Source organism: Nicotiana tabacum, chromosome 3 (genome assembly GCF_000715075.1).
Source record: "Nicotiana tabacum cultivar K326 chromosome 3, ASM71507v2, whole genome shotgun sequence".
In the NCBI taxonomy this organism is placed as follows: domain Eukaryota; kingdom Viridiplantae; phylum Streptophyta; class Magnoliopsida; order Solanales; family Solanaceae; genus Nicotiana; species Nicotiana tabacum.
In genome coordinates this window covers 196,127,702-196,199,790 of record NC_134082.1, presented here as the reverse complement: position 1 = coordinate 196,199,790, position 72,089 = coordinate 196,127,702, and the positions used below count along the sequence as shown (strand labels likewise).

The 72,089-nt window shown below is 38.3% G+C and overlaps 1 protein-coding gene across 2 annotated transcripts; it reads right to left on the bottom strand.

Moving 5' to 3' along the window:
* Positions 1–28,488: 28,488 nt before the first annotated feature.
* On the bottom strand, positions 28,489–47,136 carry LOC107770809 (soluble starch synthase 3, chloroplastic/amyloplastic). 2 transcript variants are annotated; one of them, XR_001644690.2, is made up of 17 exons: positions 46,725–47,135; positions 46,022–46,079; positions 44,338–45,927; positions 42,813–43,027; positions 42,402–42,672; positions 40,184–40,359; positions 39,389–39,496; positions 38,885–38,994; positions 36,740–36,845; positions 35,661–35,831; positions 35,012–35,140; positions 32,595–32,777; positions 32,143–32,274; positions 31,947–32,058; positions 30,936–31,059; positions 28,684–28,871; positions 28,489–28,521 (listed from the first exon to the last, which is right to left on the bottom strand). XR_001644690.2 is itself a non-coding variant. In XM_016590140.2 (16 exons), exons 1-16 carry the CDS (start codon positions 46,851–46,853, stop codon positions 28,736–28,738), a joined length of 3,750 nt encoding a protein of 1,249 aa, XP_016445626.1. In that variant the 5' UTR covers positions 46,854–47,136; the 3' UTR covers positions 28,489–28,735. The 2 variants fall into 2 exon arrangements, 1 of the variants encoding a protein (XP_016445626.1); XM_016590140.2 differs by having other exon boundaries at positions 28,489–28,871; positions 46,725–47,136.
* Between the last annotated feature and the right edge of the window lie 24,953 nt (positions 47,137–72,089).

The following is a 72,089-nucleotide window of genomic DNA, read 5'->3' as shown; positions in this document are numbered from 1 at the left end:
AGGCAAACACAATCAGAACAAATCAAAAATGCAAAATGATGCCAACAAAAAATAAAATAGAAGAGCTGATGCAATTCAAGAATTAACCTAATAGTAAGAGCTCACTGAATTTAAACAACTGACATTTGGACAACTAACAAAATAGGATCGAAGGAAAGCTATGAAGAAACCCTAGAAATTAGACTACTTAATTTAAAAATCGAAACAACTTAATCAATTTGCATTTGAAAATCTGATAGAAACTAAACTGAACGTTGCAACTAAGACAGAGAATACCACAGGGAAAATCCATGCAAAAATGGGAACAAGTCAGAGCAATCACGCCAATAAAATCAACCTAAATCAAAACCAAACTTAACCAATTACAAGATTCTGCAATTTTTATGAACAGGTTGTCGATACCAATTCAAAGGAACATTATCCCTTATCTAAATCTCGTATGCTAAAAAAAAAAGAAACAAATGGGGAAAAGAGAGTAGAAGATAGAACAGAAAACAAAAAAAACAACAAAAAGGAATTACCTAAAGCCATTTTTGGACTAGACCAGCTGCTGAAATATCCGTAACGAAACACTCGTGAACTTATACAGCCATTAATTGGTTGTTCTTGGCAAGAACAATCAACTAATGTGCGTTTGGGTTCACAAATTCCCAAGTACTTACCGAATAAAAAAAGGCTAAAGAAGGCTAGGTTTTTTGGAATCGTGGATTCAAGGTTAGACAGAATTAAGGGTGATTCGAGGGGAACCAAAGGGATATTTGGGAAGAGGATGAGGAGGAGGTTGCATGGTGTAGTTTTGGGGTTGTTTGGGTGATTTAGGGTTTGGGGGGTTCCGGGTTTAGATCTACGATTCGAAGGGTTTGGTGATGATTCGAAGGAAACGGATTAGAGATTTAGAAAGATGAGAGGACGAGGATTATAGGGTGTAATTTTGGTGGTGTTTAGAGTGTCGGAACCGCCGTGAGGCGATTTCCGGCGAGTGGAAGGCGGTGGAGACGATGAAGGTTTTTAGAGCGGCGGCTAGGGTTCTTGTTCTCTGAATTTGAGAGACATGGAATGAAGGGGGAAGTGGAATGGGGGGGTGCCTTGGTTCAGACAATTAAATAGATCGGAAGAGCACACGTCTGGATTGCCAAGATCCAACAGCTGTGATCATATTATTACAAAACAGGGTCATTTAGTTTGAAAGTGGGTTGGACCAGGTAAGCTGGTTCTTTTGGGCTTGGGTTTGGACTGAATTAGATATAAAATCAGCCAATTTCAATTACCAAAGACCCCTTTTCAATTACCCTTTTTTTTATTCCCTTTTCTTTTCTCTTTTTTTTTTTTCTTTTTTTTAATTAAAAGTCCTAAAAAGAAATCGTACATTAATCTAAATTGTAAAATTAAATTATTAAAAATTACTCAGTCCTAAATTAAAAGAGAAAAATAAACAATCTAAAAGGCAAAAAATGAAAAACGAGCTATTTTTGTGATTTTCATTTTTAACAAAATAAATAACTAACTAATTAATACTGAAACTGTAAAAAAACAAAACCTAAATGCAATGCATGGTATTTTTGACATTTTTCATGATTTTTAACAAAAGTAAACATGCACATAAATGCAAATAATTAGCACAAATAAAATTGCAAAAAATGGAAGAAATTATTTTCTTATATTTTATGGGAGTAATTCCTTTAGAGCAAAAATCACGTGCTCACACGTAGGTTAGAGAGTTGTTCCGATCACAGTATATCCACCAATAGAGGCTTGTAGACCTATCCTGTTAGTTAGTGCAATATGTTGGGCTTGTAGGCCATGTATGTATATTTGGTTGGTTTGTCAGTTGCAATAATTACGACAGCCTTGTCGGCCCAACTTTATATTGATATTTAGTCAGCATTCAGAGTTGTCTTGCAATTTGACCCATGGTCAAAGTATGACATCACATGTTCAGAGTTCCTTAGTCGTAAGTTGGTACGCAGGGTTAGGTGAGGCACCGGGTGTCGGTCTCGCCCCAAGTTCGGGGCGTGACAAAAGTGGTATCAGAGCAGTTCTATCCTAGGGAGTCTATAAGCCGTATCTAGTAGAGTCTTGTTTATGGGTGTGTCGTGCACCACACTTATAAGCAGGAGGCTATAGGGCATTTAGGACTGTTACTATTTCTTCTTACTCTAGATCATGTGGTAGATCTCACTTACAAGAATTCAAATTCTGAACTTCTATTTTATTCTTAATACGACCTACCTATATTCAGAAAGATGTTTGATAAGAGATATAGTTGTGGAAGTATTGAATTAGAGGAACTCGATTTTGCATCTTACTTATCATGAGTAAATGCGAGGTCTTCAGCAGATCATGCGTGTACTAAAAGGTGCACAGTTCTTGATAAGGAGCTTTTAGGAAAGAATACTTGTCCACTCTTACGGTTAAAAGGAATAACGGAATCGGAAGTTAGACACAAGTTGCAACAAGTAAAAGAAGCAAGATGAAGAAGGGTACAAGGTACCCCAATTAATAAAGATTATCATTATTTACCATTCAGGAAGGGAGATATAAGCATTTTGAATTACCTTCAACAGTAATAGATGTACGTACAATCGGCGACACATATCTTAGTCATGCCCTATCGGAGATAACGGATATGGTTTAAGAGAAGGACAAGATAGTAGGATCCGGCTGGGGTTAGAGCAACCCAAAATGATGAATGGACGGTTTGCGTTAGTTGACATTTCCGAAGGATATTACAAAGGTACTAATAGATCTCCTTGTGAGACACCCAGGTGGTGCACTCTAGAATATTATAATTAGATGAGAATACTAGTGTGATCAAAAAATTTCGAAGATAGGCACTGAAAGCCTGGAAGGATAAAGATTACCTTAGTGTGACTCTCGTCCCTAGTAGAGCGAGGCAGTTGAGCAACCCGAAGAGCCGATGAATGAAGCAAGAGAGCTAAAAGTAAAAGAATATCTTGTTGAAAGTTTCAGAATAAAGTGATATACAAAAATGTTAGCAGGAAATAAGAAGAGAGCTAATGAAGCATTAAAAGTAAAATGTGATACATGGATGACAACGACAGGTCAAAAAGATGACAGTATTACAGAATCTATAGTCAAATGAAGAAAGAGACGATGGGTGATGGGCCTTGAGACAACAAAAGAATATAAGACATACAATCGCATCCTCATTTTGAAAAATAAGTTTGCAACTCTAACGTGATTAACAGAAGGGAAAGTTAGACATAGAGTAATAGAAATCAATATGGACTGGTGAACAAGATAAACTAAACATAAATTAGGAACTGAGTGATTTGATAATAGTCAGCATGATGGGAATTTCATATTGCGTTTTGACAGTAATAGAATGGACAATTGAAGAAGATCCATGACGAATTCAGAGGATGGTCATTCAGGAAAACGCTTCACTAAAGCAAGCAATGTGAGCAAAGTTAAGCTTAAGGGACTATATGTGCCAGTTACACTAAATGCCACCATTGCTTTTGTTATCCTTGGTATAGAAGGATTACTATAAGGAAAGTATGGGTCATTGATGATGCGAAAGGATACCAAAGATGGAGACGAAAAACATCTATAGGCAGGTCGTCATAGCTCCAAGTCTTATTACTCCCCTAGGGGGGGATATGGAATGACAAAGGAAGAATGCGATAAAAATGAGAAAGGGATGGGATTGCATTTATCCAAATCCTACAGATATGCTACGATTCCAGAATGTTATGTAAGCACGACGTCAAGAAAAGGAAGTAAGGGTTCTTGCTGGGGATGCTATTGATAGATAAGGAGACAGCACGTGAGGTAAGTTAAGACAAAAAAATAACCCAAGAAAGATTACGCGGAATATGGATTTGAGAATGGGTCAACGAGTAGTTAGTAGTTGATTCAGAAAGAGCCTACACATGACTAGATAAAAAGTTACAGACAAATCAGCAGATCATGCAAGATAAATGTAGTAAACCCCAACATGGAGAATTTAGTCTCGCAGTAATGTCATTATAATACTTGAGATATATTCAAATAGGAGTCGGGATAGTTAAAGGTACCGTATGAGTGTTACGGGGATAAAAGAAAGTATCACTAGGAAGACAGTCAAAATGTCAGTTCAGAAGCAACCCTACAAGCACAAGGGCACAGAGGTAGGCAACTACGGATGATATAACCAAGGATATGTAGGCAGCTCAGATACCAGGGCTCGGTCACATTCCCTCCCTTTCCTTAAGTGTAGTCCGTCCAAGTAATGGTCGGGTCAAAAACACGTCTAGTCGTTCTTTGTCGGAAAACTCTTCGTGTTTCCAGTCAAAGAGGGGCAGCTGTAAGCACGTGATTTTTGACCCTCCCCGAGAATTTTCACATTTTTAGCATGAATATGTGAAATTGGGTCTAGTATAGCTATTTTAACTATTTTTACTTTATTTCGTTGCAAAAAGAAAATTTCAAAAAATATATATATAAATTTTAGTTTATGTACCTCTCATAAACTTGAAAAATACAAAAATTGTACTTTATTTTGGTACTTTATATAAATTCGAAAATTACAAAAAATATAGTTCTATTAATGTTTGCAGTCATTATAATTTTGAAAAATACAAAAATATTACTTCATATTTTTGTCTTTATTAAAAACGAAAATTACAAAAAATAGTTTTATTAATATTCTATAGTCATTTTAACTTTGAAAAATACAAAAAAAATATTGCTTCATATTTTATCTTAATATTTAAAAAATGAAAATTACAAAAATAGTTTTATTAATATTTTGTAGCTATTTTAAATCTTGAAAAAATATTTAAAAAGATATAATTTTGTTTAATTACTAGTCTTATTTTTGGTAGTTATTTTGCTTACATAGGACTAGTTAAGCAACGTGTTCCTATTTCTCGGGTTCGGGCAAAAGAATAATATTCGGGTTCAAATTACCCGGTTTTAGGCCTAATTTTCGGACCTAGCCCACAATAAACCGTGTCCAGGACACGTGGGGAACCCCACCACGCGTGGGGGACATATGCCTTGAACCCCACCACGCGTGGGGCTCATTTTTCTTGGCAAAGCATTACAAAACACGGACAAGGGGGACCAACAAAAGGAGGTTTTTTGGAAAAAATTTTGGGGAGGGAACTACTGTTGGTCTTTCTTCTTCATAAAGAAGAAAGAAAGAAAACCTGCAAAAAAAACGAACGAACAAGGACTTTTGAAAATTGAAAAAGGAACGGGACTTGGGAATTTTTTAAAACATGTACTGTTCACGCTTCTTCTTCCTCAAGAAGAAGAAGCAAAAACCCTAGCGGAAACCCAGCAAAACCTACTGTAAAAGAGGGACGACCAGCCTCTCCGTCACGACGACCAAGCTTCCAAAGACCTCCATCAACAAAAACCTCCCAAACTCCGTCGCAACCAACTCCCTCCACCCCGTCCAGCGTCCTCGTCGACCACCTGCCCTGACGCCATAACCACCAACCTTCGACGTAAAACCAGTCGCACCTCGTCTACTACTAACTCCTCCCACCTCCGTCACTGTCCAAACACCACCACCACACGGACCCGCCTCCTCGCCACCATCCTCACCTTCCCAGAAACCCCAAAACCAGTCGAAACCATCGTCGTCATCACCCAAACCACCCCGTCACAACCCCACCAGTTCCCAAACAGTTCACCCAGCTCCCTCTCCGTCAACGACCACCAGTCCAAACACCACCTCCAGCCGCAACCAGTCGATGACCAAACGACCCAGCTCACTCGCCATCGTCAAACACTGCCCGTCGATCCCACAGTCGTCGACCAAACAGTCCGTCAGTGAGGTCGAGTTGAAGTCGAGTTCCAGTCCAAAGTCCAAAAGCTGAGTCGAGGTCCGGTTCGTCGAGTTTGTTCCGGGGTTTTCGTTGTTGAGCCTTGTTCAGTGAAGTCCGGTTCGGGTTCCGTAGGAAGCACTGTTTGTCGTTCTAGGATTGTCGAGGTTCGAAGGTTGGTGTTCTTCGTCCTTTGTTTCATTTCATTCATTTTTGCATATTATGGTTCAAGGCAATAAATGAGAATATTCGATATATATGAATGTCGACAATGCAATTTTTGTTGTTGTGTTGAAAAATGTTTATTCTATGTCAGTTACTGCATGCTTAAAGTAAATGTGAGCATATGAACGAGGTTATTCTATTTTTTTCATTTTTACCCTGAATATTATTACCTGTTAGAATCGTTATTTTTTTTTGTTTAACCTCGGATGATTTCATTGGTAGAAAATCGTAGTTGCTTTAAGTTTGCCCTCAAATAAATAAATAAAAAATGAGACTAGCTTCGCCAAATAAAAATGTACGGATTGCGAAGCCCTCACAAAATATATGTCTTAAATACTTAGATTCCGGGACGGGCCGTTTAGCAAATTTCACGGCCCTAACCCAAAATAATAATGCGCTAGTTGCTTTAGGCGAACCTCTAATAATGTTATCTCCCTAAACTCGGGTGCACATTTATGTGACCCAAATCTAAATCTCAACGAAATCAAAATGTGTCTCTAATCACGGGTACATTGACTGTGACGTGGTATGAGATGCATTTCCATGACGTTGCAAATTCCTTTTAAAAAAATTGCGGGGCCCTCAGTAAATACTTGTTTAAAATTACTTAGAATTCAGGAGGGTCGTTTAGCGGATTTCACGGCCTCCGCAAAATAATAACGCGATGGTCTCTTTAGGCGCGTGTTTAATAATTTACTTTCTTAAGCTCGGGTGTGCATTTCATGCGACCCAAATCCAAATCTCAAAACATCAAATAAAATGCGTTCCGGATTGTGGGTGCATTTCATGTGACGCAGTCCAAAGACGTGTTTTAAGCGATGTTCACATTCTTGTAAAAACAATAATAATAAAGCGGTTAAAAGTTAAAATTTGCACATAAGTTCATACTTGTATAAAATCAGATAATCAAGCCGAATATAACAATTGAGCGACCGTGCTAGAACCACGGAACTCGGGAATGCCTAACACCTTCTCCCGGGTTAACAGAATTCCTTATCCGGATTTCTGGTACGCAGACTATAATATAGAGTCATTATTTTCCTCGATTCAGGATTAAAATTGGTGACTTGGGACACCCTAAATCTCTCAAGTGGCGACTCTGAAATAATTAAACCAATCCCGTTTTGATTGTCCTTTAATTGGAAAAAACTCCCCCTGCGCCCCCTCGGGTGCGGAAAAAGGAGGTGCGACAGCTCTGGCGACTCCGCTGGGGAAGGTGAAAACCCAGACCACTGGTTCAGGGTTAAGAATTCGAGCTTAGAATAATTATTATTATTTGGCTTTATTTATTATCTGATTATTACATGTTTTGAGCCTAATGTGCTAAATGCTGCTTTTACCGCTTTGATATTATTTGAACTGTATATAAACTGTGCCGAAACCTTTCTCTTCTTACCTCCGGGGATGTGCTTACTGGTTGAGACTCCCTATTCTGTTAGTGTCATACCCTAAATAAAAGAGGCTCGGAAAGTTTCTAAGCCGGCTGGCCTTTTGGTTCCCGGAAAGGAGCTCCTTCCTCAGCTCGAGTTGTCCGCTCGGGTACACTGTCTAGAACACCGACCCAGGTTTTTGAACCTAGTATAACAAAGCCACATGCCGGATCCCTAGTAGGAACGTTTATTTGCATCATGTGCATTTGACTTAGGGGACTCAACACAGGGGTTGGGTCCGTCTAGGACAAGCAACCTGAAAATAATAGACCAGCTTATGGCATCCTATGTGCTACATGTTGTATTCAGTCAAGGGCGAATGAGTCATTTGGTCATTTCCAGCATGAAGTTATTTTAATCAAAGCATGGGGAACATTTGTGGAATCCAAGAAGCCTTGGAATTCCCTATGTCCCCCACGCTTGCTTTTTGGGAAAACACATGGGGAACATTTGTGGAATCCAAGAAGTCTTGGAATTCCCATATGTCCCCCACGCTTCATATGTTGGAAAAAGCGCATCGGGAACATTTGCGAAATCCAAGATGACTTGGAAATCCTTATGTTTCCCATGCCACATTTTGAAAATAACAATAAATATAAAAAAATAAAAATACATATAAAAACAAGGCATGAAAATTCAAAAGATTTTGTATGTTGTCATCATTTTCCACAAATTAGAAAATCGTGAAAAGATAAGGAAATGGCAGTGTAGAGATATAACTACTTATTTTTAGAAAGAAAAAAAACAAATGTCCAAGTAGTGTCGAAACTCTACCGAAATTTTGAGAATATAAAATAAAAAAGATATGTCTTATTAGTTTGTTTTATTAAAAAAAAAAGCATTAATAGAAAAGAAAATTGTTTGTCTTGCCATAAAAATGAAAAAAGGAGTCTTGTTTTTAAAATATGTGTTATTTATTTGTTTATGAAAATGACAAAATTAAAATAATCCAAAAATATTTTCTCCATTATTGACTTATTTAGGAAGTCTTTCTAATTGTTTTCAAAAAATAATATATTATAAAATAAAAAAAAAACAAATCTGAAAATATTTGATTCTTTTTCAAAGTTGAAAAGAAAATTCAAAATCCAAAAAAAAACATTTTGAGAAGCATTTCTTTTATCAAAAGCAAAATTCCGAAAACATTTTCTTCTTCTTCTTTAGAATAAAGAAAAAAGAGCAAATGAAAATTCCAAAATATATCTTAGAAGTGTTTCTTGTAAAAAGAAAATCAATCAAAAAATGCTTCCTTTCTTCTTTTAAAGTAGTTCATTTGCCCGAACTACGCGGGTTTGATTCTCACCGGATGTGAGATACGTAGGCAACCCTCATCGGGTCCAACCCCACCATTTTGCGAAAAAGCCAAAAACAAACAAATAATAATCATAAAAAAAAATATATATGTCAAATTTTAATTTTTGGTCATAAAGAAGTCGGGTGACGCTGTTTTATCAAGACATAGCCGAATTTTCCCGAAAGGGACGCCGGAAGGCTGACTTTGCATAAACAGCCACCTTTGGGTCATTCTTTAAGATTTGGTCCGATTGACCCACACAGCCTTAAAAATCTTCGTCCCCGAGACGTTGACAGGCCATGTTTGCAATACAAGGTTTTTACCATAATTTGAAAAAAAACAAAGAGTCAACGGTCGGGTGAATGCCATTTTGGATGTTTAGTCAAAAAAATATGAAAAAATAAAATAAGCCGAGCCAGCTTCGGCCGCGTCTTAAACCGTTCTTGCCGAAATAGCCTTAGAGTATCTTTCAGTTGTCGAAAGGTTATTTTCGTAAAAGAATGGACAAGTTTGTAAAGTGTCAAAATAATCTTCCCCGGCCTCAAAATTCATGTGAAATTTGGAAGGGGCCACATTTGCAAAAAATAACCATTTGGTTGCATTTGTCGAACAGAGAAAGGGAGCTGGAATTTTGTTTTTGAGTCTACCAATCTTTTGATTAGAACATGCGGTTTGTTTGATTTTCAAGTTTGCAGGTCATCTTTAAATCCTTGAAACCCAGTTTGTTTTAGTATGAAAATTGAAAAATTGTTTGTTATTGTTTATCTCTTATTGGTCCGAACTACGCAAGGTCTGATTCATGCGGGGACATGATACGTAGGCAATCTCCATAAGATTCGACCACCACTAAAATGAAAAAATAATAAAATAAAATAAAAAAATAAAATAAAATAAAATAAATATATAATAATAAATAAATAAAAGAGAGTGCGGAAGATTTTCAGGGGGCACAATTGCCTAACTGCTTGGGTACATTTTTGATATATGATTGTCTGTCCAATGCCCTAACACTAACGTGATGACTTCCCTTTGATGTGTCCATATATAGAGAGTGGTTGGTTGTGGTAACTCCTCCTGCAAAGCAAAATCAAAGGACAATGGCTCAGAACCGCAGAACCGAGTGGGTCGGTACTGATGACCGACAACAATTGATCGAACGGAACAGCGGGTTGGAAGAAGAAGTGAGAATGCTGAGACAACATGTGGCAGACATGTATCAGGCATGGATAACGGGAAAAGCACCACCCCCTCCACCGCCAAGTCTCTTGAGCTCGGTCATTTCCCAAGCACCCAACACCATAATGGAAGATCCCCCATACTCTCCATCCCAACCCACTTATGGCAGCCTTCCCAGCTACCCGAGTAGCTCCATCCCTCCTCAATGCTTCTCCGCTCCCCAACACCACTTCTTTCCCCGCCATACTTCACTTTCCAGGCACCCGGCTCCACAAAATGCCTACCCACCTACACAAGCCTACCAAAAGCCGTCTGGATCAGGTTTCCGGCCCTGTCAACATGCAAGAATGAAAAGGTTGCTGAAACGAGGAAAGGCTCTCTCCCCCATCGGGGTATCTTATGCCAGTCTGTTTGAAAGGCTAAGGCATGCTGGTTCGATTGAGCCACTCCCCGCATGTACTATAAATCCGCTTGCAAGGAGCTTTGATCCGGCAGCACGATGCGCCTACCACTCCAATGTCATAGGGCACAACATTGAGAGCTGTCATAGCTGGAGAAGGGAAGTAGAGAAAATGATCCGAGAAGGGCGGGTTGCGATTAATAACAGTGACATGGAGCACTCGAACCTCCTCGAGAATTTGCCGACGGAGGTTGATGAGGTTGAAGCTTGTAATATTGATGCAAAGCTCAGTGGCTAAAATGCCAATTTTGATAAAGTGGGAGGACGTTTTGTTCCTTGGTCAGCAAGAGAGAAGCTTGTGGTGGCTCATTTTGTTGTCATTTCTGTTGTTCGGATTATTAGGGTTATGAGTCGGATGTTGTCTTATCCAGTTTGTTTTTAGGATTTTGTTCTGGATTGTTTTGTTTGTTTTGTTATTAAAACCATTTCGCTGGTAGTCTAATACAAAGTCCGGTCTTTTATTATTTCCAGTCATCTTTGTTTAGTCCTTTTTACCATTTTTGTTCAATGCCGATTATAGGGACATGACATGCGCACCCAGTTTGGGCCTAATCTTAAAAGTTAATCATAAAACCCTGGAAAGGCGATTCAGACCATTTAAAGGAAATAAGGACGGTTGAGATTATTCAGAGCTCAAGTCATGTGGAACTGGGGCAAGTTGAACACAAAGAAAACCGTTAAAGAAAGATTCGCCTAAATTGGCATGAGGGTCGTTCATAATAATAAGAATGAGAGTGTCATCCAACGGTGCTTTAGAAGTGACAAATGAACAAACATATGTTTAACATAATTGTCAAGTCCAGCACCATCAGAAGAGACTATAAATCTATTGTTTAATTGTGTTGTTTGCACTTGGCATGTCTTGAAGACTGGAATGACGAAGGCATTTTGTTCTGCTACCCAAATACTCTATCCTTCGTTACCCCTTTTGAGCCTTATTTATTTTTCTTTCATACCCCTCGTTCGGAATCAGTAACAACAAAAAAAAAAGTGATAACAAAGAAAAAAAGAAGAAAATCAAACGAAAAAGAGGAATTGGGAACTACGTTTGACCTGATTCCTCAAAGAGGATACGTAGGCGCTTCACGGCTCGGTCATAGTTTTGAAAAATGAAAAAAAAAATTAAGTAAAATATCCCCAAGCAAGAAACTAGGGCAAAGGTTGCGTTTATTGTGAATAAATCTAATTCCGAAGGTTGTAACTAATAACCCAAAATTAATGCGTTTTTGAGCCCTTAATACCCTTTCTTTCTAGCCCTATCCAAAACCCACATTACGGTCCAAAGAAAGACCTTCCGATCAGTCTTCAAAAGATGCCAAGTCAGACAAATGAAGAGTCTTACCGGCGAACATAACATTCTGTTCCACAGCAGAAAGGACTCTAATCTCCAGCAGAAAGAGTCATACCGGCGACACTCCAAATCCCCAGCTGGAAAGTGATACAAATGAGAGAGTCTTGTCGGTGAAAACCTTCACAGGCACCATAAGGCGATGAAAGCTGAGAGAAAAGCCAAAAATGAGAGAGACTTGATAGTGAAAACCCTTCGGGCACTGCAAGTCAAATAAGATTAAGAATCAGATGGGGAATCACCAATTGAGGATCTTGAAAGATGATTGACGGTAAAGGATAGGCCCCATATGCATGTCATGGCCATTAGAGTCGGTATATGCGTTTGATAGGGTTTTATTTATAGTTTCTTTTGTAAAAGAGTCATCGTTTCCTTTGTCTTTTATTTTGTTTCTGTTATCTTTCTCCTTTCATAAAAAATTTCCCCAATAGAGTCTGTCTGGTCAGAACAAGTATGAAATGACTTCAAAATATGCCATCAACTTTCCAAGATGAGATCTGACTAGTATATCCAAATGGTATAGTCGGCGAGGAACAAGCGCGAGGCCAGTGTCAAAAAAGATATCCCCAGCAAAGGGAATTGACAAAAGGATTGACGAGCGTCAAGAGAGATATCCTTGCCAAACCCAAACCTCAAAGGCCAAGGCCCATGAACATAGCAAGGAGAGCAGTGAGCATAATTTGGCAAAATCCATACTAGACTAAAAGGTCGGGGAAATGCCAGTTTCCAAGCTATGCCACAAAAGAAGAGGGATATCCCCCAGCAGGAAGGGATTATCCCCAGCACATAAGATCATCCCCAACAAGTTGTTGAACGCAGAGCAAGGAAGGAGAAAGGGAAAGCCATCCCAGTAGGAGTATCACAACCAACCACCATGTTTTAAAACTAACAATTTTGTTTGATTTGAAACAGGTAAAGGAAATGGCATTGATGCCAGAACTGCGTGCCACAAGGGATATTATCAAACTGGGGCAGAAAATTTTCCTTCCATTTAGAAAATTTTCTGGAAGTCAGGTACCCCCAGCTGATAACATTTTACCCCCCAACAGGTAAGTAAATCAAGGGAGGTAGTCTTTGAAGGAAGAAGCTATGCAAAAACAAAACAAAAACAAAAAAAGGAATAAAAAAAAAGAATAATAATAAAAAATGGGGAAGGTAGAAAAGGAAAATTCATCCCAATCCCCAGCAAGTATTCGAGGTAAGACATTTTCAAGTCTTAAAGATATTTTGGGTTCATCCGCTCTCAAATAGGATCTGTTGGGTTCATCCGCCCTCAAATAGGATATGTTTGGGTTCATCCGCCCTCAAATAGGATATGTTGGGTTTATCCGCCCTCAAATAGGATCTGTTGGGTTGATCCGCCCTCAAATAAGATATGTTGGGTTCATCCGCCCTCAAATAGGATATGTTGGGTTCATCCGCCCTCAAATAGGATATGTCGGGTTAATCCGCCCTCAAATAGGATCTGTTGGGTTCATCCGCCCTCAAATAGGATATGTTGGGTTCATCCGCCCTCAAATAGGATATGTTGGGTTCATCCGCCCTCAAATAGGATATGTTGGGTTCATCCGCCCTCAAATAGGATATGTCGGGTTCATCCGCCCTCAAATAGGATCTGTCGGGTTCATCCGCCCTCAAATAGGATCTGTTGGGTTCATCCGCCCTCAAATAGGATATGTCGGGTTCATCCGCCCTCAAATAGGATCTGTCGGGTTCATCCGCCCTCAAATAGGATCTGTCGGGTTCATCCGCCCTCAAATAGGATCTGTCGGGTTCATCCGCCCTCAAATAGGATCTGTCGGGTTCATCCGCCCTCAAATAGGATATGTTGGGTTCATCCGCCCTCAAATAGGATCTGTCGGGTTCATCCGCCCTCAAATAGGATCTGTCGGGTTCATCCGCCCTCAAATAGGATCTGTCGGGTTCATCCGCCCTCAAATAGGATATGTTGGGTTCATCCGCCCTCAAATAGGATCTGTCGGGTTCATCCGCCCTCAAATAGGATATGTTGGGTTCATCCGCCCTCAAATAGGATCTGTCGGGTTCATCCGCCCTCAAATAGGATATGTTGGGTTCATCCGCCCTCAAATAGGATATGTCGGGTTCATCCGCCCTCAAATAGGATCAGTCGGGTTCATCCGCCCTCAAATAGGATATGTTGGGTTCATCCGCCCTCAAATAGGATATGTTGGGTTCATCCGCCCTCAAATAGGATATGTTTGTTTCAGTCTTTTATTTCAAGTGTTGAAATTGGAAGCCCGCCTAGATAATAGAGGCATACATTCAGTCTTTTTATTTTAAGTGTTGAAGTTGGGAGCCCGCCCAGATAATAGAGGCATACATTCAGTTTTTTATTTTATTTTAAGTGTTGAAGTTGGGAGCCCGCCCAGATAATAGAGGCATACATTCAGTCTTTTATTTCAAGTGTTAAAATTGGGAGCCCGCCCAGATAATAGAGGCATACGTTCAGTCTTTTTATTTTAAGTATTGAAGTTGGGAGCCCGCCCAGATAACAGAGACATACATTTCCTTCCTAAGTTTATTTTACCAGTAGGAGACGCACTTCCTAAGAATAGTTATCCCCAATAGGAGACACACTTCCTAAGTTTATTGTACCCATAGGAGACGCACTTCCTAAGTTTATTTTACCCATAGGAGACACATTTCCTCCTAAGTTTATGTTTTACCCATAGGAGATGCATTTCCTCCTAAGTGGTTGTTAAAGATATAAAAAAAAATGACCTAGTCTGATGAACCTTCTCCTAGGATCAAAATCTTAGTCTGACGAATTTTTCTCCTAAGATAAAGACCTAGTCTGACGAACCTTCTCCTAGGATCAAAATCTTAGTCTGATGAATCTTTCTCCTAAGATAACCAAAAACAAAAAAATGACCTAGTCTGATGAACCTTCTCCTAGGATCAAAATCTTAGTCCGATGAATTTTTCTCCTAAGATAGAGACCTAGTCTGATGAACCTTCTCCTAGGATCAAAATCTTAGTCTGATGAATCTTTCTCCTAAGATACCAAAAACAAAAAATGACCTAGTCTGATGAACCTTCTCCTAGGATCAAAATCTTAGTCCGATGAATTTTTCTCCTAAGATAGAGACCTAGTCTGACGAACCTTCTCCTAGGATCAAAATCTTAGTCTGATGAATCTTTCTCCTAAGATAACCAAAAACAAAAATGACCTAGTCTGACGAACCTTCTCCTAGGATCAAAATCTTAGTCTGATGAATCTTTCTCCTAAGATACCAAAAAGAAAAGACCCAGTCTGATGAACCTTCTCCTAGGATCAAAATCTTAGTCCGATGAATTTTTCTCCTAAGATAGAGACCTAGTCTGACGAACCTTCTCCTAGGATCGAAATCTTAGTCCGATGAATCTTTCTCCTAAGATGCTAAAAAAAACATTTTGAAAAAAAAAGAGTCATTTTCCTAAATCCAGGCGCCCACCTGTATAACGAGAGGAACACATTTCAGTCTTTTTCATTACAAGTGTTGAAGTTGGGAGCCCGCCCATAGAACAGAGGAATACATTTCAGTCCTTACATTTCAAGCATTGAAGTTAGGCGCCCACCTGTATAACAAGGGAATACATCCTAATCTAGTGTTTAGTTCACTCTCAGCACTGCATCAGTAGTGTCAGTGGGCTACGATTTTGCTAACGACTCACAAACCTCCCCAATGCAAACTGGGTTAGGAAATTTTGTTTGTTTTGTTTGTTTTGATTGTCAGGGACCCGCCTGTAGAATGGAGTTTGTGGTATGTCAAAGATCGAAGAAGTCAGGAGTCCGCCTGTCAAAGATCAAGCAGTGACCCACTGGAAAGCAGAAGGATTACAACAGAAATCCCCAGCATTCAATCCAAGTTAGAAGCTCGCCTCAAGAACACGAATCAATAGTCTGGGAAGATGATCAAGAAAGAGAAGAGCCCAAAATATGGAAGTGGAGAACAAATGTAGTCTGCTCAAGAACTAGCACCTACAACTAGCAAGTATCAAGGTTCAAATCCAAAGTCTGTATGAAGCACCATTCAAGACTCAAGACCAAGTTTCAGAAGACTTAAGAGATAGGAATCCTTGTAACTAGTAGCTGATAGGCTTAGTTAGTCTTTTTCAGTTTTCATTTTTGTTGTAATGACAGGACCGCGGACCGGAACCTCAACGGAACCTCAACGGAACGACACCTCGATCGGCTCTTCACCTCGGTACACTTCACTATCTCTCTCATCCCGAACTACACGTGGCCTGATTCCTGTATAACCAAGGATATGTAGGCAGCTCAGATACCAGGGCTCGGTCACATTCCCTCCCTTTCCTTAAGTGTAGTCCGTCCAAGTAATGGTCGGGTCAAAAACACGTCTAGTCGTTCTTTGTCGGAAAACTCTTCGTGTTTCCAGTCAAAGAGGGCAGCTGTAAGCACGTGATTTTTGACCCTCCCCGAGAATTTTCACATTTTTAGCATGAATATGTGAAATTGGGTCTAGTATAGCTATTTTAACTATTTTTACTTTATTTCGTTGCAAAAAGAAAATTTCAAAAAATATATATATAAATTTTAGTTTATGTACCTCTCATAAACTTGAAAAATACAAAAATTGTACTTTATTTTGGTACTTTATAAAAATTCGAAAATTACAAAAAATATAGTTCTATTAATGTTTGCAGTCATTATAATTTTAAAAAATACAAAAATATTACTTCATATTTTTGTCTTTATTAAAAACGAAAATTACAAAAAATAGTTTTATTAATATTCTATAGTCATTTTAACTTTGAAAAATACAAAAAAAATATTGCTTCATATTTTATCTTAATATTTAAAAAACGAAAATTACAAAAATAGTTTTATTAATATTTTGTAGCTATTTTAAATCTTGAAAAAATATTTAAAAAGATATAATTTTGTTTAATTACTAGTCTTATTTTTGGTAGTTATTTTGCTTACACAGGACTAGTTAAGCAACGTGTTCCTATTTCTCGGGTCCGGGCAAAAGAATAATATTCGGGTTCAAACTATCCGGTTTTAGGCCTAATTTTCGGACCTAGCCCACAATAAACCGTGTCCAGGACACGTAGGGAACCCCACCACGCGTGGGGGACATATGCCTTGAACCCCACCACGCGTGGGGCTCATTTTTCTTGGCAAAGCATTACAAAACACGGACAAGGGGGACCAACAAAAGGAGGTTTTTTGGAAAAAATTTTTTTGGGAGGGAACTACTGTTGGTCTTTCTTCTTCATAAAGAAGAAAGAAAGAAAACCTGCAAAAAAAAAAACGAACGAACAAGGACTTTTGAAAATTGAAAAAGGAACGGGACTTGGGAATTTTTTAAAACATGTACTGTTCACGCTTCTTCTTCCTCAAGAAGAAGAAGCAAAAACCCTAGCGGAAACCCAGCAAAACCTACTGTAAAAGAGGGACGACCAGCCTCTCCGTCACGACGACCAAGCTTCCAAAGACCTCCATCAACAAAAACCTCCGAAACTCCGTCGCAACCAACTCCCTCCACCCCGTCCAACGTCCTCGTCGACCACCTGCCCCGACTCCATAACCACCAACCTTCGACGTAAAACCAGTCGCACCCCGTCTACTACTAACTCCTTCCACCTCCGTCACTGTCCAAACACCACCACCACACGGACCCGCCTCCTCGCCACCGTCCTCACCTTCCCAGAAACCCCAAAACCAGTCGAAACCATCGTCGTCATCACCCAAACCACCCCGTCACAACCCCACCAGTTCCCAAACAGTTCACCCAGCTCCCTCTCCGTCAACGACCACCAGTCCAAACACCACCTCCAGCCGCAACCAGTCGATGACCAAACGACCCAGCTCACTCGCCATCGTCAAACACTGCCCGTCGATCCCACAGTCGTCGACCAAACAGTCCGTCAGTGAGGTCGAGTTGAAGTCGAGTTCCAGTCCAAAGTCCAAAAGCTGAGTCGAGGTCCGGTTCGTCGAGTTTGTTCCGGGGTTTTCGTTGTTGAGCCTTGTTCAGTGAAGTCCGGTTCGGGTTCCGTAGGAAGCACTGTTTGTCGTTCTAGGATTGTCGAGGTTCGAAGGTTGGTGTTCTTCGTCCTTTGTTTCATTTCATTCATTTTTGCATATTATGGTTCAAGGCAATAAATGAGAATATTCGATATATATGAATGTCGACAATGCAATTTTTGTTGTTGTGTTGAAAAATGTTTATTCTATGTTAGTTACTGCATGCTTAAAGTAATGTGAGCATATGAACGAGGTTATTCTATTTTTTTCATTTTTACCCTGAATATTATTACCTGTTAGAATCGTTATTTTTTTTTGTTTAACCTCGGATGATTTCATTGGTAGAAAATCGTAGTTGCTTTAAGTTTGCCCTCAAATAAATAAATAAAAACGAGACTAGCTTCGCCAAATAAAAATGTACGGATTGCGAAGCCCTCACAAAATATATGTCTTAAATACTTAGATTCCGGGACGGGCCGTTTAGCAAATTTCACGGCCCTACCCCAAAATAATAATGCGCTAGTTGCTTTAGGCGCGCCTCTAATAATGTTATCTCCCTAAACTCGGGTGCACATTTATGTGACCCAAATCCAAATCTCAACGAAATCGAAATGTGTCTCTAATCACGGGTACATTGACTGTGACGTGGTATGAGATGCATTTCCATGACGTTGCAAATTCCTTTTAAAAAATAAGAATGAGATGAGCCTCGCCGAATAAAAACACAAATTGCGGGGCCCTCAGTAAATACTTGTTTAAAATTACTTAGAATTCAGGAGGGTCGTTTAGCGGATTTCACGGCCTCCGCAAAATAATAACGCGATGGTCTCTTTAGGCGCGTGTTTAATAATTTACTTTCTTAAGCTCGGGTGTGCATTTCATGCGACCCAAATCCAAATCTCAAAACATCAAATAAAATGTGTTCCGGATTGTGGGTGCATTTCATGTGACGCAGTCCAAAGACGTGTTTTAAGCGATGTTCACATTCTTGTAAAAACAATAATAATAAAGCGGTTAAAAGTTAAAATTTGCACATAAGTTCATACTTGTATAAAATCAGATAATCAAGCCGAATATAACAATTGAGCGACCGTGCTAGAACCACGGAACTCGGGAATGCCTAACACCTTCTCCCGGGTTAACAGAATTCCTTATCCGGATTTCTGGTACGCAGACTATAATATAGAGTCATTATTTTCCTCGATTCGGGATTAAAATTGGTGACTTGGGACACCCTAAATCTCCCAAGTGGCGACTCTGAAATAATTAAACCAATCCCGTTTTGATTGTCCTTTAATTGGAAAAAACTCCCCCTGCGCCCCCTCGGGTGCGGAAAAAGGAGGTGTGACAGCAACATTGGAAGCACTCCAAAGGAAAGTGTAACCTACCGTGGCTAATGAACGTGAAGTAAAATTAGAAGTAATATTCGAGATCATATGAGTTGCACGAAAACTCTGGCATGTGTGGGCACTAAGATAAGCTAAGTATGGACGCAACACAGGGGGCAGAAAGATCAGGAAAGGTAATAGCTTACCTTGAAAGAAAGCTAAGATGGAACAAAAGAAATTATTCGATCAAATCCAGAGTTGGTTACATTATGAACGCCCTTAAGGGTTCGGATTTTTATAAATGCAGCATATAGAGTCGTAGAAGATTCTAGTATACGTTAAAAAAAAGAATTGAGCTCAGGACATAAACGAATGATTAAACTATTAAAGGATTGTATCATGTATATTCCTCAGCGCCAATGAACGACTAAACAAAATAACTAATACCATGAACCCCAGAGCGTGAGATAATTTAAGCCGATGAATAGGCCGATTAGAAGAATGAGGAAACTAAAGAGTTATATCAACAAAGTAAATCAGGAATCCGATTATTAGACCTAGAAATTATAGAAATCGTGATTGAGAATATCACAGAATTACTCTTAATATCAAAGGTACATGTAGATATTACAACAACCATATCCTATAAAGGCTCTACGATAAATCTAGTTAGAAGAAGTACTAGCCTCATAAGAAGTCAGTATGGAGCTTCCACACTGGATTGTATAGGTACCAGAGGTGCAAGTATTATAATAGAGTTTCAAATGGTGGATGTGATTTATACCTATGGGGAAGGAGGTTATGAGAGAGAGATAGAAGAATATGAGGTGATATTTTAAAATAAGTAAGGTAAATGTGAACAACATACGAAATACTCAAGTATAGAAGGATGAGAGTGGTCCATACTTCAAGTAAAGGACTAGAAGCACTGGGATTCAGTATCCAGTAATGATAGCATCGTCGTCAGTGGAATACTTCCCAGCTTATGTTTTCTAAGTATTGAAAGGTCTAATTAGAGAGTAAAAGAAGAATGAGAGACGATGCAGTGACTCGCTTTGTGTTCCAAAAAATGCATGGGAATTGATCGTAAGCTAAAATATGATAGAACGACAAGGTTTTAGAAAGACAATAGTAAGGATAAGAAGAATGCAAGTGAGAAGATGACGAAAATGGATAAGTCCTCGGGATTAAGCATGTGAAAACAAAGAAGCTGGTGGTTCCTCTAAGTTATAGAAAGCTCAATATAGCCTGAATGAACTCAAAGAAATTTAAGACTAATAGCATTTAGAAGAGATGGAATGATGCCTGGTAATAGAATAAGTATGTAATTGTGATAGATAAAGGATGATGTTTGGGCATTCGATTGAGTAATGATCTAACAAAGAAAAGAAAGGGATCTCATGAATTGGACATGATTAAAATACTCACACAAGGTGAATCACATTGGGATGCTGTGAGATACGGTTATGGAAGCATAGTATCCCCCAGGTGAATCAGTCTAATCACTTCAAATGATCTTCGATGCAACGTGAGCCCTAGTGACTACGTAAGAAGTTTCAAGTTATCAGTGGTAGAGTGTAGATCAATATTGAGGTAAATCAACAATGGATGGATAAGAGTTACAAAATATAAGATGTGAATAGGTCGTTATTCTTAAGATGAATAGTAATGAGAAAGCATTAAAGGACTCAGATCTCTCTCTCTCTCTCTCTATATATAATGAGAGTAGGCTGGAATTTGGTAGCAGACCTCAGTAACGATAAATCGAAGTAAGAGTTATGGTATAGTATGACCTACCTAGATAAGGTAAAAATCACCCAGTTAGATAACCGGTTCTATGAAATAAGATGTTGCAATAATTGTAATTTCAACAAAATACCGAGCAAAGAACTTTAGTATACCTACAAATGCCCAAAGGGACATTTCATAAGGCTCTATATATGTTTGCGAAGTGAAGCTTAGAGATTGGCTAGAAGCTAGAGGAAAAAAGGGAGATAGTCGCATAAGCGCACTTACAAGGTCAAAGTCGTACATGCTACATAATAGAAGGTAGCATCAGCTACGAGATTGAAAAGATCCTGACCACAAGTCGTGACATGAGGAAGAGGACTAAAGGGAGGAATGCCCTAGCTTTGGGACTTATTCACAGAATAGTTGCCTAGATGGCAAAAGGAGCACTAAAGTATTCGTAAGAGCTATGGGTTATGAGAATGATAAGTACATCAGTAAACATTCGAGGACGAATGTTTCAAAGGGGAGAATAATGTTATATCCCGCATTTTCATATGTTAAAGTTTCGTCGAAAGTTAATCGACGTAAGTTCGGGAATGGAATTATTTTGAAATTATAGGCATTATGCTATTTCAAACAAGTGATGAATAAATTCGTGAAGGTGAGAGGGGAATCAAGTCAAAGAAAATAAATTTTCGTCCAAGTTTGGCAATGTTGGGATAAAATACGGGTCGAGCGATAATACCTGATATTTATGGACTAGTACCATACGAGGTACCATATAACTACGGTAGTATAATGTATAAAGTATATTGAAAATAAGTATAATTGTAAGTAATTTGAGATAATTTTTAATTATGCGGGTAATTGATTAATTATCGGGTAACGAAACATTACCTATTTAACTAATAAGTGAATGAAGATTAAATTTCTCACCCCATCACCACGTGGCAGCAAGCCACATTCTAAAGGAATGACTCTTAGCCATTCTTTTTAAGTGGCAACCTAATATGCTAACAACAAAATTTGTCAATTTTAAGAAATTTCATACAATATTATAATCAAGGTGGGGAAAGACGTTAAGTAATTCTCCTAACCTTTTAACGAATTTATTCTCAAACTTTACAATCAGATGTGAGGGTTCAATGTACTTCCTTACCAATTTCCCACAAAAAAATGTGAGTTCTTGCAACTAAAAAGGAATTCAAAGAGAATTATTTGCAACGTAAAATTTTGCGGTTCTACAGGAGTACAGTGCAATCTTTTCCAAGAACATCATACGGATTTTTCCTACTTCAGGTATGTTAAGGCTAAGCCCTTCCTTCATTTTGGCATGATCTCGTCATTACACAAATTTGATAACGAGGCATAAAGAAAAATTCATATTCCGGAATTCACGTATATTTTGCTAGTCTCGCAAGTTATAATTTTTTTTATCGGGACTTCATATTTATTTGAATTTTCTTCTTCCATTCAAGAGAGCAGAGAGTATATATATATTATCGAGACTCTATATTTAATTTAGTATTGTCTTCTTCCAGTCAAGAGAGCAGCAAGCCTATATATACAGTATTTTCATTACCATCGAGCTATAATCGATGGGCAGTCCCCTATTGGGCAACCTCTGATCAGATGGTAAGTTATATACCGATCCTACTGTGGTCGAGCGCCTATGAGCGAGCCTAGTTGGTCGAGATACATAGCCTAGTATGGTCGATAGCCTATGAGCGATCCTACTACGGCAGAGCAGGTATACAAATATACCGAGCCTTATAGGATCGGACAACTATTTTACTTACTATATTGAGAGAATTGAGTCAGTATCAGCAGGTAAGCATATCTTCAGGTTATCTTTGACTTCCAGTTACTTGCAGCTATTATATTATCACTTCAGTTTCAACTTTCAGTATATTGACTTACATACTCAGTACATTACTTCGTATTGACGTTCCTTTTCTGGGGCACTGTATTTCATGCGTGCAGGTTTAGACAGACAGACGGGTAAACCTCCTCGTGGTTGGGGAGCTGTTCCGATCACAGTATATCCACCGGTAGAGGCTTGTAGACATATCATGTCAGTTAGTGCAATATGTTGGGCTTGTATGCCTTGTATATATATTTGATTAGTTTGTCAGCTGCAATAATTACGACGGCCTTGCCGGCCCAGCTTTATATTGATATTTAGTCAGCATTCGCAGTTGTCTTGCAGTTTGGCCCATGGCCAAAGTATGACATCACATGTTTAGAGTTCCTTAGTCACAAATTGGTACGCAAGGTTAGATGAGACACCGAGTGATGGTCTCGCCCCCAGGTGGGGAGGGGGTGACAATCATGTCCTTAACTTCATATGTGTAGTGTAAATATTAAGGACATGGCGTCCCTAATTTCATATGTGCAGTGTAAATATTAAGAACACCATGTCCTTAATATTTACAGAGCACTCATGAAGAAAGGGTAAAAACATCTTTTCATATTAATTACTAAAGTAGTGGCATTTTTGCTCAGCATTAAAGATTCTGGATAAAAACTAATACCATGTTAAAAAGTGGCTATCCCACGCTATTTCTACTATTATTTGAACATACGTAGTCCACTTGGACTCGCTAATTACTCCCTCAGTTTATTTTTACTTGTCCAGTATTCTAAAAACGATTTTTACTTTTATTTGTCACTTTTAACATATCAAGAGAAGGCAATTTATTTTTTCCTATTATACCCCCAGTATTAATTAGTCATTTCAAATTATTTTCTCAAATTCATTAAAAATATGCATCAATTAATATAGGTTACTACTAGGGCAACTTTGGAAAAAAAAAGTTAATTCCTTCTTGATATTTGAAAAGGTCAAATATTATAGAGTACAAAAAAGCCAAAAAAATTAATTAAAGTGGGCCAGAGTGAGTATCTTTGAGGATTAAATATTTTGATTTCCAATGAAAAAGTGAACTGTGGATCAAAATACTTTTTAGCACCTTGAAGAGAGATCCACATCTCTAAATAACATAAATGAATATGTATTAGGTGTGTGAAAATAGTACGGACTAGCGAACTGGTAATTTAAAAATAGTCAGTATTTGCAAAGTCATTGAAAAATAATCACTATTTTGCTGCAATATGGAAAGTTCCAGCATAATATACTGGAGATTGGTGCACCTGTGTATGAACTTCCTGCATATTATGTTGGAACTCCAGCACACGAAAAGTTCCAGCATAATATACTGGAGATTGAAGCACCTGTGTATGAACTTCCAGTATATTATGCTGGACCACTATATTATACTAGAACTCTAGTATATTATGTTGAAACTCCAGTATATTATGCTATAAGTTCACATGTAAAAAATTCGAACTCCAGTATATTATACTGGAATATTTTTCGGATTTTGAACAGTATTTTCATTCAGATTTATTTTACATAAAAAGTGGCTAAATTTCGATTATTTTTGAAACTGTGGCTATTTTTCAATTACCACTTGTTAATCTGGCTATTTTTGAATTCGCCCATTAGATGTCTTTCTAATTTTGGAAATTGCCAAAGGAAAAAAAAAAAAAAAGAATGGCAATATAGAGCATGAACTGCGGTCATATTTCACAAATCTGCAAAAGTAAAATTACAGTAAGAGGCAGAGTACTTTTTAATCCCAAATATTAGTTATTTCGGTAAATTAAATTTGTTTCAAAATATTTGATATTTTAAAAAAATAAAAAGTCACATAATAATTTCTTTCCCAACTCCACCTTACTTTTTTTAATAAACGGATAATTAAATAAATGAGTTGCTTTAAAAATATATATATATATAAAAGGTCATTGTGATTGTTAATTTCTTAATTAAAGTTATTAAATATCTTTAAGATAGTTTGTAAAGACATATCTTAGAAGATAGGAATAATAAATAATATGGACCGAGTGTAGTACAGTAACGTAAAAATAGCATGTAGTAGCCACTAATTAAGGGTGTCTTTAATTTTTATCCACTAATTATAATGCTCAGCAAAAATAGCCACTACTAATAGAAAAAAGATAATTTTACCCTTTCTTCCTCTCTTTCGCGTTGCGTGATTTCATGGTCGGCCTCCTCCATGCTTGGTCAACAGTATCAATCCCTCAATCCCTTATCTGTGCACATCAATCCCTCAATCCCTTGTCTCTCTCTCTCTCCAAAAGAAAATGTCGGAATCCCTCTTCATTTCACACACTGTTGCTGCTTCTCTCAAACACAAAATTCAACTTCCAAAACCCAGAAACTTTATAATAAACCCATGGATGAATTGCAGTCAGTTCGACTCACAACTACTGCCACTGCCACTAAGTGTAGTGGAAAAGTGAATAGATGGTCCCTTTATGGCATGAATGCTCTTGTAATTGGTGGCACTCGAGGCATGGGTACTTTTTCATTTGCTAGTTCATGATTTATGTTCTGTTTCAAGATATTTATAGTCTTCAGTCCATCTACCATTAAAAACAACTATTATGCATATTGTTTCCATCCTACAAGTCAAGAGAATGGGAAACAAAGGACAACGTTATAAAGCAATCCTTGTAGAATTAAGAATAGGTGTACTGTAAGTGCAAGACCAAGATAAGGACTGAATGTCCTTAACATTTAAACATGAAATTAAAAGTTAAGGACTTCCAGTCCTTAACTTTTGAACAAGAAATTAAAACTTAAGGATTGTCTGTCCTTAACTTTTGAACCAGAAATTAAAATTTAAGGACTGCATGTCCTTAACTTTTGAACCAGAAATTAAAAGCTAAGGACTGCCTGTCCTTTAACATTTAAACATATAATTAAAGTTAAGAACTGTCAGTCCTTAACATTTATATATGGAATTAAAGTTAAGGACTGCCAGTCCTTAACTTCTGAACCAGAAATTAAAAGCTAAGGACTGTCTGTCCTTTAACATTTAAACATGTAATTAAAGTTAAGGACTGTCAGTCCTTAACATTTAAACATGGAATTAAAAATTAAGGACTGTCAGTCCTTAACTTTTGAACAAGAAATTAAAAGCTAAGGACTGTCTGTCCTTTAACATTTAAACATGGAATTAATAGTTAAGGACTGCTAGTCCTTAACATTTAAACATGTATTTAAAAGTTAAGGACTGTCAGTCCTTAACATTTGAACCAGAAATTAAAACATACAATTTGAAACTCAAGCTACAGGACTTTGTATACAGAAGAACAACAACAAAGTGAAGGACATTTTGTCCTTAAGTTTTTTTATTCAATTTGCAAAATGAGGCCAGTAGAATCAAAGTTAAGGACATAGTGTTCTTATTTTTTTGAATTCAATTTCCAAAATGAAGACACTATGTCCGGAATACAGAATTATCATAGGAGGCGGTGTCTATAAATTTATCAATCCAGAAATTCAAAAAAAATCAAATTCTTATCTAATCGCTTCTTCTCTTTGTGTAACTGCTGCTTGTGTTGATAGCGTAGGTATAAGTTATACCAGAAGGGTATTTTTGTTCAGTCAGATATAAATTTTTTAAAGGAGTGGCTAAAATCTAAATACATTGAAAACAGTGGCTTTAAAATTTTAAAGGAGTGGCTAAAGTCTAAATATATTGAAAACAGTGGCTTTAAAATAAAAGTCACTGCTTTTAGTGACTATTTGTGCCGTTTTTTTTGTTTCATCTTCTTGTTTTGCGTACGTTCGTCCACTTGTCCCAAAAAATCGACATAATTAATCATGTAAGTGACAGAAGAGCTTCTTGTTGGAATGTCAATACGCGATGATAAGATATAAAATTAAGGAAAGGGTATAAATAAATTATCTTGATCAGCAGATATCGAAATTAAATGAATTTAAATTTACCAACCAATAAGAGCAAAGCAAATATATAATCTTGCAATTTTATGCTACCTCGGTGGCCCACATGAAGTTACTTCAAAAAGAACCATATTTTAGTTTTTTTTTTCCCTATCTTTTTCATTATCCTTATAGTGATTCTAGGATCATGATACCATGTAAGAGGGTTTTTGTATTTTAAATTTTTAAAAGCTTGAATAAGAAATTTAGACAACTAATGGCATAGGTTGACATATTAGTTATGATGGATTATAATGTATAAATTATTTATACGATGAATATTGAAAGAACTATATCCAGCGAAAAACAATGTGAGGATTGTTGTGTATGGTCAATAATAATATAGCGAATGTTAGGAATTTTCATATTTAAATACTTTCATCCTAGTATTACTAGCTAATGCATGTATTCTAGTTTCACATTTGTCTCGCATTAAATAATTCATAAATTATTGCCAATAAAAGCCCTTGCAATGGACAGAAATAAATGGTGCAACACAATGCTACAACAGATAGAACTTAGTAAGGGAAATTAGGGATCATCTGGTTGGAGTTCGAGGTTTTATATTGAGAAGATGTATCGGGAGTTTTAAGGAAATTAAATAGAAAAAAGTTTAGTAAAAAAAAAAAAGTAATACTTATAAGCTGACTTTGATGTATAAACACTTGTCTAACAATTATAATTAGCTTAAAAGCTTACCCTATCACCCTTATATCAACTATACCTCGATCCAAAACGAGCTAAAATCAATTGTATAAATAAATAATCTATGTCCATTATGCTTTATTCAAGTCCATTTCATTGCAATATCATAAACGTATCTTTTCATATATGAGCAAAAAATTCCTCATTGGACCTTTTTATGTAGGCAAAAAGTCTGGTGGAATCCTAGTAAGGAGCTAAAAGGGGCAAAATCAAAACAACTTTACTTTCGCGTATGCACTTGAGTAGGATTCATGGAGTGAACAAAAAAATGGGACAAGTGCACGGACAACCATTTTTAGGGATACTATTTAGAGATTTAAGCAGTACTTATTCTGTCCTGAAATTATAAACTAAATTTTTTAATCTAAGGACATTTTTGTCCTAAACAATTAAACTGAAAAATTAAAATTCAAAACGCACTGGCTAATTCCTAAATAACATCCCTTTGCAATGGCTACCTGGTGTCATTTCAAAAAAAAAAAAAAAGATACACAATTATACTTTTCACCTTTATGTACGTATATTTTAATTTTACCTTATGAAGATAAGTGGAGACTAAAGCTAATGCTAATTGTCTCTATCAAATATGCCACCCAATTCCAATCCTGTCACACTGATCCACCACTTTGCATAAAATCTTTCTTTATAATGGAAGGGAACCAGAAATAGCTTCAGTGACAGCAAAGATAATTAAGCAAGTTTAGTGGTTACTAGAGCAAGCTTGACTTAAACTAATGAAAAATCTTTCAACTTGTTATAATTTGTAAAGAGAGCCAATTAGCTCACTGGTGTTCAATACCTTTTTGACATTTGACTCCAGGTGCAGTAATTACTATGCTCATGAATTCATTTCTAGGAGTAAATACTTCTGTTGTACTATCATTATCAATTCAACAATGACTTGAAATTGGGCAAATAAAAATCAAGGTGTCACCAAATGATGATTACCTCTTTGATCTTAGGCTTCGAGAAAAACAAGGAGTAATTCTTTTCAAACTCTCATAAGTTATTAAGAAAATCAGGATATAGATATGGTGGATATTTTAAAGCAAGAAAATTGCAAAAGACATTGTAAAGCTCCTTTTACCCTCCAATAACCACATAATACCAGAACAAAACAGCCGACCCTCCGAAAACCTGTTTGAGTAATGTAGTATGGATTTAGGATCCAAAGTTCAATCTTGAAGAGCCAATGAGAGTATTTGCATCCTTTGATTTCTCATTTCTTCTAAAACTGAATAAGCATCAATAGACTACATTATTCGAGGCAAAACTATTTCATATGCTTCAGAAAAAAAAATTAACTAACGGATACTGTCTGCTATTGATCCCAGGGTAGATTTGCATTATACTTTGCTATAGGAAAAGAAATGTAGTCCAAACACTAATACCGAACCTGTACAGATTGCAGATCTCGTGAATCTTTCTGCTAGTATCTCACAAACTAACTATTCTAACTTTCTAGCAGCATGGTAAAGCTCCAAATAATCAAGAGCAGGTCGGTTCCAAGACCAATCTTGTTCCATGACCTGCTTGCATAAAGAGTTGAACCAATCCCGACCATCATACCAAGCAGACAGAGCTCTGAAACAGAGAACCGTAAATGAGTCCATACATATTAGCAAAACAAGGAAAAGGGGGAGGAAGCATGCGTCTTTGCATGTGCATGGGATAGAAGAAAAAAGAAAAGGGATGGTGTGAAGAGAAAAATAATATCTCCACCTTTCCCAACATTTAAGCAGTTACTCAGTGGCAATTCGCTCCATGTTCAATATTTATTGTCATTTCCAATAACATGCTCATCAGAAGTTTGTTTCTCCAATTTCTACATTTGAGCAGTTTTATTTTCATAACCAGAAACTAATTCATAGCAAACTTACTTCCCCCATCCCTCCCCGTAATGGTCTCAAGGATTATAATAACAAATGGTCTCAAGGATGAAACGACAAAAGAAAATGAGAAGTAAACCGCCAAACTAATGTATTCCATAAAAGAAATCTAACACCACAACCACCAAGGCTAGTGCAGGATGGTTCCACCATGTATGTCAAGGAGCTTTCCTAGGTCAGTTCTTTCGATGGAAGTTCAGCTCTGGGACGCTTATGATCTAAATAGTCCGCAGTGGAAGATCCACCATTGCAGCGATGACTGGGCTTCAAATATTTTCTTTAAATATGCCATAGGGATGCAAACATAGCACAAATTGGGTGGAAGATCCTTGCATAAGTAGCTGGATGTCGCTTAGGTTTAAGATGGTTTGAGCTGCTCTTCTTTCTCCATCTAGGAACATTGAGAAGGGGCACTAGGGTGCTGGCTTTGGTGGAGTGTCTTCAGTTGGGAGGAGGAAGAGAGTAAAAGCTGAAGGCCGCAGGGCATTTACAAGAGAAAACTGAGAGGCCTAAATACATTTAGTAGAACAAATGAAATGCAGTAGAAGGGATCCAGAGAGGCCCTTGATGCACCCCAGAAGGTATCTAACCATAACATCTAAGTGTGAAAGACTCTAAGCATCCGACCCAAAAAATAAAGGCAATGGGTGGAGTAGCCCAGGACATTATCAATGCTCTTTGGAAACCCTACACAACTGATGAGGGACAAGTGTATTCTCTAATAGCTTCCCACATGTGTAACCTGGTTCTTGGGTTTACGTGTGCACTGAAGATTTCTTTTTTTATTTTTTTCGGGAGGGGGTTGCGGGGGCTGAAGAGGTGGCTCAACAGAAGTGGGCCTAAAGTACTGGTCAGGCCCAACAGACTAATTAGTGAGCCAGAAGAACTATTAGTGGCTCAATGGAGTTTTCAGAGCAATAGAACATGAGGAGAAAATTAAGCGGCTGTACTACCTATTTACCAAAATTTGCCTGATAGCATGTGAAGAAAATGGACCTTGAGCCTACTCAACCGCAAAAGATAGCTCATGAGGTGAGGATTGATCAAGATCATAAGAAAACAACAGCTCATTTCCTCTACCAAATAGACACTTAACGCAATATTAGGTAAATCAAGAATATTTATGGGTGCGGCGTGGATATCATGTGAAAAATCTGAGCATCCAACACAAAGCTTAAGGCAAAGGGTGGAGCGACCCAGGACATTATAAACCCTTCTGGAAAACCTTACACAATATATGAAGGACAAAGTGTATTCTCTAACACTAAGAACGGGGAGAATTACTAATAGCATATTCCTCTTGGGACTTCAACAGGAAACAATTGGTTATTTTCAGGACAAAAGAAAATCAGAATAACTTTTTTGGTCCTTTCTCTTGTTAAAAAGCTGTTTCCTCGTTCTGTTGTAAGCAAGCATAAGAAAATGAAAATTCTCAAACTGAAGACAGATTACCCAGATTGCTATCCCTTTCCCTGTTTCAGCAACTCTGTATTCCCTTTCCTCAAATTAGAATATAAACAAAACTGAATTGATAAAAAATTCCAAGATCTCAGCAAGTTCCTGGAATTCTGTTAAGGCTGTCCTCGCATCTTTTAACGAAGAAATGTTAAGTTAGGAGGAACAAGATAATAAATAGGGGCAAATAGTGCAGGACTTTAAAGAGTTCAGTTATTACTGTGTATGCCATCACATTTACTTCTCTTTCCCTCTAAAATTGCTAAGACTAAAAGGCTTAATTGAAAAAAGCAAGTATACTTGCCTATTCAGAGCATAATCAACTCCGGCAGCATCAGCTCCATCAAAGCTGAATCCATTTGGTTCAAGACCACACTGTTGTGCTCTCTCTTTGTCATGGTCAACATCAAATACAGTATCATAAAGTCCTAATATACAGAATGCAGAGGTTAAAACACTCATTCAGAAGCAAATGAATTGGGATCTGCTAAAATAATAATTAAGTCAATGGCATCAAAAGAAAATTCTAGCATGCGCAGATAAATATTTATTCTCGCACTTAATTCAAGAGAATGCAATATGCTCCTGTGAATCCAATATACATCAAGTGAATTCACTACTAAAAGAGAAAAACTACAATTGAAAATTCTGATCGGTAGCATTACACAGACACAGTAGTAGTTGGTTTATTGGTCGCTCGCATACCATATATGAACATCTGCAGTTGCAATGCTACAAGAGATTGGAACCTGTTCCGGTGTGTGACCACCACATCTAAAAGCTTAAAGTGTTAGGAAGAACTGTTTTTTAATTATCGTCTTTTTTCCTTTTCTTTTTTGATAAGGAATTATTTTCTTATGTTATTAAGTAATATATTATGAATTGTATTAAAATGTTTTCTCACGTGAGAGCCATATTCTTTTTCTTTGGCCAAGCATGCAGAGATACCTTTTTATAATGGGTAGTAGTGAAACTTGAACCCAAAACCTCTTTCTACTTTGCTAGTTGCTACCATGTTGAATTGTTAGCTACCTCATCTTTAAAGCTTAAGTAGCCAAAAAAAGGGACACTTTATTAATTTAATTATGGCTTAACCAAATAAAAAATGGTCATTCATATATATGCCTCCAAAAATATGGTCACATCATGAAAAAGTGAATGTTAAGGTCGAGAGAGAGAGAACCTTTGCTAGAAAAATTGAGTTGCTAAAACATCATATCTAAATATACAGTTGAAGTGGCAGAACGGTACTAAACAAGCTGCACATGGTAAGATATTCGAATTTCTAAAACTACAGTTCATAAGAAAAAGGTACCTCCAGTTTTACGCACAATTGGAATTGAACCATATCTCATCGCCGTAAGTTGTGTTAGTCCACATGGCTCAAATATTGAAGGGACTAGAATGAAATCAGCACCAGCATATATCTGCAATTGTACCAAATGTAATTATATAATAAGGGTAAGGTGTGAAGATAAAAATATGCAACAAGAAGGAAAGGAAAACAATACCAGGTGAGAAAGTGGCTCATCGTATGTTAGACAGAGCCGTGCACGGTCATTATATGTGGAGTGCAATTGATTTGCCAAATTAACAAAATCATTTTGTATCCTAGGATCAGGAGCAGAACCAAGCAAGACCACCTGTCACAACTCTTTGTCAATGAAAGATCATAGCATCCTGCTATAACAGACTTTCAAAAATAAGATTCCATTCAGAATAAAACTAGAGAGAACAAGCATGCGAGAAGTGGTATTCTCTGGCATCTTAGATCAGTTTCAATCTACAAATTGGATATGCCATCCAAAACCAAAAAGGTTTAGAACAAAATATTATACTAATTATTATCAGAACATATAACAACATTTTGACAAGCCAAAAGCTTAAGATGAGTACATTCCTCCCTTCCCCAAGCAAAAGAAGGGGGAGCATCTGAAGAACTTAGGTATTTTAAGAAAAACACCTGTCCATTCCGTTCCAGGGTGCGCCAAATAGCATGTTTGATGAGGTGGATTCCTTTCTGGTGAGTTAAGCGGGTGATTATTCCTACCAAAGGAAGGTCGGCCTGTTTCAGTCCAAGTTTTTGCTGCAAAGCTTCCTTGGCTGCTGTTTTGCCTTCAACAACATTTTCCGAGGTGTATGAAATCTGTAATTGCATGCATTCCAACAGTGCCACAACCATCAGACAAATAAAGATGACACATGATTTAACTCCAAGAACTTAAAGCTACAAAGAATAAGCAAATATAATACTCCCTCCGTGCCACTCTAGAGCAAGATACTTGTCAAACAGGCCATGCTTAAAATTCTACAAATCACCTCTATATGGCCTTACACACAACAATAGGACAATATCCGGGCATCAAGGGGAGCAGCCTCCTTGTTCAGTGATGAATATAAATATTCATATATTATATACTTAAAAATATACTATTTTAAAAAAAGTATTTATATAATATGCCGATTCTCTGTATTTTCAAACAATGTTTTGCAGGAGATAAGAATGCTATTAATTAAGCAAGAAAATGAAAGAAACAAGAAGGTCGTAACAGATTCACTCCACAATGCAAGAAGATCACGACGCATCTTCTTCATGACGTATCTTCCTCGAGATACATCTTCCTCGGAATACATCTTCCTCAAGATGCATCTTCCTCAAGACATATTCTCCTCAAGATGCATCTTCCTCACTTGAGATCACAACACTTCAAGAAGAAATGCACATTTATAAATAGAAGGCAATTCTCTGTGTAGTAGGCATCGAGGAATAAGGATTAAAAGAGCGACTTTATTTTCTAAAGTTTTGTTCTCTTAATCTTTCTTGTTCTTCTTTCATTACTTCTTACAATTTTTAGATTTCCTAGTAGTATTGGCAATATAGGCCATATTATAGAAGTCCTTTCTTTTTCAAATACTCGATAATGGAGTAGTGTCTTTTTTGTTGGGATAGTTGATGAAGCTTGATATATATATATTTATAATAGTTTTCTCAATCTTATTACATACTTGGCCTGAGGTTCTCTAGCTCCACTTTTATATTGTGCTGGGGTGTTAGATTTTAATTAGCCACATCTATCTATTTATTTCTCAAGTTACTTGTATTGATTTTGTAATTCTCACGAAGCAAAATCGATACATACTGACCAGTGTGAATCAATAGATAGAGGGTAATTTTCAGCAATCTAGCATTCCAAATCTTGATTTTTGCTTACTTCAATTTTAATTCTCACGAAGGAATTGTTATAAGCAATATCATTGATTTTGTAGTAAAAATATTCTCACGAAGTTTTTACTACCTCTTAGCACAATTCAGGCAAGACACATATTTCGGTCTTATCGTCACTAGTCGTAAGTTAGTTAATAATATAACCTCAAGGAGTATTATTAATTGTTTACTTTCTAGTGAGCAAAACATAATTGTATTAGCAATAAGCAATTATTCATTAGTGAAATATATATAGAAATAGAGATTTCATTATAAAAATATCGTCAAGTGAATTCAATGATTCCCAACACTTTTTAAATATAAATTTTCCACAAGTTGTTTTGGTTTAAGTAATTTACAAATTCAAAATCCTACTCTTTTCATCAATTTGGTTCTCTCAAGTAGTAGCTAAAATATTACAAGTTTGTAACATAGATTTTCCAATCTCTGTGGGACGATATCTTAAACTATATTAGAATTTGACTAAGCACGAGCGGGAAAATCCTATACACATTGGCCTCGTCATTCAGGCATCAGCTACTAAAAAATGAGGTAAAGATCCACAAAAGCTGAAATGTCTTTGCACTGGCAACCCAAACTTCCACTTCTCCTTTAAGAAAGTGAAGAAAGATCCACAACTTATGACCCACGCCCACCACAAGTACACATGACGGATTCAATTATAGTTATTGCTCATAATAAAATATTTCCTGCATTTCCAACAGTTGTTTGTAGAGTATTGGGAGGTACACAACCTTTCTTGCAAGCAAAAAAGTTAAGAAAGCAGTACCACTAAGCTTCTTCTTTTTTGTGACTAGATATCCTTTCATTCCTCAATTGACCAATAATCAGTTAATGTGTAATCTTCAGGGAGGCCATTTTCAAGAACTGCAGTTGACAGTTTATATGCAGAGAAAGAAAGGGGGAAGAAGAGAATTTGGAGACCTAAATCCAACTAAATTGCACTCCTGGGATAGTTTTATCGATAGAGAGCAATTAAAGGGCAAAAACCTTTTTCCCCACCAAACAAAAGCAGACAATCTAGCAAGTTGTTCGAATAAATTTATCACAAAATCTAGGAGTTCAGCACGTGAAATTCACAAAATAGCATGAACTTTTTCAAATGTGGGCACTTGTAGGTAATATAATAATTGAGAAAAGCAGAGACAACTTACCGGAATGAACTTATCGTTCAACGGGTCCCAAATATCTGGGTCAATCCCGTTCACTATACCATGGAACTTGTAAAGGTGAGGTGCAATTACAGGGTTTCCAGACACCTCCCTTGAGTAAGTTGGGGAAACCTGCATGTAAATCCTGTTAGGATAGAGTTTTACCTTTCATTGAAAACCTTTACAGTTTTGCTACAACCAAAAAAGAATGTTACTTTTTTCTTTTAATAAAGCCAAAAGGGAAGTATACTTGAAGCCCTTAACACTTTTTCTGTCTATACTTCAAGAACATGTACTTGTGTAGCTTCCTCAGAATTTGTCTGTTCTTACTTTATCTCCAGCAGCGTCCATAGCTTTAGGCCATTAGACAGTCTTTGCCTGTTATACTAGTGTCTGAAAGCAGCAAATAATGCCTTTTTTCCTAGAGGGCATTTTACAATCTTCTTCCAAAAAATGATAAGGCAAAACAAACATAAAACAAATATGAAGCCTGACAAAATGATGACCATTGTCTTCGGGAATTCAAATCCAAAACTTTTGCCTAGCAAGTATTGAAAGAGGCCGTCGGTTAATGCATAGCACCATTTTTCAAGAGTCGACAGCATAAAGCACAAACAGCTATCTATAAGGTATAGGCAATAGAGGCACTTACTGTTGTAGCTTTGTCTGCATAAGTCATTGCTTTCCCAATGAGATCTGCACCAAATTCAAGATTGTGTATTGTGAAGACAATTCGAGACTTGCTTAGACCATAGTGTGTATATTGTTCCTTAAAGAGCCACGCAACGGGAGCACTAGACCAATCATGGCAATGGATGATATCCTGCCGGACAAGTGAACAGTAAGAACACGAGCAAATAAAATCTAATTAACAAAAGAATATATCACTTCGGCATGAAAATTGAAATTCTTATTTTTGGTGCTCAAAAGCTCTTGTTTATTGTAGCAAACAGTAAGACATAGGGAGAAAATAGAAAAGTAGTACACACTCCATCCCACTTTAGATGTCTGAAGTTGAATTGGAGTGCAAAATGTCCAATTCTGCATCTTGAGACAGATTCACCTTAAAGCTTAAATTTTGGAAACTTTTCAGTTATAAAAGAATAAGGACATTATGAATAATTTGTCGAATTTCATAATTCTGATCCTCAAAAGTCAACTTAAGAAGTTAATTTGGGACCAAGGAAGCATGTTGCAGACCCAATTAATCCAACAACTTCAGTGGTCATACGTATTGGCAATTTGCAGCTTTCACTACCATAAAAGCTCTAACCTGAAGCGGTTCCAATAGATATCTACAATCAACTTGCCTCTTTCAGATATTATTTATAGCTTTACCATTTAAAGAATTTTACAAGGTGTTTTGAACAATAAAGAAGATTTGGAGAGATAATTCTCTTAGCATAGCTTGGACGATATAGAAAGAAAGAAATAATAGGTGTTTTGAAGGCAAGGAGGAGCAGCTGCAATATGTGAAATATAGTTGTTTGCATTATTTGTACTATTGGAAAGATGGATAGGTTGTTATGAATTTTCATAATATGCTGGACATGCTAGACCGCTTAGGATTTTAATGTTTTTAAGCCAGCACTATCTCTGTATGTTCACAGTATCAGCTTGATACTGTTTTCAATAAAATCTTCACCTTATTAAAAAAAACAATAAAATGGGTACAGAAACAAGAAAATATGAGTTCTCTAAATTAGCATCTTGATAAATTCTGGAACATACCGGATGAAATCCACCTTGCAGAAGAAACTCCAAAGCCGCGTGACAAAAGAAACCAAATCTTTCACCATCATTATTACAACCATATACACACCCCTTCCAAAATAACCTAAAACAGTAATGATGAAGCATTAAACTTATGAAGCCAGCGAAAGTGCCTAATTTACTTATGCTCAATCAAAAAAATAGAAATAAAATTAACAGGCACACATAGTTGAGAATGCGATTTCATATTCTGCTGGACTAAATAGCTATATTTTTTTAGACTCAAAAGGTTCCAAAAGGTAGAATTGCAGATATCCCAATGCCATAGACACTGATCCTTCAAAGAATTTAACTTGATGGAAGCAAGGGCTATATTCTAGTAGTAGGTGCAAAAGGTAGAATTGCACATACCATTAGAATTGCATGACATAATTTTAATAGGGTTCTAGGTCTAGCATATAGATGTTCTTACCCTAATTATATCTAGCATATACAAGACTCTAAGGAACCTTCTGAAAAGGGAGAAAGTAGGTGCAAGTCACAAAGTTTTTCTCTTTTGCATCAATTTTTAGGAAGAGAAAGAAAGGAAGAAGGAAGTGATAAAGTCGTAGACAAAAGCTTAAGTTTGATTCCATTCCGAAGTGAGTAGAAACAGAGGGAAAGAAGACATCTTTCAATAGAATTTTTTTGTAAAACAACAAGACCTCCGACTTGTGGATGAACTTCTTAAAATAAGTGAATAGGAAGATTTTAACCAGGCCATCCAACTAAAATACGCACATAGTGAAAGAAGACAAAAATTTTAATAAAGCAATAAGATTTTATTGAAATGTTTAGGCAAAACGACACTTGTATACAAGAAGAATACCAAAAAATGGTCTCCCTTTTTTTTTCTTGGGGGATGGGTGGCGTGTATAAATTCTACAAATAAGTCAGCACAATGGGTAAGACAGTTGGGATCCTACAATTTTTTACTGCCTTTCAATCATTTGAATATTTCTTCAGATCCTTTTCTTTTAAATGGTGCATGCTTGTATCTGGTTTTTTATTTTTGTACCATTGGGCCATTCTCCGTTTTCCTTTTTAGAGGATTACCTGTCTATGTGTTGCGTACTTTTAAGTGCAATTTCTAATATAATTCTACATCACTGATCCATAAAGAATAAAACGCTGTCATGTAATAAACAATTTATCTAGCACATACAACTTCAGTTAGTTCATGATCACACAACAAATGTCAGTTAGTTTCCTTAGCTGTAATTGAACTCCTTCCTTTGTATGTAGAAACTGGAAAGACAGAGAAAAAGTAGCAACGAAAGCTCATAAACCATGACTCAAGAAGGAAATTGTTTGCTCTCTCTCGATAAAGGACTTCAATAAGTAAATAAAACTTTTGGGGGAGGGATGAAGGAATGAAATAGGAGAGAGAAAAAGTAGCAACGAAAGCTCATAAACCATGACTCAAGAAGGAAATTGTTTGCTCTCTCTCTCTTTTTTTTTTTTCTTCTCTCTCTTTCTCTCTCTCTCGATAAAGGACTTCAAGAAGTAAATAAAACTTTTAGGGGAGGGAAGAAGGAATGAAATAGGAGACAAACACTGCATGTTGATAAGTTCTCAAACCATGACTGTTTGCTCTCTCTCTCTCTCGAGATCTCGATAAAGGACTTCAAGAAGTAAATAAAACTTTTGGGGGAGGGAAGAAGGAATGAAATAGGAGGCAAACACTGCATGTTGATAAGTTCTCAAAGTCGTAAAACACTTTGTTAAATATTTGAAGTTTATGTGTTCCCTAAATGAAATCTCTTTTTTCCTGAAGCAGTTTTCTAATATTATTTGCTGTTGAATTGCAGCCGCCATCTCCGCAGTTGTTGGTCTTTCTGGAAATGAGAACAAGGGTTCATTTGAAAAAAAAAAAGCTTTAGGGGGAAATGAGTGTAACTTTTCTATTTGTTTTGCGAGATAACAAAAGAGAGTAGATAAAGGAGTTTGATTTGCAGTTCATCTTGGGAGTGCCTTTAGAGTGCATTGTACTTCCCTCTTTACTTCACAATTAGTAAACAGCCTTACAAAAGCTGACTATAAATTTCGTCCATTTTTTCTGATTAAACAAAAACATCACATAAGTAGCTCTTGTGCATATAAGTTAAAGCATAATCAGCATACCCGTTTTGAGGCTCCAAAAAGTAGACGGAGACACCTTCCACCTTCCCAAACCATACTTTTATTTCAGTCCCACCCCAAAAGTAGCTTTTGTGAAACTGAAAGTCCTTCACCTAATAAGAATTCGTAGCAACATGGCATTATATTACTGAAAGTATGTTGATACATTTAAAACTCAAATGGTTTATAGCAATTTTATTTATTTATTTCTTTATAAGGTAAGGTGCATTGTTTATTGCAATCATGTTTGAACATTCTCCTAGTTGACAGGAGGACTTGTACTTTTACCAGATCTGCAAGAATGGAGGATAATAGCTGCCACACGTTTACACGTAGTTGACAGAAGGACCAAGGCTTCTATATTTCATTTTTAGCAACAAAATATTGAAGCAAAAAGGTAGCTATTGTAAGTGCCAATGAGAAGCCTTCTTGGGTTGCAGACGTAGTGTGTGGAAGTGGAATGAAGAATAAATAGCAGACTTGGTAATGAAGAATATTCAAGCTTACCTGATTCATCTTCAAACAGTCATACTTAGGTAAGATGATATCCACATTATGGTTTAAATCTTGAACTGCACGGGAAAGACTAGTAACAACATCACCAAGGCCTCCCACCTGCAAAAACAACGTATGAACAGGTAATGTCACTCCTTTTAATAGGTAATGAACAGGTATGTGTTGGATATATTCAAAGTACCTCAACGATATCACAGTTTTCTTCTTTTTATTCTTAATCCGATGTCTACAACATTACTTAAACCACTGTATCTTCTAAACTAGGTGATGCTTTTTTCTGATTGTGATCATCCGAGAATGATATCCACTTCCCTAATAGGAAAACTTTGTTCATTGTCTTGCAAATTTAAAGTCAAAAAGTAATACTACAAGGCCAGTTTATCCTTTCAAATTCACTTTACAATTCTCAATAGACTCATTTTTCTCTCCTTCAAATACTAAACAGTAAACATTGACTCTAAGCTAAACAACCATAAAAGTCACAACTCACAAGAAGATCATTTCTTTTAAAATGGAACGAATTTATTTGACTAACTGTTTGCTGTGTAACTGCCCAAACATCTAGTGTAGCTGGTTATCATCAAAGCAAAAGCTTCTTTTGCAACAAAATAAGGATGCAGCATTAGCTCTCCTGAAAAAAGTTCTCTCACAAGACCAAATCCCCCTTTTGTTATCATCAGCACTTTATCTCTCTTCAGATATTGAATTGCAGTGCTGAAGGATCAATTAAAGCACAAAGGTATAATATTTTAGCATAAACCAAAAGTTGTAATCGCCCAAGTGTACCTTTGCAATAGGTGCCATTTCGACAGCAATATGAACAATATGCATCGGAGGTTCTTTTGCGACTCCTCCAAACACAGGTATGTGATAGTCCATTCCACTTCTATTGTCAAAAATTCCACCATCTTCTCTCTCAGAGAATACAAAATCCATCATATGTGCATCCAATGGAACCTTCACTGCAACACCAGTAGCCAGATGGAAAGAGAAAAGTGAACATGTTTTTCGGATAAAACTAGTATTTATTCAGCAAAACACTGATATTTATATATTATATGTATAATCATATCTTACATTCATCAGTTGTTCAAACAATATATATTCAGCATCAATGCATCAGACACTTAAATTACTTTCTCTACTTCTTAGAATACTAAGGTTTTGGATCCCATGTTTGCATTCTAGCGAACAAGTACAGAGAGAACTTTATTCGTTTAGTAAAATAGAGAAATATACGCAAAAAAGAGCAACTCAAATTCTATTTCTTTGCAACATTAAAGATGCTACTAAGCCTGTGTGAAATTTTTCTACTTGAAGCTATGATGATAGATGCATCAGAGACTTAAATTACTTTCTCTACTTCTTAGATAAAGGCAGTATCTTTCACTAGGGGGCAGAATAACACTCATTAACAGTGTCCTGGACAGCATACTAACATACTTCATGTCCCTATTTCCTATACCAGCCAGGGTGCAGAAAAGGCTAGACAAAATTAGAAGAAACTTTCTGTGGGAAGGGAATAGTCAAAACAACAAATTTCATCTGGTGAAATGGCCAAGAGTGATTCTGCCAAAGGAGCATGAAGGATTGGGCATAAAAGACCTAGCATTGCACAACAAGAGCATGCTAATGAAGTGGCATTGGAGGTACAACATTGAGAACACTGGGATGTGGAAAGATGCGATCATGCAAAGTATGGAGTGCAGAGTCAATGGTGCACCAAACAGAGCAGGTTACCACATGGCACTGGTCCCTGGAAGCATATCTCAAGCATATGGGGTGAATTCCAACTCAACTGTTCAATAAAGCTAGGGAATGGAGCACATGTATCATTCTGGAAGGATAAGTGGTTAGGGAACCAGACTCTGAAAGAAGACTACCCAAATTTATATCTCATAGCTAGCAATCAAAACTCCACAGTGGGTCAAATATGGCACAACAACTCGTGGGACCTACAAACAAGGAGAAACTTACAGGACTGGGAGCTAAATGACTATCTGGAGCTTCAATCTAAGCTAGCAGGGGTCACTATCAAACCTCAGGAGAGAGACAAACTATTATGGGATGGCCAACATGATGGGATATTCACTATCATGAAAGGTTATGCATATTTGTGCTCGAACAAGGACTTGATTGACAACTGGCCATGGAAACTCATCTGGATAACTAAACTTCCACCTAAAGTAATTGGCTTCACTTGGATAACCTTATATAGCATGTCTCACTCAAGATAATCTAAGTCGAAGGAACATCTACATAGTGAATAGGTGCTACATGTGTCAGATGAAGGCAGAGAGTGTGAGGCATCTTTTTCTCCATTGTGCAGTTGCAGCAAATTTGTGGAGTATGTTTTTCTCAATTTTTGGACTAGCATGGGTCATGCCTAATAGTATTAAAGAGGCCTACGAAAGCTGGTGCTCTTGGAGAGTTGGCAAATCCATCAAAAAAAACTTGGCTCTTGATCCCCGCTTCTATTTTGTGGTGTATATGGACTGAAAGGAATAGCAGATGTTTTGATGGGAGATCAACTCCCAACCATGCTCTTAAAGCTAAATGTTTATTGAACCTTTTACTTGGCTTAATCAGGCACCTGTATCTAGCTGTGATCATTTTTTGGACTGTGTCTGCTCCTTAGTTTTAACATAGGTTTATTTTTGTTTTTGCTTATGAGCAGACACGCTCTATTTACTTGTACTCTCTTTTGCTATGCATCTTCTTGATGCTTTTAATGAAATTCTCTTACTTCATCAAAAAAAAATTACTTTCTCTACTTCTTAGAATACTAAGGTTTTGAATCCCATGTTTGCATTCTAGCTAACAGAAAGAACTTTATTTGTTTAGTAAAATAGAGAAATATACGCAAAAAAGTGCAACTCAAATTCTATTTCTTTGTAACATTAAAGATACTACTAAGCCCGTGTGAAATTTTTCTACTTGAAGCTATGATGATAGAACAGTCAGTAGTAATTGTAAACTGACATCAGATTACGTGAAAACTAACCAGTTGCTTTGACATGGGTGCCATTTTCAGTAGGCAACATTTTTTGAGGCGGCAATGGACCCAGGCGGTGAGTCCAACGATTGAATGAACATCTGAACCAAATTTCAGGTTTACCATTAAGTACTGTATTGGCGGGATTATAGTAAACTGTGACGCTGCTTCCAGCTTGGACATCAAGAGGCTCAGTGTACACTATATGCTTCTGAGACAATAAGAATGATTTCATAGTCCTTTCCTTTGTTTCAGCTTTCATACGTGCTGCTTTTTCAGCCTGGAAGTGAGAGATCATAAAACAATAGATGGAAACATACATGAGAGGTAAGCAATGGAATTCAGTAATGAGGATTTCTAAATTTGACCCATCAAATCCACTTCACTGGTTTTAACCTTGAGTGGGATATTACAACCAACCTTAGCACGCATAGCCTCTTCTCTAAGCCTTCTCTCCTCCTGAAGTGTCTTGAAGATCTGAAGTTCTTCCTCAACCCAATATAATTCCTCCGGAATGTGCTTGGGGACAATGGCATGGAAGTCTTGGCGATGATTGTTATCATATGCAATGGCATGCTTGGGTGGACCATCAGCAAAAACCCAATCCAAGACAAGTGCCCGATCAGGGATGACAACTACAGAAAAATACATTCCTCGAATGAGTGTAGCCTAATACTTGAAAGAAAGAAAGACACCAACAAAAGTGCAATTGTGTAAACTCATGTTAGGTCAATACATTGAAAAGCTTGTATAGACCTCAATAGGTTAAAGTGACCTCAACTATCAAAACTAAGCACATTGCCGAAAGTTGAAACCTATATCACACAAGAAAGATTGATAGGATCAATCTTGTAATTAGCCATTAAGAAACAAAACAAGAGTCTTATTTTTCAGACGAAACCTGTTACAGATCACAATCAAAATGCTCCGGGGACATGGTAACCCAGTTTTCTTGTAACAAATCACAATGCAGTTACAACTTCATAAGATGCTAATTCCATTTCAAGCTTATATCACAGATATCCAGAATTTATTCTAACCCATATGTTGGGTCTTATATCATCTTTGCCTTCACTTTACCATGAGGGAACAATTGAAAAGAATTATTACACTGTAAAGATAACAAGTATCAACTTCTGATGTGAAAGATTAACTATTGGCTGTCAGTTGTCAGTCTAGTGGTCAACCTAGGGTTGCATGGTAACTACACCATATTTTAGATGGATTAAAAAGTAATGTAGTGTTAAAACTATAAACATAGCAAATGGTCACATTGGCAAGGTACAAAAATACAAGTTCATTCCCGATAGTCGAAAACATACTCTGAAAACAGAGGAAAATTCATCATGTTTCGCTCATGGATTATATCCACGTGTATTATGTGAAGCAATATTGTTGAACTAATCCACTCAATGCAGGAAAACTAGCACAGAACTGAGGACTCCCATATTAAAGAGAAATAATTTATTACAGAAGCGATCAACCCTTGCCTCCGCCAAGGAAAGAAAGAATAGAAGAAAGCTAAACAAAAGAGTGGGCATCACAATCATGTGCAGGGAAATTAGTAAATTCCAACAAATATGTGTTTAAACCAAATCACAAAATTTATCTAGAGGAGTTAAATGCTGACTATGCATTTTCCTAAAAGAAATTGAAACAAAAATAATGGGTATGTTGTTGTTGTTGTAAATTGAAACAAAAAGGCGTTCCCACCACAAATGGCTTCCAATTGTAAGTTTGACTACGGAATTGCATGCATGTGAAGAAAATAAATTTTCTTTCTATAATTCATAATGAATATAAGTTACTTTACCATTCATGTGATAAATTCATACTATCCAGATTTTGAACAAGCACGTTCATATGAAACTCAGCACTGACTAAAAGAAGTGCAAGTAAGAGCATAAATAGTTATATGTATCTATGTATGTATTCACCCACTTACCCTCTGTATACCACCAATCACCATCTATTCTCTCAGATTTAACAAGCTTTTCAACGATAGACAAACCATCCTTCCAGTTGTTATATCCTCCATGGATCCACAAGTCCTTAGCATGGGAGAGAGGACCTGAACTTTTGTCATAGTATAACTTGACCTTCTCCTCACATTTAAATACACTTGGTTCGATATACCAGGTGATATCACGAGTCTTCGAGGCTTTTGCCATCAGTGCTTGCAATACTTCCCTTTTCTTTGCAGCCTCTTCCTTTGCCTGTGATCTATCAGCTTCAAGTGCAGCTTTCTCTGCTTCTATTCGCCTTTGTTCTTCTGCTAGTCTTTCTCTTTCAGCTTGTTCTTTAGCAAGTTTCTCCTGTTCTCTCCGTTTCTCCTCGAGCAAGAAATTTTCAAAATCAAGAATTTGCATACCACCTTCCACAGTTATACTGAAATCATTATTATCATTGTTGTCATAGACATCCTTTCCATTAAAAAACACAAAATCAATCTTGTATGCTTCCTTCGGAACGTGGATCTTGCAAGACCACCAATCTCCACTGAGATGAGTCTCAGTTAGTGTTGTAGTAAAAGATCTCCACCGCCAGTCATTAAAAGCTCCCATAATCAAGAGATCAGGCTCATTATTCAAAGTGGAAAGACTCCTGTTAAGGAATATTTCGACATCTTCATTGGGTTTTACAACCTCTGGGAAACAAAATAATCTGATTCCTTGCAATAAATTTTCCTCGGCAAGCCTTTTTATAGCCTGCCTACGTAGATTCGCTTCCATCTCCAATCTTAACTTCAGAGAAATATCTTCAGTCTCTAATGTTCCTACAGTTGATGGCTCACTCTCGTCAACTGAATCTGGTTTTAAGAAACTATTACTGTCTACTTCAGTGATCTCATTGCTTTCAGTAAATTCCACATTGCTAGGCTTAGTCATTTCCAACAGCTCTCTTGCTAAGGGTCTTTTGTCTTCAACATTCCCAGCATCATTTTCTTTCAGTTTTTGTGTCTCATCCAACTCATCATGATTGTATTGTTCAACTTTATAACCTCCATCAATATCTAGCTGCAATATTTCAGAAAGTGGTGTACCCAAAGCGAGGCTGCCCTTGCTAGTTTTCCCCTGAATATTTTCGGAGTAATCACCTCCACTTTGTTCTCTTATTACAGAATCAATTTGAAAATCACTCTCTTCCGTTCTATTTGATTTATTAAAATTTACAGCACCCACGTCATTGTCACCAGTTTCTCCACTTCCAACAAATTGAGTTGATCCACGAACAGGTGATAGACTTACTGATTTAGTGGCACCATTGAATTCATCCTCCTCCTCCTGAGACTTGCGGTCCCTTCCCACTTGTTTAGTGCCATCATCACTAGTTTCAACTTTTGCTTCAAACGTCTTGGGGTTGGAAATTTCTGATTCTTTGGATGATGAAGTACTTTGACTTTCTTTATCACCGTTGCTCTTCTGATCCCTTCTTTGTGTGCTCATCCCTGAAGGCGTCCTTGGCACAAACCCCTTTGGTGAAGAGCCTTGACTCCTAGGAGTTGAAAGTTTTCTCTGTCTTCTTCTGGAGAAATCTACAGCATACAATCTTTACAATTAGTTTGAGAAATAGGTAGCACCAAAGAATAACTAATATTTACAACTAAATAATCATAGCAATGAACGCACTTGCACAAAATGGATATGAAACTCCAGCAACCATTCCATCGTTCCTCCACGAAGAAGACTGCATGAATTGCAACAGATATAAGAGAATTAACAACAAAAATTCTCCAATTGAAATTGTTTTAGGAGTGGAAACCATAAATTAGAGCATACCACAATCACACCTATCTCTCAAGAACAACTACTATCAAACAACTGAAACCAGCAACACTAACATACACCAAGAACCAACAAATATGCAAATACTGATCATGACAAGTAACCACAAAGTGCCCAACTCCAACACCCAAGGAAAATCCCAATCAAGATTCAATTTTGAGCTCAAATAACTCCATATATGAAAGAATTGATATTAAAATAGGAAAGTATAAACACATGGGTGTACTCAAATTCTATGAGAACAGTTAAAGCAATAACTATACGTATCCAAGAAAAATGCCAATCGAGATTCAATTTTCAGCTTTAATAACTCCATATATGAAAGAATTGATATTAAAATAGGAAAGTATAAACACATGGGAGTATTCAAAATCTAAAAAACAGCAAAAGTAACAACAATATATATGTATCCCCAAGTTAGTGCAAATGGACACACACACACACACACAATACTTATTCAGTGAGGAGAAAGTCACTTGTACTGAACACACACACACACGCACGCACGCACACACACATGATATACAAAGTGAGAAGAGAAAGTTACTTGTACGGATAGACATGTGGTTCCATGAGGGACAAAACCAAGAAAAGGTTTGATGTTGAGGTGGGTTCTTTCAGTGGAGACACTATTGCTGTAACTCAATGGTCTTTGCAGTGGCAATGGAACATCCATGGCTGACCCCAAAAACAAAAGAATGTTCTTTGTACAATTACTCTTCACCACATGTGATGTGATCTCTCTTCTCCTTCGTCTACACACTACCTATTTCGCTTTCTCTCTCTAAATCTGTGCTGCAATTATATTATATATGTATTTGATTTGATGGGGTCTTTTAATACTTATTAAAATATCGAAAAAATCAAAGTGACCAGTGTACTATAATGCTCCGTGAGTTTCTGGAGTCTGGACCTGTGATATAACCACTTGGAAGAGTCCTACAAATTTCAGCCAGATGAGAGTTCTTTTGGTGTAGTACGATGTATTTTGCTTAGGTTGTACCTGTATCTAACGGCTGGAATTGTTTAGTTTGGCTGTGAGAATGGTTGGCCACTTAGATATTGACACGTGGATTTGAAAGTGTAGTAACCCTCCTGTCCACCACAGGTGACCCATTTATTTCGGGCACACCCATTAAAGAAATACTAAATTATAGCCAAAAATAATTAGCGTGACTAAATGACCTTTCATTAAATATTGCACTATAATTATAGTAGCACTTCTCTTCTCAAATGTGAGGAGTAAATGACTTTTTAGGGATACATACATAAGAGTAATTTTGGAAAAATAAATTGAATTTTTTCTTAATTATATAAATGGACATTTATTTTGGAGCAAAATTAAAAAATAAATTGGTCACTTATTGTGAACCGGAGGGAGTATAAATTTTGTTTCTCGGAAATGAGCATAAGATGTGACAAGATGGGGACTACATGTTGTTTAATCTGTTTTATACTATCCGTTCTAATTTTTGTGATGTATTTTATTTATCAGTTTGATCCAAAAGAATGACGTTTTTATATTTGAAAATAAATTTAGCTTTAAACTTTATATTTTATTCGTTTAGCCCTAATAAGAAACTTTTATAGTCTAACATATGTTATTAATCTCATAAAGCTTTTGTCCTTTAAACTTTTAAGATCACAAGTTTATAAAAAAAAATTAACAGTGACTAATCAAACTACGTCACATAAAATAAAACGAAAAATAGTTATTTATGGTCCTAAATTATTCTAACGGAACTTAAGTTGACTGTAGCAACACTTTTAGAACACTAAGAAGGGATTAAGTGTAGAATATGCCCTATGGGTAGAATTTTAATCACATTATTGGTGGTGTCTTTGAATTTGTTCAAAATGAATTACATCAAGAAGCGATGTGAGTAGGAAAGATGCACAATATGAATAGGAGGAAGAGATAAATAACAAAATTAGTGGACCAGAACCACTTTACAACCATTTTATTATCTTTCTCTTTTCTTCTTGGCATTAATTAAACCAAATAAGTATAAAGAACATGTTCATTCCAGAGTCCAGACAAAGCAGTATAAGCACGTGAATTATTTTTCGTTTTTTCTTTTTCGGGTAGGAAAGCGAGAGTACTATTTTCCTCACTTTATAATTCTACAATAAACCAAGAGACACATTTAAACGGCAAATGTTGTGAAACCATTACCCATTCTTCATTTTACTTGCGTTTCATATTTATTTTCTCTTCTTCCCTTCCTATTATTTCCGAAGCACATAGGGTTGAAGTGACTGACTTTAAAAAAAAAAAAACTAAAAGTCTCTGACTTCATTCTATATTTACTAGATTCTATAAATTGAGTTGTCAATTATTCCGTATCTCTCGGGAAATATAGTTCTATTTTCTTGCCATTATGTGTATACTGTCAAACCTCTCTATAACAGACTCGTTTGTTCCAAAAAATTTTGGCTGCTATAGTGAGGTGATGTTATAAAGGATATATATTATAACATAACATAAAAGTCGGTTCCAAAAAAATTTGACTTTTATAGTGAATGGTTTTTATACGGAAAAGGTCCAAAAATATCCTTGAACTATTTGAAATAGCTCAAAAATATCCTCTGTTTGTTTTTGGTGCCAAAAATATCCTTGTCGTCTATGTTTTGGCCCAAAAATGCTCCTAAACCGTTAGTTTTGCCATTGAAGCTGACATGGCAGTCCAACTGGGTTAGAATTGCCTACATGGTCGTCCACCTAAGCAATCCATATGCGAAAACTATTTTTTTGAAAATTTTATTTTTTCAGAATTTTTTAATAAAGTATAAAATCAACATTTATTCTGAAAAAAGTAAAAAAATTCGAAAAAAATATTTATTCGAATTTTTTTAATTAAAATACAAAATCAACACTTATTCCGAAAAAAGTAAAAAATTTACGAAAAATTATTCTTGATTGGGGTTTATGATTTGATTAAAAAAACTCTGTTGGCCACTACGGGCAAAATCATCATCGTATACCAGCTGATCAGGTGGTGGTGCGTATATAACGTCATAACCTTTCTCATATCCCATATACATATATATACATACATATATACACGTATATAATGTCGTTTGAATCATATTTCAGCCACTGTGGGCAATATAACGCCGTTTGAATCATATTTCGGCTACTGTGGGCAACATCATCATCATATACCAGTTGATCAGGTGGTGGTGCGTATGTAACGCCGTAACTTTTTCCCATATCTCATATACATATATTTACATATATACACGTATATAACGCCATCTGGTCATGGGTCAATGCACATGAATGCAATGCATGAAAAGTACGTCAATAAAATCATTCGGAAGATCATAAGACCACTTTGCCTCTTGAGCAATATCATAAAGTAACATCTTTTCAACTTTCGTATTTTTCTGAGACCCATGAACAGATGATAAAATATTATGACAAACGGGAGTTAAAGAACATAGATATTTCTATTACTTCTATGAGTAGAGTCACTTATGGAGTTTGTGCATTTGCACATTTCGTTCATATCGTATGGATCATGCCAAAAGAAAGAAGGGATAGCCTTAACATACCTGAACTGATTCTCTTGACAATTTCTCTAACACACGTCTTTTGCGAAAAACACATAATGGCGGATCGAAGTAGGAAAAAATCCGTATGATACTCCTGAGAAAGATTGTACCGTGCTCCTTCCAAATTGTATCTCACACTGATGTAGCATTGTGAAATTCAAACGAATTCATTTGTTGAGAATTCCTCGATTAGAATTGAAATGTTTAGCTCTAAAGCTAAAGCACAGATTGGTGAAACAAACTAAAGCAATATGAAATAATAACCGAATGTGAGATAGTAAACAAGGCTATGCATGTTAGTTTGCTTCACAAATGAAGTAGCACTAGGTTATCACTACTTCTTCCATTTGTAATGATATTACTATGTATTTGGTAACGTGGCTGATCCTCCTTTTTAATTCACATTCCCCAACTAAAGCCTATTGACTCATCACTCATATTTATGCCACTTGGCTTGGCTTAATGCCATGTGGCAACCCAAAAATTATTCTTATCCACTTAATCAAGAATTATCTCAAATTACTTAAAATACTACTCACTTTTAATACACTTTATACACCTTACTATCATGGTCATGTGGTACCTTGTATGGTACTAGTCCATAAATACCGAATATTTTAGCTCGGGCCATATTTTATCCCAAAATGTCAAACTTGGACAAAATTTACTTTCTTTGACTTGCTCCTCCTTTCACCTTCATGAATTTACTAATCCCTTGTGAAATAGCATAATCCTTATAATATCTGAATAGTATTTTCCTTGGACCGATGTCAATTATCTTACGACAAATTCCATGTATAATACTACAAGGTACAACATTGTCGTAATGTAGTACTGCGGAACGTGACATCTCATTTCCGGGCTCTCATTAATTTATTTATGGCATATTTTCATGTACGAAAATATGGGGTGTAATATCATTCCCCCCCTTTGGAACATTCGTCCTCGAACGTTGACTGGTGCGCTTATCGTTCTCATATCCCATAGCTCTTGAGAATACTTTAGTAGTCCTCTTGCCATCTAGGCAACTGATCTGTGAATTAAGTCTAAAGGCCAGGGCATTCCCCCCTTTAGGCCTCTTTCCCACGCCATGACTTGTGATCGAATTCCTTTTAATCTCATAACTGTTTCTACCTCCCATCATGCAGTTTCTACGATACTGACCTTGTAAGTGTGCTTATGCAACTTTCCTCTCCTTTTTCCTCCAGTTTTTAGCCAATCCTGAAGTTCTTCGCTTTTTGTCGAACTTACGAATATTGTTATCTCTTATTTTATAGACGTGGTTATCAATTCGTATGACTTTACAGCATCTACCTAGGTCATACTATACCATAACTCTTACCTCGACTTCTCGTTACTGAGGTCTGCTACCAAATCCCAGGTTACTTTCATTGTTTATCCTATACGTATAAATCTATGTCCTCTAATGCTTCCACATTACTGTTCATCTTAAGAATGACAACCTAATCTCTTCTTATGCTTTATAACTTTTATCCATCCATTGTTGATTCACCTCAATTTTGATCCATAATTCACCCTTGATAACTTAACTTTTTATGTAATATTGCTGCTAGGATTTACGTTTTATCGGGGAACATCTGAAATGATTAGATTGATCCACCTGGGGCGATACCCTGCTTTCATAACCGTATCTTATGCCATCCCAATGTGATTTACCTTGCGTAGGTATTTTAATCATGTCCAATTCATGAGATCCCTTTCTGTTATTTGTTAGATCATTACTCAATTGAAGGCCCAAACGTCATTTTTCATTTTTTTCTATAATAATTACACCCTCATTCTATTAATAGGGGAGCATTCCATCTCTTCTGAATGTTATGAGTCTTAGACTCCTTTGAGTTCATTCAGGCTATACTGAACTTTTTATAACTTAGAGAAACCATTAGCTTTCTTGTTTTCATGAGTTTTAATCCCGAGGACTTATCCATTCTCGTCACCCTTTTACTTGCCTTTCCTCATCCTTACTCGTGTTTCGTTAAAACTTTATCGCTCTGCTATACTTTAGCTCGGGACCTATACATATCTATTTATCCTATTCGCGGCCTTCCTTCAACTTGCTTGCGCCATATATTTCTTTTTGTTGTTCTGGAACATCAAGCGAGACATCACATCGTCTTTAACTATCCTTTACTCTCATAATCAGGCTTTTCGATACCTAGACCATAGGCTGGAAGATATGCTACTAATGCCGCTGCTATCATTCCTGGATATTGAATCCTCGCTATCCCAAGTATGGAATATCCTTAACCTTTTGCTTTTGAGCATCTCATACATTGTTCACCTTTGCCTTACTTTCCTTAAAGACTCACATCATATCTTCTATTTATTTCGTACCTCTGACTTTAAGGGAGATCCTGCAATGTTCTCGATCACGATATTTCTATTTTCTGGGTCCAATAATCAAACTTTCGATTTACTTGGGTTGTTTTTTTTCCTCATTCTTCTGATCGGCCTTTACGTCGGCTTAAGCTATCTTCCGATCTGTGGTTCATAGTATTACTTATTCTATTTAACCTTTCATGGGCGTTGAGGAATATGCATGATACAATCCTTTAACAATTTAATCCTTCGTTTATGACCTGGGCTCAATTTTTTTTTCTTTTAACGTATACAAGAACCTTCTACGGCTGTACATGCTGCATATATAAAACTCCAAACCCTTAAGTGAGTTCTTAATACAACCAACTTTGGATCATTGATCGAGTAATTCCCTTTTTATTCCATCTTAGCTTTCTTCAAACATAAGCTATTAGTTTTCTTGATCTTTCTGCCCCCTTGTTGCGTCCATACTTAGCTTATCTTAGTGCCCATATATTTTGAAATTCCATAAAACTCATATGATCCTGAATATCACTTCTGATTTTACTCCATGTTCATTAGCCACTGTAGGTGCCACTTTCTTAGGGAGTGCATGCAATGTTGTTTTGATACTTTTGTCACATGACCATTTCCTCTTTAGGTCGTTGTACTGAGGTTGAAGCCTTCTTCCTTATTTCCTCAGCTAGTCTTTCGTCATAGTACTTAGGGAAGACCATCTGACTCTTGTAAAGATGCGAGCTTATTATACCGTATTCCCGATAGAATTGATGTTCGTGCTCACTTGTAATTATCCTTAGTTACTTATCTCCATACTTATCTGCTTGTACGACTGCTTCTTAACGGAAGTTTTGACTGTCTTCCTAGTGGAACTATTTTTTATTTCCGTAACACTCATACGATACCTTTAACTACCCCAACTCCTATTTGAATATTTCTCAAGTATTACAACGTCATAACTGTGAGGCTAAATTCACTATATTGGGTTTTACTATCTTTATCTTATACGACCTGCTGTCTTGTTTTGTATCCTCTTGACTAGCCATAGCTAGGCTCTTTCTGAATCAACTAATAACTACTCGTTGGCCCATCCTCATGTCAATATTTTGCGAAACCTTTCTTGGGTTATTTCCTTGGTCTTAACTTACATCTCGCACTGGCTCCTTAATTATCAATAACATCTCGGGCAGGGACCCTTACTTCTTTTCCTTGATGTCGTGTTTGCATAATGTTCTGCAATCATAGCATATCTATAGCATTTGGATAAGTGCAATCTCATCCCTTCCTCATTTTTATCGCATTCTTCCTTTTATCATTCCATATTTCCCCCTTTAGGGGAGTACTAAGAGTTAGAGCTACGACGACATGCCTATAGATGTTTCACCTTTTTCCTCTTCATCTTTGATATCCTTTCACGTCATCAACGACCCTTACTTGCCTTGCGGCATTCCTTCTGTACCAAGGATGAAAAATCCCCTTACTCGCGATGGTGACACTTAATGTAACTGGTACGTACAGTCCCTTAAGCTTAACTTTGCTAATATTGTTTGCTTTAGGGAAGCGTCTTCCTGAATGAACATCCTCTGAATTTCTCATGAATCTTCTTCTGTTGTCCGTCCTATTATTGCCGGAATACAATATGAAATTCTTATGATGCCGACTATTGTCAACTCACTCAGTCCCTATTTCATGTTTAGTTTATCTTGTTCACCAATCCATACTGGCTTCTATTACTCTAGGGTCTAACTTTTCCTTTTGGTAATTGCGTCAGAGTTGCGAACTTATTTCTCGAAGTGAGGATATGACTTTATGGCCTATATTCTTTCATTCTCTCAAGGTCTGTCATCTTTTGTCTTTTCCTTCACTTGACTATAAATTCTGTAATACTGTCATCATTTTTTTGACCTACCGTTATCATCCATGTATCATATCTTACTCATAATGCTTCCTTATCTCTCTTCTCATTACTTTGCTAATATTTCTGCATATCCCTTTTCTTGTGAAAATTTAAATACGACATTCTTTCGCTTTTAGCTTCCCTTTGCTCCATCCAATGGCTCTTTGGGTTGCTTAACGTTCTCTCTTTACTAGGGACGCGAGCCACATTAAGGTAATATTTATCCCTTCAAGGCTTATAGTACGTGTCTTTGTAGTACTCATATCTGGCTGCACTATTTTAGAGTGCACCATCTAGGTGTCTCATAAAGAGATCTATTAGCACGTTTGCAATATCCTTCGGAAATGTCAGCTGATGCAATCCATTCATCCATCATATCTTCTTATACTACTTTTGTTAACTCCCATAGGGCATATCTGGAAGGGATGCAACCAATTGTATATACATCTGTTACTATTGAATATAACTCAAAAAGCTTTATGTTCCTCTGCCTCAATTATAAATGTTGTTAACCTTTATTAATTGGGTACCTCGTACCCTTTTTCACCTTGCTCCTTTTACTTGCTGAAACTTGTACTTATCTTCTTAATATCTCATTATTTTTCACCATAAAGGTGGATAGGCATTCTTGCCTTAAGGCTTCTTATCAAGAAACTTACACTCTTCAGTACACCCATGGTCTGCTAAAAACCTCACATTTACTTTATTGAAGGCATCATACAAAAATCCAATTCCTGTAACTCAGCTCATCCACAACTGTCTCTCTTTCCAACCTTCATTCTGGATTTAGGTATCGTCTTATTACGAATAGAAGTTCGGGACTTGAATTCTTATAAGTGAGCTCTACCACACGATCTAGAGTAGGAAGAAAAAGTGATAGTCCTAAATGCATTGTAGCCTCCTGCTTATAAGTGTGGTGCATGACACACCCATAAACAAGACTCTAGTAGACACGGCTTGTAGACTCCCTAGGACAGAACTGCTTTGATACCACTTTTGTCACGACCCAAACCGATGGGCCGCAATGGGCACCCGATACCTTACTTAACTGAATACCAACGTAATGCATCTTTCTTATTACATCATCATATACATGTGACATACGGGCCTAATAGGCCAACATAATCATTTATAAACTCAAAACATAGGCCGACAAGGCCGTACAATCTTTCACGTACACGACATATGTCTACAAGCCTCTAAGAATACATAAATATCATAAAGATCGAGACAGAGTCCTGCCATACCAAACAATATACGTCTAACTCATACTAACCAAACAAGCAACTCCGAAGTAAATGGAGCACACCAACATCTTCCGCTGAGCCGATAGCCTACATGGATGGCTCTCGGCCTGTCTATCAGGACCTGCAGGCATGAAACGCAGCGTCCCAGGCAAAAGGGACGTCAGTACGAATAATGTACTGAGTATGTAAGGCACATAAATAAATACATAAGAGACATGGAAGACATATAGAGTACATGACTCAACCTGTAAGTCTGAATAACTTTGTAAATCATAAATTACTTTTAGCGTCATGCGTATGCGTATGAATGTCATGTCGTGCATAGGTACATGTTTCATAACATCATCAGCCTCTGAGGGCATCCCATCATATCATATCGACCACTGCGGGCAAAATCATCATCGTATACCAGCTGATCAGGTGGTGGTGCGTATATAACGCCACAACCTTTCCCATATCCCATATACATATATACATACATATATACGCGTATATAACGCCGTTTGAATCATATTTACATATATATGCGTATATAACGCCGTTTGAATCATATTTCGGCCACTGTGGGCAACATCATTATCATATACCGATGATCAGGTGGTGGTGCGTATATAATGCCATAACCTTTTTCCATATCCCATATACATATATTTACATATATACGTGTATATAACACCATCTGGTCATGGGTCAATGCACATGAACGCAATACATGAAATGTACGTCCATAAAATTATTCGGAAGGTCATAAGACCACTTTGCCTCTTGAGCAATATTATAAAGTAACATCTTTTCAATTTTCGTATTTTTCTGAGGCCCATGAACAGATGATAAAATATTATGACACATGGGAATTAAAGAACATATATATATTTCTATTACTTCTATGAGTAGAGTCACTTATGGACTTTGTGCATTTGCACGTTTCATTCATATCATATGGATCATGCCAAAGGAAAGAAGGGATAGCCTTAACATACCTGAACTGATTCTCTTGACAATTCCTCTAACACACGTCTTTTGCGAAAAACATATAATGGCGGATCGAAGTAGGGAAAAATCTGTATGATACTCCTAAGAAAGATTGTACTGTGCTCCTTCCAAATTGTGTCTCACACTGATGTAGCATTGTGAAATTCAAACGAATTCATTTGTTGAGAATTCCTCGATTAGAATTGAAATGTTTAACTCTAAAGCTAAAGCACAGATTGGTGAAACAAACTAAAGCAATATGAAATAATGACCGAATGTGAGATGGTAAATAAGGCTATGTCCGTTAGTTTGCTTCACAAATGAAGTAGCACTAGGTTATCACTACTTCTTTCATTTGTAATGATATTACTATGTATTTGGTAACGTGGCTGATCCTACTCTTTAATTCACATTCCTCAACTAAAGCCTATTGACTCATCACTCATATTTATGCCACTTGGCTTGGCTTAATGCCATGTGGCAACCCAAAAATTATTCTTATCTACTTAATCAAGAATTATCTTAAATTACTTAAAATACTACTCACTTTTAATACACTTTATACACCTTATTATCATGGCCATGTGGTACCTTGTATGGTACTAGTCTATAAATACCAGATATTTTAGCTCGGGCTGTATTTTATCCCAAAATGTCAAATTTGGACAAAATTCACTTTCTTTGACTTGCTCCCCTTTTCACCTTCATGAATTTACTAATCCCTTGTGAAATAGCATAATCCTTATAATCTCTGAATAGTATTTTCCTTGGACTGATGTCAATTATCTTACGACAAACTCCATGTATAATACTACAGGGTACAACATCGTCGTAATGTAGTACTGCGGAACGTGACATCTCACTTCCGGGCTCTCATTAATTTATTTATGGTGTATTTTCAGTACGAAAATATGAGATGTAATAATTGTAAATCACTTGAGGCTGTTTTTTTTCATTTAAACTACGCATACACCAATGCTACATAGCCAACTTTACTTCTTCTTGTTATCCTATTTTTTGTTGGACAATAAAATGGTTGATGGGGGTTTTTGGAGTCAACTCCTCACCGCCTACTTTTTTCCCTAGCCTATTCCTTTTTTGACAATAATTCGCGTCCTTATTTAATCTTCTCATGTTTGCACATGATTAGATTTATTGCATGAATCCATGTAGGAAAAGAATAAGCCAGTTATTCTTATAAAAGATGTCATTATTCTACATTATTCATTGTTCTCTAGAGGTATTGGTGTAGAAAGGAGCAATTTTCTCCAAAGGTATTATTAGTTCTCTCTATTGTTCTGTTTTTCGCAATTTTCGCAATTGAGTAATGCTTTAAGTATATGAATTAGTGAGAAAAACAATGACATCTTAATATTTATTGTAATTGTTTTTGTGTTGTGCTTCTTTATTTTTCTTCATAGTTTTTAATTTTGGATATCAAAGTTTTTTACCTTTACGTAGTATTTGCATATTTATAAACTATATGCATGGCATAACTAACATGACTTAATTGATCTTTTTGCAGGTTCGGACGATGATATCCAATCACTTTGAGTTCCCATATTATGCTAATATATGTAATAATATTTCTTGGAATTTTAAATTATGACAGCATTACATATATGTCACGACCCATATTCTATATTAGGTCATGATGACGCCCAACACCGTTGTTAGGCAAGCCAACACTAATCAAATAGCAAATTCTCATTTATGTAGTTAGTACGTGATAACTCCCATTATAGATTTAAGAAATTTATAGTTTTAAAAACTTAAGCTTATTTAAATGAAAGAAATAAATACTAATCTCAATTATGAAGACTAGCCAAAACAACATAATTCTACTAATGTGTGTGCCAAGGCCTGATGTCACAAGTGTGTGGGCAGTCTAGTAGAATATACATAATCATACTATCTTACTGTCTGGAAAAGGATTAGACAGGAATCATAAAGACAAAAGAAAAACTCCAACTGCTGCAGAACGGCTCAAAAAGGCAGCTCACCAGAAAGTCTCAAGCTGAGGAGTCCACTCTATGCGCCGGACTGATGGCCAGATGCACCTGTCTCAAAGCATGTACAATCAAGTACAGAAGTGTAGCATGAGTACATAGAAATATGTATCCAGTACATATCTCGCCTAACCTCACAAAAGTAGTGACGAGGGATCGACTCCGATACTTATTAGGGCCAACAAATATAATAATATGAAGTTTAATATATTTAATTCACAATGTACGTAGATGATAACAAGCTCAAATAAGAATAATTACTGAAAATTCTTTCCTCCAATTAATAAAACTAGGCGTTTTCCTCCTTTAAAATAAGTGACTCTTCAAACAATAAATTATACGAATTATAAAGGGTTCTGGTTTCATTATCATAGACAACTACCACCGAAGACGTTCGACCCGATCCAATATAAAAGTAAAATGTGCACTACCGAGGGTCGAACGGCATGAACCATAGATGCATCTATTCACCCCGCTCGTGAATCATACATGCGATATGGTAAAAGCATAATCCCGCTCGCGAATCATACATGCGACGCGATCAACATAATTTTCATCATTTAAACACAACACTTCTCTAATTCCTTTTAATAAAATGAAACAATTCACTTGAAACCTCTAAATCCTTATATTTCCTTCAACTTAATTTCTTTCATACCATTAGCGTATATAAGCAATTAATAGCGGCCACAAAGTATGATATAAACCTAGAACTACCTGGACATAACAGGAATAGTAGCTACGTACGGACTCTCGTCACTTCGTGCGTACGTAGCCCCCACAATTAATCATATATTAATTAAGTTTATCTATGGGGAAGTTTTCCCCTTACAAGGTTAGAAAAGAGACTTTACCTCATTTCAAGCCTACTTCCAACTCAAGAACGCTTTCAAACTCTCAAACCGGAGCCGCACAATCCGAAATTGTGCTAATAGCGTAAAAACCAATCATTATAGGCTTACAAATTCATATTCTAGCTATTAAAGTGTTTATCCAACCCCAAAGGCAAGGTTCCTAAAATTTACCCCGGGCCCACGTGCCCGGATTCCGGAAACTTTTGAAGGAAGTTGTTACCCATAACCTAAGGATCAAGAATATATGATTTTTACGTCATTCCATAACGAATTTCGTGGTTAAATCTTGTTTGTACTAAAACCCTAGGTTTACTCTAATCCCATAATTTTTCACTAATCTACACATGATAATCTACCCAAAATCCAAGTATTTAACTCACATATGGTAGGAATTTCTTACCTTCAAAAGCTTGGTGAAGAATCCCTCTCAAAAAGCTCAAAAATCGTCTACAACGGAGTGAAAAATTAGCCAAAACGTCTAACTCCCGAAATACATGAAGGTCACTGCCTTCAGTGATTTTTGCATCTGCAGTCCTGGGCTGCACCTGCGACCACCGCATCTGTGGAAAAGGGTCCGTTTCTACGGAACTCCACTGAGCCGGTTGGGTCGTTTTTGCGGAAAGAAGGACGCTTTTGTGGTCTCTGGGCTGGCCACTCATGGCGTATCTGCGATGGCTTCGCCGCTTCTACAGATTCGCACCTGCGGCTGGCCAACCGCAGGTGCGGCTATGACAGATGCCTAGAGCTTTAGCTCCTTCTCATATTTCCAACTAAGCTCGAGCCTCATTCGATTGATGCTCGGGGCCTCCGGGGCCTCGCCCAAACATACCGACAAGTTTGGAATGATAAAACGGTCTCACTCGAACCCTCAGAATGCCCGAAACAATGCTAAATCTAAGAATCACCCCCTAAAACCAATTGAATCAAACTTATGAACTTCAAGTTTTTCAATCTACTTCCAATATGACTAAACACACTTATACTACTCAGATTGACACCAAATTTTGCGTGCAAGTCTTAAATGATACTACGAAACTATTCTCGGTTTCGGAATTCCGTTCGAACCTCGATAACTTGAAAACCTGCTCCAAACCAAATTTAAAGAACTTCAAAATCCTTAAGAAATCAACTTTCACTATTAGGCGCCAAAATGCTCCCGGGTCATCCATAACCCGATCTGAATATACGCCCAAGTCCGAAATTATCATACAAACCTGCTGGAACCTTCAAATTTGAATTTCGAGGTCGTTTACTCAAAACGCTGACCGAAGTCAAACTTGGCCTTTTAAGCCAACCTTAAGGAACCAAGTGTTCCGATTTCAACATAAACTCTTCCAAATCCCGAATCAACTATCCTCGCAAGTCATAAATCAGTTAAAGCAAGTACGAAAAGTCTTATTCAGGGGAACGAGGTTCTAGAAAGTAAAACGATCGGTCGGGTCGTTACATTCTCCACCTCTTAAACAAACGTTCGTCCTCGAATGGGTTTAGATTCATACCTGGAGTGCTAAATAAGTGTGGATATCTGCTCTGCATGTCCTTCTCGGACTTCCAGGTCGCCTCCTCCGCTGGTTGGCCCCTCCACTGGACCTTTACTGCAGAAATCCTCTTGGATCTTAACTGGCGATCATGTCTATCAACAATGGTAACTGGCTCCTCCTTATAACCCAAGCTCGCATCTAGCTGAATAGTACTGAAGTCTAACACATGAGACAAGTCGGTGTGATACCTCCAAAGCATAGACACGTGAAAAACTGGATGAACTCCCGATAAGCTGGGGGGTAAAGCAAGCTCATAAGCAACCTCCCAACTCGCCTTAACACCTCAAATAGGCCTATAAACCTGGGGCTCAACTTGCCCTTCTTCCCGAATCTCGTAATACCCTTCATCGGCGAGACTTTAAAGAGAACCTTCTCGCCGACCATGAATGATACACCCCCGTGCCTTCTGATCTGCATAACTCTTCTGTCTGGACTGAGCTGCGAAGTCTTTCCTGAATCAATTTTACCTTTTCCAAGGGATCTTTCACCAAATCTACAGCATACAACTTAGCCTCACCATGCTCAAACCACCCGATAGGAGAGCGATATCGCCGGCCATATAGAGCCTCAAATGGGGCCATCTCGATGCTGGACTGATAACTATTGTTGTAAGCAAACTCGGCCAAAGGCAAGAACTGATCCCACTAACCTCCAAAGTCAATAACACATGCTCTAAGCATGTCTTCCAAAATCTGAATTGTCCGCTCTGATTGGCCGTCAGTCTACGGGTGAAATGTTGTGCTGAGCTCTACCCGGGTCCCCAACTCACTCTGTACGGCTCTCCAGAAATGGGAAGTGAACTGAGGGCCTCTATCTGATATGATAGAAACAGGCACACCGTGCAACCGAACTATCTCCCGAATGTATATCTGATCTAACCTCTCTGAAGTATAAGTAGTCATAACTGGAATAAAGTGTGCCGACTTGGTCAACCTATCAACAATGACCCAAACTACATCATACTTTCGCAATGTCCGCGGTAACCTAACTACGAAGTCCATAGTAATGCGCTCCCACTTCCACTTAGGTATAGGCATCTGCTAAAGTAGGCCACCTGGCCTCTAGTGCTCATACTTAACCTGATGGCAATTCAAACACCTAGCCACATATTCAACTATATCTTTCTTCATCCGCCGCCACCAATAATGCTGCCTCAGGTCACGATACATCTTCGTAGCACCTGGATGAATCGAATACCGTGAACTGTGTGCCTTCTCTAGAATCCTCTCCCTCAAGCCATCGACAGTAGGAACACATAGGTGACCCTGGTGTCGCAGAACACCATCCTCGCCAATAGAAACCTCTTTGGCACTACCATGTAGCACTATCTCTTTGAGAACTGCCAAATGCAGATCCTTGAACTGCCGAGCCTTAATTTGCCCCAATAGTGAAGACTGAGCAACAAAATATGCAAAGACTCGGCGGGGCTCTGACCAACCTCATAAGTCTGTTAGCCAAGTACTGGATGTCTAAGGCTAGTGGCCTCTCCTCCGCTGAGATGTATGCCAAGCTACCTATATTCTCTGCCTTCCTACTTAAGGCATCTGCGACCACGTTTGCCTTTCTCGGATGATAAAGAATGGTGATGTCACAATCCTTCAGTAACAAGCCACCTACGCTGCCTCAAATTGAGATCCCTCTGCTTGAACAAATGTTGTAAGCTGCGATGATCAGTATAAACCTCACATGACACCCCATACAGATAATGCCTCCATATATTAAGAGCATGAACAATCGCGGCTAACTCCAAATCGTGCACAGGATAATTCTTCTCATAGGGATTCAGCTGCCGTGAAGCATATGCAATAACTCGCCCTTCCTGCATCAATACACATCCGAAGTCAACACGTGAAGCATCGCAATATACCGTATACATCACTGAACCGGAAGGCAACACTAGAACGGGTGTTATAGTCAAGGTTGTCTTGAGCTTCTGAAAGCTCGCCTCACACTCCTCAGTCCAATGGAAAGGAGCACCCTTCTAGGTTAATCTAGTCAAAGGTGATGCAATAGATGAAAAGCCCTGCACAAAACAGCGGTAATAACCTGCTAACCCCAGGAAGCTCCTGATCTCAGTCACTGAAGTAGGACGGGGCCAACTCTGAACTGCCTCAATATTCTTAGGGTCCCCTTTAATACCCTATCCTGATACAACATGCCCCAAGAATGCTACTGACTCAAGCCAAAACTCACACTTGGAGAACTTAGCATATAGCTTCTGCTTTCGCAAAGTCTGAAGCACTACTCTCAAATGCTGCTCGTCTCCCCCACGATACGTGAGTACATCAAGATGTCATCAATGAAGACAATAATAAAGGAATTGATATAAGGCCTGAACACCTTGTTTATCAAGTCCATAAACGCCATTGGGGCATTGGTCAAGACAAATGACATCACTAGAAACTCATAATGACCATATCTATTACGGAAGGCGGTCTTCAGGACATTTGAGTCCTGAATCTTCAACTGGTGGTACCCCAATCTCAAGTCGATCTTAGAAAACACCCTATCACCCTGCAGTTGGTCAAACAAATCATAGATATGAGGTAACGAGTACTTGTTCTTGATGGTGACTTTGTTCAACTAGCGGTAATCAATGCACATTCACATAGTCCCATCCTTCTTCTTCATAAATAACACTGGTGCACCTCAAGGTGATACACTGGGCCTCACAAACCCCTTTGCTAACAAACCCTCAAGCTGCTCTTTCAACTCCATCGGTGCCATACGATATGGGGGGATAGATATAGGCTGGGTACCTGGAGCCAAATCAATACATAAATCAATATCACGATCTAGCGGCATGCCTAGAAGGTTAGAAGGAAACACATTGGCAAACTCTCGGACTACTGGCACTGAATCAATCATCGGAGACTATACGGTGGTGTCCCGAACATATGCTAGATACTCCAAAAAACCCTTCTCGGCCAGATGTTGAGCCTTCAGGAAAGAGATGAGTTGACTAGATGCACTAACAGAGGAGCCCTTCCACTCCAATCTTGGCAAATTTGGCATCACTAAAGTAACAATCTTGGCATGACAGTCAAGAATGGCATGATATGAGGATAACCAATCCATGCCTATGATAACCTCAAAGTCGATCATATCTAGTAACAGAAGGTCTGCTCTAGTCTCGTAACCACAAAATGTAACTACACAGGACCGGTAGATCCGATCCACAACCACATAATTGCCTACAGGAGTGGACACATAAATAGGAGTACCCAAAGACTCACAAGGGATATCCAAGAAATGAGAAAACAGAGATGACACATATGAATATGTAGACCCTGGATCAAATAATACCGAAGCATCCCTACCGCATACAGAAATAATACCTGTGATCACGGCATCTGAGGCCACTATATTTGGTTTGGCCGAAAAAGCATAGAATCTAGCTGGAGCGTCGGCTGGCTGAACAGTAGCTGGCTAAACTCCCCAAGCCTGGCCTCCACCTCTAGGATGGCCCCTACCAACCTGTCCCCCACCTATAGGTGGTCGGACGACTGGTGCTGTAATCATAGGCTGATAACCTTGTTGTACTGCCTTGCCCCAAACTAGGGGTAGATCCTCTTTATGTGAACCGGATGTCCACACTCGTAACATCCCCACGGTGCCATAAACTGTTGTCCTGAAGCCTGACCCTGATGGCCCGAATATCCACTAGAAGAACCTTGATGACCAGAATACCTGCCGGAGGAACCTTCAATAGCTAGTGGGCGGTAAGAACTCTCGGGCATCGTACTGAAATAAGGCCTCACTGGATCACCTCGAGGAGGTGGTGGTGGTGGTGGTGGTGGGGGCCTGCTGGGCTGGCCCCTCCCAAACTGACCTCTGCCCCTAGCTGGGGCACCTCTAAACTCTCCAAAGAATTGGGCCATCATGTCCTGTTGCAACTGCTCTCTACTTCTCTGGCAGTAACCCTTAATCCTCCGCGCAATCTCTACTACTAGCTGATACTCAATCCCCATCTCTACCTCTCGGACCATGCTAGCTTGAATACTGGGGTGTAGCCTCGCAACAAATCTCTTCACTCTCTCTACATCCGTAGGAAGTATCATGAGTGCACGGTGAGACAACTCAGAGAATTTTGCCTCATAGTCGATCACAGACATTTGACCCTGCTCGAGCTGCTCAAACTGACACAGCAACTCTTCCCTCTAAGAGGGTGGAATATACATGTCCAATAGAAGCCGTGTAAACTGGTCCCAAGTCATGGGATGAGAACCTGCTGGTCCGTTGAGAAGGTAAGACTGCCACCATCTACGAGCCTTGCCCTCTAATTGTAAGGCAGTGAAATCTACTCCATAGGACTCATATATCCTCATGTTGTGCAGTCTATCCCCGCACCTGTCAATAAAATCTTGGGCATCCTCATGACGCTCACCTCCGAAGATAGGAGGGTGTAACCTAGTCCATCTGTCCAATAACTTCTGCGGATTGCCGACGGGGTCGGTCTAGGCTCAGGTGCAGCCGCTGCAACTGGCTGGGCTCCGCCCACGGGTAGTGCACCCGGAGTCTGGTATACGGCAGTTGCGTGCCCAGGAGCTTGAGCAGTAGGGGTATGTGCTCCCCCTCCTTCCTGAGATATGGCTGGTCTGTTGGAAATAAACCAGCCTGAGTCATCGAGTCCATGAACCCCAGCATACGGCCCATGACCTCCTGGAAGCCCGGTGCTGTCATGAAATCTGCCAGGGTAGGCTCTGGTGCGGGCACCTCACCCTGCTCCTCGATAATAGGATCCTCTGCTGGATCCGCCAGTGGTGCAACTGGGGTAGCTCTAGGATCCCCTCGTCCCCTACCTCGAGCTGGTGCCCTCCCCCGTCCTATGCCTCAGCCTCTAGCAACGGGAGGAGGGGGAAGCTCCTCCCAGGTCTGTAACATCTATCGTACGCATCCTCACCATCTGTGAGAGAATAGAATAAGAAAACTTAGTACACCATCAACTGCACGATAGGAGATGAATAAAGAGTAGTTTCCTAACACCCTATAGCCTCTCGAAGATAAGTACAAACGTCTCTGTACCGATCAGCAAGACTCTACCAGGTTTTCCCATAACTTGTGAGACCTACGTGAACCTACTGCTCTGATACCATAATATCACAACCCATATTCCATATTAGGTCGTGATGGCGCCCAACACAATTGTTAGGCAAGCTAACACTAATCAAATAGCAAATTCTCATTTATGTAGTTAGTACGTGATAAATCCCATTATATATTTATGAAATTTATAGTTTTAAAAACTTAAGCTTATTTAAATGAAAGAAATAAATACGAATCTCAATTATGAAGACAAGCCAAAATATCATAATTCTACTAATGTGTGTGCCAAGACCTGGTGTCACAAGTATGTGGGCAATCTTGTAGAATATACATAATCATACTATCCTACTGTCAGGAAAAGGATTAGACAGGAATCATAAAGATAAAAGAAAGTCTCCAGCTGCTGCAGAACGACTCAAAAGGGCAGCTCACCAAAAAGTCTCAAGCTGAGGAGTCCGCTCTACGTGTCGGACTGATGGCCAGATGCACCTGCCTCAAAACCTGTACAATCAAGTACAGAAGTGTAGCATAAGTACATAGAAATATGCGCAGTAAGTATCTCGCCTAACCTCGCAGAAGTAGTGACGAGGGGTCGACTCCGACATTTACTAGGGTCAGCAAATATAATAATATGAAGTTCAATATATTTAATTCACAATGTATGTAGATGATAACAAGCTCAAATAAGAATAATTACTGAAAATCCTTTCCTCTAATTAATAAAACTAGGTGCTTTCCTCCTTTAAAATAAGTGACCCTTCAAGCAATAAATTATATGAATTATAAGGGTTCTAGTTCCATTATCATGCACAACTACCACCGAGGACGTTCGGCCCGATCCAATATAAAAGTAAAATGTGTACTGCTGAGGGTCAAACGACGCGAACCATAGATGCATCTATTCACCCCACTCGCGAATCATATATGCGACGTGGTAAAAGCATAACCCCGTTTGCGAATCATACATACGACGCTGTCAACATAATTTTCATCATTTAAATACAAAACTTCTCTAATTCCTTTTAATAAAATGAAACAATTCACTTGAAACCTGTAAATCCTTAGATTTCCTTCAAATTAATTTCTTTCGTACCGTTAGCATATATAAGCAATTATAGCGACAACAAAGTATGATATAAACCTAAAACTACCCAGACATAATAGGAATAGTAGCTACATACGAACTATCATCACTTCGTATGTACGTAGCCCCCACAATTAATCATATATTAATTAGGTTCACCTAGGGGGAAGTTTCCCCCTTATAAGGTTAGAAAAGAGACTTACCTCGTTTCGAGCCTACTTCCAACTCAAGAACGCTTTCAAACTCTCAAACTGGAGCCGCAATATCTGAAACTATGCCAATAGTGTAAAAACCAATCATTATAGGCTTACAAATTCATATTCTAGCTATTAAAGTGATTATACAACCCCAAAGGCAAGGTTCCTAAAATTCACCCTCGGCCCACGTGCCCGGATTTCGGAAAATTTTTAAATTGTTGCCCATAACCTAAGGATCAAGAATATATGATTTTTACTTCATTCCATAACGAATTTCGTGGTTAAATCTTATTTTTACCAAAACCCTAGGTTTACCCTAATCCCATAATTTTTTCACTAATCTACACATGATAATCTACCCAAAATTCAAGTATTTAACTCACATATGGTAGGAATTTCTTACCTTCAAAAGCTTGGAGAAGAACCCTTCTCAAGAAGCTCAAAAGTCATCTACATTGGAGTGAAAAATGAGCCAAAACGTCTAACTCCCAAAATAAATGAAGGACACTGCCTTCAGTGATTTCCGCATCTGCGGTCCTGGGCCGCACCTGCGACCCCCGCATCTACGGAAAAGGGTCCGCTTATGCCGAACTCCACTGGGCCGGATGAGCCGCATCTGCGAGAAGTCAACCGCTTCTGCGGTTCCGCATTTGCGGAAAGAAGGCCGCTTCTGTGGTCTCTGGGCTGGCTACTCATGGCCGCATCTGCGATGGCTTCGCCGCTTCTGCGGGCTCGCACCTGCAGCTGGCCAACCGCAGGTGCGGTTATGACAGATGCCTTGAGCTTAAGCTCCTTCTCATATTTTCAACTAAGCTCGAGCCTCGTCCGATTGATGCTTGGGCCCCCGGGGCCTCACCCGAACATACCGACAAGTTTGGAATGAAAAAACGGATTCGCTCGAACCCTCTGAATTCCCGAAACAACGCTAAATCTAAGAATTACCCCCTAAAACCAATTGAATCAAACTTATGAACTTCATGTAATTCAATCTACTTCCAATGTGACGAAACACACTTATACTACTCGGATTGACACCAAATTTTACGTGCAAATCTTAAATGATAGTATGGAACTATTCTCGGTCTCGGAATTCCGTTCGGTCCTCGATAACTCTAAAACCCGCTCCAAACCAAATTTAAAGAACTTCAAAATCCTTAAGGAATCAACTTTCACTAGTAGGCCCCAAAACGCTCCCAGGTCATCCAAAACCCGATCCGGACATACGCCCAAGTCTGAAATCATCATACGAACCTGCTGGAACCTTCAAATTCGGATTCCAAGGTCGTTTACTCAAAACGTTGACCGAAGTCAAACTTGGTCTTTTAAGCCAACCTTAAGGAACCAAGTGTTCTGATTTCAATCCAAACTCTTCCAAATCCCAAACCAACCATCCCCACAAGTCATAAATCAGTTAACAAGTACGGAAAGTCTTATTCAAGAGAACAGGGTTCTAGAAAGCAAAACGATTGGTCGGGTCGTTACATTCTCCACCTCTTAAACAAACGTTCGTCCTCGAACGGATTTAGATTCATACTTGGAGTACCAAACAAGTGTGGATATGTGCTCCGCATGTCCTCCTCGGACTCCCAGGTCACCTCCTCAACTGGTTGTCCCCTCCACTGGACCTTTACTACAGAAATCCTCTTGGATCTCAACTGGCGATCCTGTCTATCAACATTGGCAATTGGCTCCTCCTCATAACCCAAGCTCTCATCTAGTTGAATAGTACTAAAGTCTAACACATGAGACAAGTCGGCGTGATACTCTGAAGCATAGACACGTGAAAAACTGGATGAACCCCTGCTAGGCTGGGAGGTAAAGCAAGCTCATAAGCAAATTCCCCAACTTGCCTCAACACCTCAAATGGGCCTACAAACCTTAGGCTCAACTTTTCCTTCTTCCTGAATCTCATAATACCCTTCATCGGTGAGACTTTCAAGAGAACCTTCTCGCCGACCATGAATGATACATCACGCGCCTTCTGATCTGCGTAACTCTTATGTCTGGATTGTGCTGTGCGAAGTCTTTCATGAATAACCTTTACCTTTTCCAAGGCATATTTCACCAAGTCTGTAACATACAAATTAGCCTCACTAGGCTCAAACCACCCGATAGGAGAGTGACATCACCGACCATTAAGATCCTCAAATGGGGTCATCTCGATGCTGGACTAATAACTATTGTTGTAAGCAAACTCGGCCAATGGCAAGAACTGATCCCACTGCCCTCCAAAGTCAATTACACATGCTCTACACATGTCTTCCAATATCTAAAATGTCCGCTCCGACTGTCAGTCGGTCTGAGGATGGAATGTTGTGCTGAGCTCCACACGGGTCCCCAACTCACTCAGAACAACTCTCCAGAAATGTGAAGTGAACTGAGGGCCTCTATCTGATATGATGGAAACAGGCACACCGTACAACTAAACTATCTCCCGAATGTAGATTTGATCCAACCTCTCTGAAGTATAAGTAGTCACAACCGAAATAAAGTATGCTGACTTGGTCAACCTGTTGACAATGACCCAAACTACATCAAACTTCCGCAATGTCTGTGGCAACCCAACTACAAAGTCTATAGTAATGCGCTCCCATTTCCACTCAGGTATAGGCATCTGCTGAAGTAAACCACCTGCCCTTTGATGCTCATACTTGACCTGCTGGCAATTTAGGCACCTAGCTACATACTCCAATATGTCTTTCTTCATCCGTCGCCACCTATAATATTGCCTCGGGTCATGACACATCTTTGTAGCACCTGGACGAATAGAATATCGTGAACTGTGTGCCTCTTCTAGAATCCTCTCATTCAAGCCAATCGACATTAGGAACACATAGGAGACCCTGGAGTCGCAAAACACTATCCTCGCCAATAGAAACCTCCTTGGCACTACCCTATAGCACCATCTCTCTGAGAACTACCAAATGCGGATCATCGAATTGTCGAGCCTTGATCTGCCCCAATAATGAAGACTGAGCAACAACACATGCAAGGACCCTACTGGGCTCTGAAATATCCAACCTCACAAGTCTGTTAGCCAAGGACTGAATGTCTAAAGCTAGTGGCCTCTCCTCTGCTAAAATGAATGCCAAGCTACCCATATCTCTGCTTTCCTGCTTAAGGCATCCGCGACCATATTTACCCTGCCCGGATGATAAAGAATGGTGATGTCATAATCCTTCAGCAACTCAAGCCATCTACGCTGCCTCAAATTGTGATCCCTCTATATGAACAAATGATGTAAGTTGCGATGATCCGTATAAACCTCACAGAACACCCCATACAGATAATGCCTCCATATCTTAAGAGCATGAACAATTGCGGCCAACTCTAGATCGTGCACATGATAATTCTTCTCATGAACCTTCAGCTAACACGAAGCATATGCAATAACTCGCCCCTCCTGCATCAATACACAACCCAAGCCAATGCCTGAAGCGTCGCAATACACAGTATACATCCCCGAACCAGAAGGCAACACTTGGACTGGTGTTGTAGTCAAATCTGTCTTGAGCTTTTGGAAGCTCACCTCACAATTATCGGACCAATGGAAGGGAGCACCCTTCTAGGTCAATCTAGTCAGAGGTGATGCAATGGATGAAAAGCCCTGCACAAATCGGCGATAATAACCTGCTAACCCTAGGGAACTCCTGATCTCAGTCACCGTAGTGGGACGTGGCCAACTCTGAACTGCCTCAATCTTCTTGGGATCCACCTTAATACCCTCTCCTGATACAACATGCCCCAAGAATGCCATTGACTCTAGCCAAAAATCACACTTGGAGAACTTAACATATAGCTTCTACTCTCACAATATGTAAAGCACTACTTTCAAATGCTACTCGTGCTCCCCCAGGCTACGTGAGTAGATCAAGATGTCATCAATGAATACAATAACAAAGAAATCAATATAAGGCATGAACACCCTATTTATCAAGTCCATAAATTCCGTTGGGGCATTAGTCAAGCCGAAAGACATCACCACGAACTCATAATGGCCATATCTAGTACGGAAGGCAATCTTCGGGACATCTGAGTCCCGAATCTTCAGCTGATGGTACCCCGATCTCAAGTCGATCATAGAAAACACTCTAGCACCCTGCAAATGGTCAAACAAATCATCGATACGAGGCAATGGGTACTTGTTCTTGATGGTTACTTTGTTCAACTGGAGGTAATCAATGCACATCTGCATAGTCCCATCCTTCCTCTTCACAAATAACACTGGTGCATCCCAAGGTGATACACTGGGTCTCACAAACCCCTTTGATAACAACTCTTCAAGCTGCTCCTTCAACTCTTTCGGAGCCATACGGTACGGTGGAGTAGATATAGGTTGGGTACCTAGAGCCAAATCAATGCAAAAATCAATGTCACGATCTGGTGGCATGCTTGAAAGGTCAGAAGGAAACACATCGATGAACTTCGGGACTACTGGCACTGAATCAATCATCGGGGACTCTGCGGTGGTGTCCCGAACATATGTTAGATATGCCAAACAACCCTTCTCAACTAGATGTCGAGCCTTCAGAAAAGAGATAACCTGATTAGATGAACTAACGGAGGAACCCTTCCACTCCAATCTCGTAAACTCTGGCATCGCTAAAGTCATAGTCTTGGCATGACAATCAAGAATAGCATGATATAGAGATAACCAATCCATGCCCAAGATGACCTCAAAGTCGATCATGTCAAGTAATAGAAGGTCTGTTCTAGTCTCATAACCACAGAAAGTAACCACACATGACCGGTAGATCCGATCCACGACCATAGAATCACCCACAGGAATGGACACACAGACAGGAGTACCCAAAGACTCATGAGGAATACCTAGGAAATGAGAAAACAGAGATGACACATATGAATATGTAGACCCTAGATCAAACAATACCGAAGCATCCCTACTGCAAACAAAAATAGTACTTGTGATCACGGCATTTGAGGCCACTACGTCTAGTTTGGCTGGAAAATCATAGAATCTGGCTGGAGCGCCGATTGGATGGCCTCCGCCTGGCTGAGCAATGGCTGACTGACCTCCCCTTGCCTAGCCTCCACCTCTAAGACGGCCCCTACTAGCCTATCCCCCACCTCTGGGTGGTCGGGCAGCCGGTGTTGTAATCATAGGCTGATGGCCCTGCTGTACTGCCTTTCCCCGAAGTTTGGGGCAGGT

Coding starts and splice junctions, on each gene's coding strand:
- LOC107770809 (XM_016590140.2), bottom strand. CDS start 46,853: ATGGATGTTCCATTGCCACTGCAAAGACCATTGAGTTACAGCAATAGT. Junction 38,995..39,388: donor ACTGTTTGAAGATGAATCAG/GTAAGCTTGAAT, acceptor AATTCTTATTAG/GTGAAGGACTTTCAGTTTCA. Junction 32,275..32,594: donor CCCTGGAACGGAATGGACAG/GTGTTTTTCTTA, acceptor GAGTTGTGACAG/GTGGTCTTGCTTGGTTCTGC.